Genomic DNA, 71817 nt, shown 5'->3' on the forward strand with positions numbered 1-71817 from the left:
TAAAACTAATGATCCCGATTACTGAAAATGCTCCATAATACAAAGTGTTTTCAAGATGTCCGACCTACTCCAATCTTGTACAAATAGCTTATGTTAAAGGTGTGAACTGACTACCGTGTTGTCTTTAAAGTGGGGCACAGATAACAAAGAAAGGGGCATAAAGGCATTCAAAATGGCTACAGGGATAGATGTGCAGCAGTCAGGGCTTTGGGTCACAGGGTCTGGGATCCTGGGTGTCCGAACAGATGGTCTGGTGAACACCACAGCAGTGGTGGAGCTCAAGTGTCCCTATGGTGTGTTAGGTTCTCAACAGAATAAAAACTCAAACCAAGTTTATTCACCCACTGGGTTAAACGGCTGCAAAGACATGTTTACACAGGCACATATATTTATACCCTCCTACTGGGAGGAGTCAACTCCTGGCACATCTAGACAGCCAATACATCTCTGTTGCTAAGCAGGAACTTAATTGGTTCCTCTCACTGGTGTAGTCATGGCCTGCCTCATACTAGAACCTTCGTGGGAGTGAAAATGTGTGTGGGATAGGACTGCTCCTTAATTCATCAGACCTGACCTGATCTGACCTCGGGCCGAATTCCTCACTCCTCCCTAATGCACCGCTGTCCTACCTGATCAGTGACTGAAACCAGACTGTTGCCCTTTGCCTCCCTCCATAGGATCAATGAGATTTAACAATACAATTGTTTTACAGAATGTAAACTTTCTACACTCCCCCTTCCTCAGTCCGTAACTTTCCATACACCTAGTTTTTATCCGCCCTCTATTGACACCAACATATTGATTACTGTACATGTATAAGTTCTAGTATGGTAACATGAATAAGTATATTTCAAGCTAGAATCTAACAGGTACAAGGGACCTTACCATTGAAGAGGCAGAAGTCAAAGGGGATTTCTATTTCAAGGAGGGAGGGTCTTACAGCCTCCGTGAAGACCATCCTTACTGGCACCAGGTCCAAGGTCAACTCCACATCACTGGAAGGGACACCTGCTTCTTCGTTGTGTGGAATACCAAAGCCTCCATCACCATCTCCATTCAGCGTGACGACCTCTGGCAGACTAATATTGATCCTCCTGTCAGTACCTGTTTTCAGATAAGACGATGATCCCAAAATATTCCACGTAGATCATACAGACTTGGCTCCCAGAATAGGTTATATTACATACAAGTGTTGCTCATAGCAGCCAACTAAAGTCATGTACTTAACTTTATCATGGACACATTGGGAATTTATATCTGTGATGTTCAAATGATTTCTTACCCCTGTGTCTTACTTGCTGAAGGCTCCAGTCATCCCTGCCTGTACCTGACATTGTTGAAAAACAAGTGAACGATTTAATAAAGATCATACACAAACAATAGGCTCTTAGAATAGGTTATATTGCATTCAAGTTTTGCTCAAAGCAGCCAACTAAAGTAATTTAGTTCATGTAAGTTCAATCACAAAGGCTGGTCTGAGTGCATCTCCTCAGTTTTATTCATTCGTACAACGCAATTTAAATTGCATTTTGTCATTGACACAGTGGGAATTTATATCTGTGGGGTTTAAATGATGTTTTACCCCAGAGTGAGAGCGAGTGAGGGAGTACATCATATCCAGCAGATCTCTTTGCCGCGGGTGGCATTGATCATGCAATGCTTCTTCTGGGGTGAGCCTGATGTTCCGCATGTCTAAAAGGGGAAATAAAGACAACATTTTGATGCATCTACAAATGGATGTAACTTGGGATCCTATCACTTGACATCATTTAAAAGTCCATGGGGGAAACTGCACTTGTCCTTGTGAAAATTTGTTAATTAAATATTCTACAGCTGTAATGTCATCAATAGCACATTTCTTAAAACAAATGCATTTCAAAGTGTTCAAAGACATGCATTGAAAGGCATGTGGCACTTAACATCGTTCCTCTTGGCAGGTCTCTATAGGTGACCAGGGGATTCTCTCTACCACGTGTAAATGCCCCCGTGGAGCTCATAAGTGTAGCCATGTGGCCGCATTGGCCATTTTTGCTGTTCACAATATCGGCTGTACGGATATAGAATGCGAGTGGAGGAAGCCAGCCATGCCCAACCAGGTGGAGTCAGTGGAGGACCTGTACCCGGCTGAAGACTACAAATCTCTGTCCCGATAGCCCACAGAGAAGGATCTTCAGTGTCTAAGGAACCGTCTCCGGGGCAGGTTCAGTGGAAGGTCATGGCTCCTTGAACCTGAGCCAGAACAACCACTACCCTCCCTGTCTGTACCGGACATTGTTAAAAAACAAGGGCACCTGGGGCATGCCGGCACCTTGGCTGGCATGGCGCTGTCGATGTATCAGCAGGAGGCTACACGGCAGGCAACAGTTGGACAGCGTGCTAACCCCAACTGGCACACCATAAGGAGGAGGTTGATGGCCAGCAATTTTGGAGCAACTGTTTCATTCGCAATGGATGTAAAAAAAAAAAAAACAGCCTTTGTTGACTTTCTGTGTAATAAAATTAAAATGTCTCCTTAGCTATGTAACAGACATATTTGGGAAACCGAACAAATTAAACGCAAGCATGCAGGGGAAATACAAAAAATTCTGCAGATGAGTGACCGCATCAGCAAAATCCGTTTGACTGTGGTCCTGGCTCTGTTGACATGCTGGTAAGTGAAATCGAACAGCTGATTGAGCTGTCATGTCACCAAATGCTGCAGAGAACCCATTCACAGGTCACTCTGGAGGAGTTCTGGTTCCTGACTCAAAGGGAATACTGTGCCGTCTTCCTCAGAGCATTGAAACTCATGGTACACTGATTCAGTGCTCTCGTCTGCATTATAAACAAATATTGATCTAGTTTGGATGTGACGGGAGAGATGAGGACAGCACTGTCAACCACGACCCCTGATTTTGAGAAGCTCGGACGCGACATACATCAAGCACACCCATCTCATTAGGGGTGGTGAAAATAGGAATTATATCAGACTCATTTGCAATTGACTGTCATAGCCCCACATTAAAAGTATTTTGTGGTGAGTTCAAAATACAATCAGAATGTTTTGCAATTGACTGCCATAGCCCCAATTATTTTTAGTAATTTTAAAAAAAGTTAACATTGGCTGTTAATAGCAGAATTTATTGTTGAGGTTGCAACAATTTTCAGATATAAAAATGGGGTCATGGGCCAAAAACATTTGGGATCCCCTGCCCTAAACCCTAACCATCACCACTACTTCGTCGCACATTCCCCCCTGGAGCTGAGAGAGGCGCTGCCTATTAGCATCTTTGAGCTTGGCGTTGGAGACTTTCAAGAGGGTCTGGTGCCTTTTCAACCTGGTAAGTCTCTGGCACCTTTTGGAGGGGAGGGTGGAGGAGGGCTGTATGACCATTGGTTGAGGGCTGCCGGTTGGGGACGTTCTGTTTGTTTCATTGTTGACATCATCATGAGAAGATGACACTTCCTCTTGGTCTTCCTGTTGATGCCTTGGTCGGCGCAGCGGGATCTGGTTGTCTGGGGAAGGTGGCGATGGCATCTCCACTCCCCCTCAGGGCTGCTGTCGGAAGCTGTGTCCGGCATGAAGTCTGCGTCTGACAGCATAGCAGCGGGGTGAATGAGGAGGTCCAGGTCGGAGGTCATCCATATGGCTGATTGGAGTACCTCAGTTCACTGAGGTCGTCTATGGCTGCCTCTCTCTCTGCCTCTCTCTCTCTCCTCTCTCGCTAGGAGATTGGTGACTTTAGCATCCTGTAAATGTAAGTTAAGTTAAGTTGAAAGATCTGCGAAAAGGTGTATGACTTACAACAGCAGGATGCATGGCAGCCAAATGCTTGTCCAACCGGTCTAGCTCCTTCAACCTGCAGCCAGAAACCAGACAATTGAATGTCCCCTTTTTTCTGTTGTGGATAATATCACAAAGGACATTAATACACATATAAACACATGCACACACACAAACACAGTTTAATTTTATTTACTATTATTTAGGTTTGTAAAGATGCAAATCCCAGGAGGATCTGTCTCTCGCTATTGTTTCTGATTAGGTGCTTTAGGCTCCGGTGCTGTCTGTTTGACTTAGTCTTGTTGCAGACCTGGCAATCCTGCTGCATTTTCAGGTAATGCTTCTTGTTTGCTGCTGGTGTATATCTACCTAAAGAAAATATGTTAATCACTACTGCATATGTTACAGCGAACAATGGAAATGCTCAGTAGCTAGGCACTGTCAGAGTCAGAAGCCCTAAACTCCTAAAACTGCATTTTAAAACGTTAATGAAATGCATCATGTTCTGCTGTTTGCTTCCCCGATGCTGGCTTGGTGGTACAAAGTGCTATAGCTGCTTGACCAGAATTGGTTAAGTTGTGGTCTCGACTGACAGAAACGACATAATCAGGTGTGACATTTTTTCTGTGACATTTTCAAAGCATTTAAATCATTTCTGTTTTACCACCCTGAATCCCACTTGCTTGCCTCTGAAGGTAAGCAGGGTTGGTCTTGTTCGGCCCCTGGATGAGACCAGGGTCTGTATCCACAAAGCATCTCAGAGTAGGAGTGCTGATCTAGCATCAGTCTTGAATTTTAGATCATAATATACTGAACAAAAATATAAATGCAACATGTAAAGTGTTGGTTCCATGTTTCATGAACTGAAATAAAAGATCCCAGAATTTTTCCACATGCAAAAAAAGCTTATTTTTCTCAAATTGTGTGTACAAATTTGTTTTACATACCTGTTAATGAGCATTTCTCCTTTGCCAAGATAATCCATCCACCTGATATGTGTGGTATATCAATAAGCTGATTAAACAGCATGGTCATTACACAGGTGCACCTTGTACTGAGGACAATAAAAGGCCACATTAAAATGTGCCGTTTTGTCACACAATACAATGCCACAGATGTCTCAAGTTCTGAGGGAGCGTGCAATTGGCATGCTGTTGCCAGAGACTTGAATGTTAATTTCTCTGCCAGAAGCCACCTCCAACATTGTTTAGAGATTTTGGCAGTAGGTCCAACCTGCCTCAAAACCGCAGACAACGTTTAACCACGCCAGCCCAGGACATCCACATGCGGCTTCTTCACCTGCGGGATCTTCTGAGACCAGCCACCTGGACAGCTGATGAAACGGAGGAGTATCTCTGTCTATAATAAAGCCTCCCATAATAAAACTCATTTTGATTGGCTGGGCCTGGCTCTCAATTGGGTGGGCCTATGTCCTCCCAGGCCCACCCATGGCTGTGCCCCTAGTCCCTAGTCTAAGGAGATCCCAATGCCCCAGGAAAGTGAAGGGGGTATAATTCAGATGGGACTTGAGATGGGAATCTATAAGACTATAGGAGTCATTCAGATGGGACGTTAGATGGAAATCTATAAGACAATATGTAATTAATATACAGTGATTTGCATTATGGCCAATGGAATGGGTGGAGTAAGGTCCTGGGTGGCGCAGGGGTCAAAAGCACTACACTGCAGTGCTGAGGCGCCACTACAGCCTGGGGTTGGATCCAGCCCATCTGGGGTAGGTGGGGGTTTGACTAGTGGGGCTTTCCTTGGCTTGGCGCCTGCAGGCTGACTCCGGTTGTCAGACGAACAGTGTTTCCTCCAACAGATTGGTGCTGCTGACATCCGGGTTAATAAGCAAGCAGTGTGATAAGAAGTAGGCGGCCAGGTGGGTCATGTTTCAGAGGAAGCATGACTCGACCTTCGCCTCTCCCCGAGCCCATTGAGGAGTTGCAAAGATGAGCCAAGGGAGCTAATTTGAGGAGAAAATGGGATAAAAAAATATACTTGTGGTCACACACATATACCAACTGACACCTGATTAGGCAAACAATATTTGTTATCCTCCATATTATGTCTATCTCCGATAAGGTAGCCTGGAAAGGGCTAAGAATATCCCATATTAATATACACTGTACATACTTTTGTATGTGAACACCCCTTCAAATGAGTGGACTCGGCTATTTCAGCCACATCCATTGCAGACAGGTGTACAGAGCACACAGCCATGAAATATCCATAGACAAACATTGGCAGTAGAATAGCCTTACTGAAGAGCTCAGTGACTTTCAACGTGGTACCGTCATAGGATGCCACCTTTCCAACAAGTCAGTTCGTCAAATTTCTGCTTTGCTAGAGCTGCCCTGATCAACTGTAAGTGATGTTATTGTGAAGTGGAAACATCTAGGAGCAACAACGGCTCAGCTGCAAAGTGGTAGGCCACACAAGCTCACAGTGTGTAAAAAAAAAAGACGAATAAAGAACATGTCTTTGGTTGCAACACTCACTACCGAGTTCCAAACTGCCTCTGGAAGCAACATCAGCACAATAACTGTTCATTTGGTGCCAGGAGAACACTACCTTACCCAATGCATAGTGCCAACTGTAAAGTTTGGTGGAGGAGGAATAATGGTCTGGAGCTGTTTTTCATGTTTCGGGCTAGGCCCATTAGTTCCAGTGAATGTAAATCTTAACGCTAGAGCATGTCTGAGTGCATCCAGCACCGCCTGGAGGTGCGTCAGGTGCTCTTCCCAACCTTGGCTGTGGATGATGATATCATCCGATAGGCCGGTGCGTACTGCTGGTGGGGTTGAAGCACTCTGTTCATCAGTTGCTGGAATGTGGGCGGGGCTCTGTGGAGACCGAACGGGAGCACCCGGTACTGATACAAACCGTCTGGTGTCGAGAACGCCGTCTTCTCCCAGGAGGAGGCTGCCAACGGTACCTGCCAACATCCTTTGGTCAGGTCAAGGGTGCTGGTGTACCGGGCATTTCCCAATCGGTCCATGAGCTCGTCTACCCTCGGCATAGGGTAGGCATCGAATAAACGTATGTCGTTCACACCCTGGAAATCATTACAGAAGCGGAGGCTACTGTCCGGTTTGGGCACCAACACGATGAGGCTGCACCATGCACTGTGGGACTCTTCAATGACCCCCATCTTCAGCATAGCCTCCACTTCTTGTTTCACAGCCTTCCTTCCGGCCTCCAGAATCCGATATGACCTCTTTCGTACTGTTTCCCCGGGCCGGGTACGGATGTGGTGTTCAATGAGGGTTGTGCGGCCCGGCTTCTCAGGGAACACCGCCGTGTTCCGATCGACGAGCTCCCTGAGCTCTTTCTTCTGGGCCGGGGTCGATGTCCTCATTGCTCGGGACCACCACTGGTACCGTTGGCGTCCTGGGTCCCGACCATAACACGGCCAAGGCTGTCCTCTCGTGCCACTTCTTCAACAGGTTCACGTGGTAAATCTGTTGGGGTTTCCGTCTCCCCGGTTGCCTCAATGACCTCGATGACCTTCCGCAGCATTTGTTTGAGCGTTTTATTGAAGCGCTCTATGAGCCCATCCGTCTGCGGGTGAAAGACGTAGGTCCGGATCTGCTTGATCTGCAAGAGAGCTCAGTACCTTGGTCTGTCAGGATCTTGTTCGGGATGCCCACCTGGCTAAAAAGGTGGAACAGCTCCTGGGCGATTCCCTTGGATAGCGCCACCCGTAGGGGAATGGCCTTGGGATACCGGGTGGCATAATCTACTATCACCAGGATGTACCGGTGTCCTCGTGCTGTTTTTACCAGGGGTCCCACTATGTCCATGGCGATACGTTCAAAGGGCACCCCGATGATCAGTAGGGGGACCAATGGGTTTCGGAAGTGGGCTTTCGGGGCAGTGAGTTGACACTCAGGGCAGCTGCGACAATAGTCTTCCACGGCCCTCCTCATCCCGGGCCAGTGGAACCAGGCAGTGATCCGTTGCCGGGTCTTCAACATTCCCAGGTGCGCCCCCAACAGGTGGGTGAGGGCCAGCTGATGAACGCAACCCACGTACCATGGGGGCAGCAACAACACCTCTCAAAGTTCCCCCTGTTGGCGCGACACCTGATACAAAAGGTTATTCTTGATTTGGAAATGGGGGTATCGCCAGTCACTCATCCCCGGAAGTAGCTATCCATCCACCGCTATCACTTGGGCTGCGGCAGCTTTCAAGTTTTGTGGGTCATCCCCGCTCTCTTCTTCGGGCTGGCTCGTATCTTTTCCCTCAACTCGTGGCCCCATAGGGCCGCGAACAGCGGACAATCCCATCCCACTAGGAGAGGTACCGGAAATTCTGGTACTGCACCCACCATCATCTGGCAGCTCCCTTGTGGGGTCACGAGGTTGGTCCATATGGTTGGATACCACTTTGTGTCACCGTGAACACAGGAAATGGACATCTCCCTACCCCGTTCGGTCTCCTGGTTCAGCATGCTCGTGGTTACGAGCGTACCATACTTCCGGAGTCTAATAGCGCTTCTGTGTCGTGTCTGTCAACCTTCACCGGGACCATGGGTGCAGTTGATTCGTGGTGCGTCCAATAGGAGGTGACAGTTTATGGCATGACCCACCTCGTGTCCGGGGCTAGCTGATGGCATTGACTCCTCTCGAGCTGGGCAATTCCAGGCAATGTGCCCCCGGGCGCCACACTCAAAACATCTCCTTTGGTCTCCATCTACCTGGGGTCGTCAGTGGCGGGTCGGCACTACCCCAGTCGACTCTCCACAGGTTTGCGGTCCTTTGGCCCTGCCGACTGTCAGTTCGGGGGATACAGTGGTGGGGCTGTCCTTCCGTCCACTCGAACGGGTCGCCGACTCGTCCCGGCTCCTAATCAGCAGGGCCTGAGTGTTCTGATGCGTCTCCACTGCTTCCAGGAGGCCCTCCAAGGTCTGGGGCGCACATAGACTCGCTGCCCTCTTCATGTCGTGGGGTAGCGCCCGTAAGGAGCAATCAAGGACCATTTTGTCAAGGATGGAGAGGGTGGATACATCGGTTAGGTGCCATGCCCTGGTGACGTGCAGTAGGTCACTCATCTGGGCTCGCGGGAATGCGTTGTGTACGAACCTCCAGTCGTGGAACCGTTGAGCCCGATGGGCCGCCAGGCTGTACCCGTATCGGCTGAGTATCTCCCATTTGAGTCCGTCATAGTTAGCTGCTTGTTCTTTGTTCAGGCCTCAATATGCCTTTTGGGCATTCCCAGAGAGGAATGGGGCCAACAGACTAGCTCACTTCGGTCTTGGCCATCCTTCCCATAGCGCTGTCCGTTCAAACGTACAGAGGTATGTTTCGATGTCATCGTCTTCCGTTAGCTTGATTAAAAACGGGTTGGGATGTGATTCAGGAGACGCTCCTCCTTGCAGCTTCCTGATTTCCTCAACAAGGCGGACGTTTTGTAGTCGCTGTTCCTCCAACATTCATTTCTGAACTGCCTGTTGTGCTTGTTGGGCCCGTAAACGTCAACCCTGATCTGACCACTTTAGAGTGCCCGCATTCTCCACCACTTGTGGCAGACCAGGGGGTTTGGTCAAGACGTTTACACAGATCAGACACGGACAGAGTATGATTAGCTCAGTTTCAAGGGTGTTTATGTAAATAATAAATCAAAAAGAAAAGGATAGGTCTGGCAAAGTGGGTGGGGTTATATCCTTCCTGTTTGGCCCTGTCTGGGGGTGTCCTCGGATGGGTCCACAGTGTCTCCTGACCCCTCCTGTCTCAGCCTCCAGTATTTATGCTGCAGTAGTTTATGTGTCGGGGGGCTAGGGTCAGTTTGTTATATCTGGAGTACTTCTCCTGTCCTATTCGGTGTCCTGTGTGAATCTAAGTGTGCGTTCTCTAATTCTCTCCTTCTCTCTTTCTTTCTCTCTCTCGGAGGACCTGAGCCCTAGGACCATGCCCCAGGACTACCTGACATGATGACTCCTTGCTGTCCCCAGTCCACCTGGCCGTGCTGCTGCTCCAGTTTCAACTGTTCTGCCTTCTTATTATTCTAACATGCTGATCATTTATGAACATTTGAACATCTTGGCCATGTTCTGTTATAATCTCCACCCGGCACAGCCAGAAGAGGACTGGCCACCCCACATATGCTCTCTCTAATTCTCTCTTTCTCTCTCTCGGAGGACCTGAGCCCGAGGACCATGCCTCAGGACTACCTGACATGATGACTCCTTGCTGTCCCCAGTCCATCTGACCGTGCTGCTGCTCCAGTTTCAACTGTTCTGCCTTATTATTATACGACCATGCTGGTCATTTATGAACATTTGAACATCTTGGCCATGTTGTTATAATCTCCACCCGGCACAGCCAGAAGAGGACTGGCCACCCCACATAGCCTGGTTCCTCTAGGTTTCTTCCTAGGTTTTGGCCTTTCTAGGGAGTTTTTCCTAGCCACCGTGCTTCTACACCTGCATTGCTTGCAGTTTGGGGTTTTAGGCTGGGTTTCTGTACAGCACTTTGAGATATCAGCTGATGTACGAAGGGCTATATAAATAAATTTGATTTGATTTGATTTGTCTCCCCCATGAGACCCTCTCCGGGATACTGTCTTCTGGGCTCCGGGTCTTGCTGTATCCTGTCGGGCACAAAAACTGAACTCCCTCCTCATACCTCAGCAACCATCCCCAACTATACGGGAGTCCTTTCTTCCCCTTGCTCTTTTCTGTGTGCTGCCCTTCTGGCAGCTTTATGGGCCTTGCACAGCTGGTGAGCAATCAGCCCTTGATTACTCACCAGGTCCCAATCAGCCACAATTAGTCCTGGCCGGAGAGCCTGTCGAGACCTGGCACGTCCAGCAATGGAGCCATCGCCTCGTGATGTATACTCCGTCTGTTACCAGTTCTCCATGAGTCTCCCCCTGGTGGCTGACCTGCTGTACGCCACAATATATACTGAAAGAAAATTATGCAACATGCAACAATTTCTAAGATTTGACTGAGTTACAGTTCATATATGGAAATCAGTCAATTGAATACATTCATTAGGCTCTAATCTATGGATTTCACATGACTGGGAATACAGATATGCGTCTGTTGGTCAGATACCTTTAAAAAAAAGTAGGGGCATGGATCAGAAAACCAGTCAGTATCTGGTGTGACTTCCATTTGCCTCATGCAGGGCGACATCTCCTTCGCATAGAGTGGATCACGCTGTTGACTGTGGCCTGTGGAATGTTGTCCCACTCCTCTTCAATAGTTGTGCGAAGTTGCTGGATATTGCCAGGAACTGGAACAAGCTTTCATACACATCGATCCAGAGCATCCCAAACATGCTCAATGGGTGACATGTCTGAGTAAGCAGGCTATACTCACCAGGAATTGTGTACAGATCCTTGTGACATGGGGCTGTGCATTATTATGCTGAAACATGAGGTGATGGTGGCGGATGAATGGAACGAAAATGGGCCTCAGGATCTCGTCACAGTATCTCTGTGCATTCAGATTTCCGTCGATAAAACGCAGATGTGTTCGTTGTCCATAGCTTATGCCTGCCCATACCATAGCCCCACTGTCCCCATGGGGCACTCTGTTCACAGCATTGACATCAGCAAACCGTTCACCCACACAACACCATACACGTGGTGTGCGGTTGTGAGGCCCATTGGACGTGCATTACATTTTCTGGCAACAGCTCTGGTGGACATTCCCACAGTCAGCATGCCAATTGCACACTCCCTCAACTTGAGACATCTGTGGCATTGTGTTGTGTGACAAAACTGCACATTTTAGAGTGGCCTTTTATTGTTCCCAGCACAAGGAGCACCTGTGTAATGATCATCCTGTTTAACCAGCTTCTTGATATACCACACCCATCAGGTGGGTGGATTATTTTGGCAAAGGAGCAATGCTCAGTAATAGGGATGTAATCAAATTTGTGCACACCATTTGAGAGAAATAAGCTTTTCGTGCGTATGGAAAATTTCTGGGATCTTTTATTTCAGTTCATACAACATGGGACCAACACTTTACAACACTTTACATGTTACATTTTTGTTCAGTGTGAATCAGAATTAAACAGCACTTGGACGGATCCTATAGCCTTCTTAGACTCAACACTAAAAACAGAGATCACCTAAAAATAAATATTAGATATTGTTCAATCATTCGTGCGGAGAAAATCACCAGGAATGGAAGGCTTTCCCATAGAATTCTGTTCAACATTTTGGGACAAAATAGCAACCCTATTTACACAAATAACAACACACATGTCACTCAATTCAGTACTTCCTAGTTCCATGTATCAAACTGTTATTTCAGTTATAAAACCAGGAAAATGTGGAGAGTCCCCTACTGATTATAGACCCATAAGTTTGATGAAATGTGACAATAAAATAATAACAAAGCTTATATGCAATAGAATGGCTAAAGTCTTGCCAGACTTGATACATATAAAAAAAGGGTTTAGTAAAAATAGACACTAACAAACAAATACAATAACATGTTTCATTTTAATACAATATAGATATAGATTTATCAATAATTGTCACACCCTGGCATTAGTATTCTGTGTTTTCGTTAGTATTTTGGTGAGGCCAGGGTGTGACATGGGGATTTATGTGGTTTGTTTTGTCTGGGGTTGTTTGTAGTTATGGGATTGTGGTTAGAGTAGTACTCTAGGTAAGTCTATGGTTGCCTAGAGTGGTTCTCAGAGGCAGGTGTTTATCGTTGTCTCTGATTGGGAACCATATTTAGGCAGCCATATTCTTTAGGTCTCTTGTGGGTGATTGTTCCTGTCTTTGTGTTTGTGGCACCAGATAGGACTGTTTCGTTTTTTTCACATTTCTTGTTTTGTAGATTGTTGTATTTTCATCTTTATTAAAGATGTACAAAACTAACCACGCTGCATTTTGGTCCGCCTCTCTTTCACCAGAAGAAAACCGTTACAATAATGGCTGTTGATGCCGAAAAGGCTTTCAAACATCTTGAATGGCCTTTTCTGTTCAAAACATTGGAAGATGTTAAACTTTCCAGCTGAAATAATAAATGTAATAAAACTATTATAATATAAATGTCCTAAAGCAAAAATAATACATTAACTAATGAAAATGCTTTAGAAAGGGGCACAAGACAGGGATGAACCCCCCTCCTGTTTGCACTGGCAATTGCACCACCTGCAGAAAGAATTAGAAACATAACAGGTATTGGTAAACCTAAACTAAACTTAGAAACTAAACTTATCTCCTGATACACCTGACCAATATCGGAAACTCAATGCCTCCTTTGCTAAAAACATTTTCAAAATACTTTAACATCCCAGGATATAAAATTAAAGTGGATGCTTAATAAGTGACAACAAACAACTAATTATATTGTCACGTCCTGACCTTAGTTATCTTTGTGTTCTTTATTATTTTGGTTAGGTCAGGGTGTGACTAGGGTGGGTTTGTTAGTTTTTATATTGTCTAGGGTTTTTTGTATTCTAGGTGTTTCGTAAGTCTAGGTATTTGTATGTCTATGGTGGCCTGAATTGGTCCCCAATCAGAGGCAGCTGTTTATCGTTGTCTCTGATTGGGGACCATATTTAGGTAGTCATTTTGACTAGGGTATTTGTGGGTTCTATTCTATGTTTAGTTGCCTGTCTGCACTAGCCATATTAGCGGCATGGTTCGTTTTTGTTGTTTTGATAGCTGTTCAGTGTTCTTTCTTTAATTAAAGAAGAATGTACGCTTACAACGCTGCGCCTTGGTCTCATCCATACAATGACCGTGACATACAGTGCCTTGCAAAAGTATTCGGCACCCTTGAACTTTGCGACCTTTTGCCACATTTCAGGCTTCAAACATAAAGATATAAAACTGTATTTTTTTTGTGAAGAATCAACAACAAGTGGGACACAATCATGAAGTGGAATGACATTTATTAGATATCACACTTTTTTAACAAATCAAAAACTGAAAAATTGGGCGTGCAAAATTATTCAGCCCCCTTAAGTTAATACTTTGTAGCGCCACCTTTTGCTGCGATTACAGCTGTAAGTCGCTTGGGGTATGTCTCTATCAGTTTTGCACATCGAGAGACTGAAATTTTTTCCCATTCCTCCTTGCAAAACAGCTCGAGCTCAGTGAGGTTGGATGGAGAGCATTTGTGAACAGCAGTTTTCAGTTCTTTCCACAGATTCTCGATTGGATTCAGGTCTGGACTTTGACTTGGCCATTCTAACACCTGGATATGTTTATTTTTTAACCATTCCATTGTAGATTTTGCTTTATGTTTTGGATCATTGTCTTGTTGGAAGACAAATCTCCGTCCCAGTCTCAGGTCTTTTGCAGACTCCATCAGGTTTTCTTCCAGAATGGTCCTGTATTTGGCTCCATCCATCTTCCCATCCATTTTAACCATCTTCCCTGTCCCTGCTGAAGAAAAGCAGGCCCAAACCATGATGCTGCCACCACCATGTTTGACAGTGGGGATGGTGTGTTCAGGGTGATGAGCTGTGTTGCTTTTACGCCAAACATAACGTTTTGCATTGTTGCCAAAAAGTTCAATTTTGGTTTCATCTGACCAGAGCACCTTCTTCCACATGTTTGGTGTGTCTCCCAGGTGGCTTGTGGCAAACTTTAAACAACACTTTTTATGGATATCTTTAAGAAATGGCTTTCTTCTTGCCACTCTTCCATAAAGGCCAGATTTGTGCAATATACGACTGATTGTTGTCCTATGGACAGAGTCTCCCACCTCAGCTGTAGATCTCTGCAGTTCATCCAGAGTGATCATGGGCCTCTTGGCTGCATCTCTGATCAGTCTTCTCCTTGTATGAGCTGAAAGTTTAGAGGGACGGCCAGGTCTTGGTAGATTTGCAGTGGTCTGATACTCCTTCCATTTCAATATTATCGCTTGCACAGTGCTCCTTGGGATGTTTAAAGCTTGGTAAATCTTGTTGTATCCAAATCTGGCTTTAAACTTCTTCACAACAGTATCTCGGACCTGCCTGGTGTGTTCCTTGTTCTTCATGATGCTCTCTGCGCTTTTAACGGACCTCTGAGACTATCACAGTGCAGGTGCATTTATACAGAGACTTGATTACACACAGGTGGATTGTATTTATCATCATTAGTCATTTAGGTCAACATTGGATCATTCAGAGATCCTCACTGAACTTCTGGAGAGAGTTTGCTGCACTGAAAGTAAAGGGGCTGAATAATTTTGCACGCCCAATTTTTCAGTTTTTGATTTGTTAAAAAAGTTTGAAATATCCAATAAATGTCGTTCCACTTCATGATTGTGTCCCACTTGTTGTTGATTCTTCACAAAAAAATACAGTTTTCTATCTTTATGTTTGAAGGCTGAAATATGGCAAAAGGTCGCAAAGTTCAAGGGGGCCGAATACTTTCGCAAGGCACTGTATATAGAGAGAACTTTATTCCATTACTTAACAATTTGAAAGCAGTTCTTTAAATGGAAAAATATTCCCATAGAACTTACAGGTAGAATAAACCTCTTCAGAATGGTATGGCTCCCAAAGTTTTTGTATTTATTTTTGCTAAAACCAATTACCCCACCAAAGATATTCTTTAAAAAAGTATACTTGGCTATCCAAGGCTTTTACCAAGGCTTTCAGTGACTTAATCCACTATAGAGGAACAATGGGTAAATATTGAAGATGCCCATGCTCATCCCCAGAATCTTTTTACATGTCTATTTTCAAAGGATAAAGCTAAGAACATTAACGTCTTCATAGTTCAGAACACAATAATATGGAAGAAAATGAAACATATTCTACAATAACCAATATCAATCCCTAAAAAAAGAACCCTATAGAACTATCCTTGGACAGATTTTCAGAATTCACCAATAAATTGGTCCACATGGAAAACTAAAGGCATAGAATCCGTAAATTACTTGGTAACAGGGGATACATTTATTTCCAAGAATTTAAAAAGCCATTTTAGACTGACCAATGTAGATATATTCCAAAAATTATAATAATCTTAAAATTTACAAATCATGAAATTTATATTTGAAATATTTTGGACATCAGAGTAACTTTGAGGGAATCTTATTTCAATACCTTGCAGAGAGTATATCCATCTGACAATCTATTAAACAAAATCTAAACTATTGGAACCAAGACTGAAAAATAACTGATGTTGACACAAGATGGAGGAGCAGAACTAATAAAATAAAAGTTAACGAAAATGTACGCTTTATCCAGTATAAACTAATGTATAGAATTTATTATACAAAAGACAAAATTCTGAAATTCTACAGCACAATGGCAGAGTCACGTCTTAAGTGTAAAACTAACAATGACTCAGTAATCCATGTTTCTAGGAATGCTATGAAGTACAAAAGTTATGGGCGGAGCTAGACAGTTGGCTGTCAGAAGTATTACAATTGTCATTTCTTTGGCTATGCCGGATTAATTGATAAGACATGCTTTTCTATTAAATAATTTCTCCGTAATTAATATCACCTGATTGAGCTAATCATGTAAATGTAATTAACTAGAGACTCGGGCACCACGAAAGAATATTTATAGAGCTGTTATCTTCCGAATAAACTCTTAAAGAACTAGCAATATTTTACATCCATAGCAGTCAACATTAATCTTCATCTTACTTCAGTCTCATCTGAAAGTTGTAAATTCTTGGTTATCTGCAAGAGCCCTGGCTAACAATTTGAATCAGCAATACAAAATTGGGTTTAATTATTTATTTACTAAATACCTAACTAATCACACATACACATAATTAAATCATAACTTGATTACAAATTGCTGTCATAAAGGAAAACGTCCCTAGCGGGCGGAACAGATATGACAGCTTGTTACACAAAGGAAAAGGGGCTGGGTTGAGTGAAAGAGCGGGAGACTGGAACAAAGGCGAAGCTGTGCTATCGTAAATACAGTATTTCATGCATTCTAAATTACCGCCCATTTGGAAAAGGAAAATGCAATAAATATTTACTCTGAGCTGCGCTTCGGTAGGTTGGTGGTAGTTGGAAGGCCGTGTTGCCCAACCGAGACCTTTGAAGAATGTCTCTGCTGGTAAATTGGATACGTTGTAGTAACGTCGTTGTAGTAACGTCGTTGTAGTAACGTCGTTGTAGTAACGTCGTTGGTAGACAGGTGAAGTGTAGACTTTCCACTGTAGAGTTTATGTCATCTTATCATTGATGAGAATGTCTCAGATGACAACTGAACTGACATCATATTCATTAAGTACCACCGCATATGTTCAATTGGTCGGATTACCAGAATATAGTTAATTTCCCCCCACCTTCTGATGTTCCCAGAATCTCTATGTTAACCAAGGGTTTTGCAAATGTAACATCAGTAAGGTAGAGAGAAGAAAAAGGGGGGAAGAGGTATTTATGACTGTCATAAACCTACCCCCAGGCCAACGTCATGACACCAGCCTTTCCTGGTTGAGGGTTGACGAGAGATTAACTGCTTCTTTTCAAGTTACAGTGCCTTCAGAAAGTATTAACGCCCCTTGACTTCTTCCTCATTTTGTCGTGTTACAGCCTGCATTTAAATTGGATTCAATTGAGATTTGTTGTCACTGGCCTACTGTCACGAATCCCGCCGAAGATGGTGCCTCTTCCTGTTCGGGCGGTGCTCGGTGGTCGTCATCGCCGGCCTACTAGCTGCCACCGATCCCATTTTCTGTTTCATTTAGTGTTGTCTGATTAGTTGCACCTGTTTCTTGTTTGGGTTTGGGCCATTTAAACCCGGTAGGCCCGCCGGCTTTTGTACAGGCTTGTTTTTTCTGTATTTGGTGTGTGCATATTTTGTGGATTTTATTTCCCAAACCGTTTGTCCTGTTTGTTTTGGACTGGGTCTTTTAGCGCCTGTGTGTGTGGCATTGACCGACACTCTGTTGCTTTGGGAATAAATATATATCCACTTATCAAACTACCCTGCTCTCTGCGCCTGACTCCTCCACCCACTACTTCTGACACCTACACACAATATCCCATAATGTAAAGTGGAATGATGTTTTTCGAAATTTTGTCAAGTTAATAATAATGAAAAGCTGAAATGACTTGAGTCAATAAGTATTTCAACCCCTTTGTTATTGCAGGTCTAAATATGTTCAGGAGTAAAAATGTGCTTCACAAGTCACATAATAAGTTGCATGGACTCACCCTGTGCGCAATAAGTGTTCAACATGACTTTTGAATGAGTACCTTTATATATTTCTGTATTTCATTTTAAATACATTTGCTAACATTTCTAAAAACAGGTTTTCACTTCATCATTATGGGGTATTGTGTGTTGATGGGTGAGAAGAAAAATGTATTTAATCCATTTTGAATTCAGGCTGTAACACAACAAAATGAAATACATCAAGGGGTATCAGTACTTTCTGAAGGCACTGTATTATGAGAAATATTACTGTTTGGTGGAAAAACCAATCTCAATATACAAAAGCTTTATTTGAACATGCGTGGGAAAATCTATTAAATTCGCTATTTGTTCTCACAGACAGACATCTTATACAGAGCGAGGATGGTGGGGTGTTTCACATAGCCTTCAAATGAGTCCGGTACTTCTGCTTATCACCACAGATAGTAGAGAAAGAGAAATACAAATCATATCAAGGACACGTCCACTCTCCCACACATCACGGGATAACTGTAACCATGAAACAGTTATAAAACAGACTACAAAAACTTAAAGGGCAACTTGAAACCGTGTGATTTAGCAATATTACAGAAACTAAGAGGAACAGGATGGCCTGCACCTTCTTCAGGCCATATAATATAACAAAATACATTTTCTTCCACAACTGTGATGAAAATTCCAGATTGTCTTCATAATCAAATAACATGCAGCTCAGACACCCATACGTACCCCACAAGACATGCCACCAGGGTTCTCTCCACAGTCCAAAACTAATTCACGGCAATGATGGGGATCCGAATAAACCAATAAGCACCATAAAAGGGGTCATTGATTACAATGTACACAGTTTATTAGGTACACTATCCTGTTCACGAAAATGGTTCGCTCCTACAGACAGTGAGTCAGGTGGCCGTGGCTTACTTTACAAAGCAGGCAGATGGGCATAGAGGCATTCATTCATACTGTTCAATTAAACATTATAATGGGCAAAACGAGTCACCTATTAGACTTTGAGTATGGTATGATCGTAGATATTAGGCACACTGGTTCCAGTATCTCAGAAACTGCCAGTCTCCTGAGCTTTTCACGCACAACAGTGTCTAGGGCAGCGGTCACCCACCTCACAATCAACTGGTCGATCTCCAAGGCATTCCTAGTTGATCACCAAACATTTCTGTAAAAAAAACAACGATAAAGTTTTGCTTTCCTATATTTTTTTATTCATTTTGCGCTGTTTGCAGTAGGTGCAATTCAGCAGCCCTAGCGCTGAAGGCAAAGTGTTCTCATTTTGAACCATTTCATGTATCTGAAGATAGAACTCCGCTTACCCGGCATGATCAGAGAGCAAATCAAGTGCACCTATAGGCCTACAACTGAGTATAGCAAGGTGTCCTAATAAGCTTGCGTTATTATTAGTGGCTTGTGTCCTTTATAATATCGAGGAATATTTCACTTTCTCTGGTCATAGAGCCACAACATGAATTGGTGCATATGGCAGAAATAATGCAGTGTGACTTAAGTTTCACCTTCAGCTGGAAGACTGTCTGGACATTATTGTCAGTGGAGGGAGGTAGAGAGGAGGGACAGTAAGTCGGGTGAGAGACAGCCATAGCCGCGGGAAGTAGGGGTGCTGCTATTTATATGTTTTCACAAAAGTAGTGCACTGGGCCTTTACTAGTATTAGCCGACCCATGTTTAGCGTAGGCAAAAAAATATAATTCAGCATCTCTGCTTTGACAAAAAAGATAGTTGTATAATTAAGAACAGTATCTTGCAGGATTCAATAGTTGGGATTGTAAGAGTTGTTGCCCTGTCCATTTCTCTGCAATTGTAGTTCTAATGGAATCCAGAAAAAACAAAACCCTGTCCTCAAACATGTACATCAAAAGTTATGGGCAAAGACAGAACATCCACATCAAATGTAATATTTTTCTTCATAAAATAACATGGGAAAATAACCACTTTTTGTGCAGTATTAATTTACCATACTTACAAACCACTTAATGGAAATGTACATTACTGGAAGTATTTTAAGAAATTTAAAACGTTTTTTTTTTATATTCAACTAGTATTACCAGATTAACTGTTTGTACAGATAGTTGTCATACTCAAGTTAAAACTGCTGGTAAACACTCAAATACAAATACATTTAGTTTTTTCAAAAATCACAAAAGTAGTGCACTGGGCCTTTACTAGTTCTGAATTAGCGAACCGATTTAGACCCCCAAACTACTTCCCTCTGCTATGCTAGTGGCGGTGTAATGGTATGGGGAATGTTTTCCTGGCACACGTTAGGTACCTTGATACCAATTGAGCAACGTTTGAGCCCATTCCAGGGTGCCCGGTCCTTCACAGAGAAAAGAGAATGGCTTCTGAGGGGATGGCCGCAGTTTTAAGGGCACCTGACCAATTGTGCTGTTTTGTGGGGGTTTTAAACTTTTTTTTTTACATAATGTTTCCACCATTGTTTCTTATGACCAAAAAGAGCTTCTTGACATCTAAACAGCGATTACTCACATTGAACTGGATGAGGAGTTTTTCTTTAGTGAGTCGGAGGCGAAGGATATACTGCTTCTCCCAGACCAGGCCCAAATCCCTATCATTCGTATGAAGAGGAGACGCCGTTACAGAGGTCGTAGAACCGGATGCCTGGCGAGATTGCGCTGGTAAGATCAGTGGTGGTGGTGTGTGTCTCTGTCAACAACAGCTGGTGCACGATCTCTAATATTAAAGTCTCAAGATTCTGCTCGACTGAGTTAGAGTACCTCATGATAAACTGTAGACCACACAATTTACCAAGAAAGTTTTCATCTATATTCTTCGTAACTGTCTATTTATCACCACAAAACGACGCTGGCACTAAGACTGCACTCAACGAGCTGTATGAGGCCATAAGCAAACAAGAAAATGCTCATCCAGAGGGCCGGGGATTTAATGTAGGAAAACTGGAATCCGTTTGAACAAATTTCTACCAGCATGTTACGTGCAACTTGAGGAAAAAAATAAACTCTAAATCACCTTTACTCTACAAAGCTCTCCCTCGCCCTCCATTTGGCAAATCTGACCATAACTTTGCTAACAAGCAAAAACTCAAGGAAGCAATGCGCTCAAAACGGAAGTGGTCTGATGAAGCGGATGCTAAGCTACAGGACTGTTTCACTAGCACAGACCTAATAAACTGTCCACTGAGTGTAATATCTTTTGAATGAGATATCGACATTGCAATGGTTTGAAATGTGGGCTAATATTTTGAAGGATTTAATTATTACTATACGAAAGTGATGTCATTATTTGTGCTCCTGATAGTAGGTGAGCGCGAATAATTTATGTATAATTGGTGTGCACCCAAACAAGCCAGTCGTTGTCTTCACCTTTCTGCCTTTGCCGGGGGATCCTGAGGGGGATACGAGCGATTAAAGGACCGGAATACAAACATTCTTTGGCATACAATTATGTTTTAGATCAATTCTGTAAAAAACAGGTAAATCATGTTGATGAGTAAATGAGGTTATTAACTAGCTACAACTTTAATGAAACCACAACATCTATCCACCATGGTAACGTAAGCTAATGTAGCTAACTTAGCTAGATTGCCGTGGTTAAAAATGTGTTAACGACTCCAGCCACTACTTAGCCATCCTGCAACGGGTTATCCTCAAGAATAGGCCGCATTGGTGGCTTTGTTATGGGACTCATTTGCTAAATTACAGCGATACGATAACGTTGTCCAATGGCAGCACCAGGTTAGTATCATTGACCCTAACGTTACTAGTAGCTGGCTAACCAAGCCAAGGTGACTATCACGAGCCTGTGTGTCTAACTTTAACATTAGTGCTACTTTTCCTCCAATGCACTATTTTTATGCCTAGATATTGCAGGACTATCGGCATGATGACAATAATAAATAACCATTGTCAATGTTCATTTGCTGCAGCAGTGCAGAATTTTACAGTAATTCTCAACAGTAGATGCCTCAGAGAGCTTTGGGGGTCTCTGAAAAGGCAGGGTAATAAATTGAAAATAACAGCAGGCTAAAATATTTCACATTTAATTTAGTGATGCACCGATATGACATTTTTGGCGGATATCCGATATTTTCCTTGCCAAAAGAAAACAATACTGATGACTGATAATTACAATTTTTGTGGCCTTTTAAGCATTCCAGTACAGTTAAATAGTTAACACATGGACTCAGCAGTCAGAGGCACTGCATCTCAGTGCAAGAGGCGTTACTACAGTCCCTGGTTTGAATCCAGGCTGTATCACATCCGGCCGTGATTGGGAGTCCCATAGGGATTTATTGTGGCTAGCTTCACAACACACATCCCGGTCGGGTCGAGCCTCACTAGCTAGATGAAGCTAGCTGGCAGCTTATAACGTTATCGTTGCTCAACAGGGTTAAGTATAGTAAACTCACGTAAATTCGTACATCGCCTTGGTCCGTACAATTGCCCTTATTTTAGCACCCCAAAAACGTAATACTTCCAGATCAACTGTAATGTCAATACCATTGTAAAGCACAATTTCTCCCCCTTCCAACAAAATAAATGACATGACCTAAACGCTGCCTGTTTCTGCATAATTCAAGCAGGCAATGAGCCCTGTTGGGTGTTTTTAAAAATGGCGGGTGGGGAAGCGAAACTAATGCGTGATGGTGAGAAGGAGAGATGTCGTGTGGGAAAATTGCTTTTTTTTCACTCGATCTGTCCAACATATCACCTTATTGCCTCTAAAATGTAAATAAAACACTATAAAGAGTTGATATAATGTGTCATTACATACCTATTTGAAGGTTTGTCGAATTTGAATCGGGTTTAGGGCGTTGCTAAAGTGATCTTAGAAGTAAACAGCGGCTTTGAGAATGAGGATTGCATGCAATGATGACACAAAAAATGACTCTGTATCCCCCCATACCCCTGTCACTGTCAATTTCTTGTTTCTAAAGGATGAGAGAAGTGCTACACCTGGTGGAGAGAGATTGTAAGACAGAAATGGTTGCTTTATGCGTGCTGTACGTTACGACATGACACGCCACGATGTAACGGAGGGTCCGTTCTTTTTCAACTTTTCTCCAATACTATAGAGCCATTACCATATCGATCAACGCTTGAATAGAAACCTAGTTCACACCCCCGATTTTGAAGTCAACAAAGTCGCTACAGTCCAATTAGTTTTCTTTGTAGCCTCGTTTGAATGTTGCGGTTGCGCACATTTGTACGGAATGGGGTGAGTTTAGGTTAGCTGGCTAGCTATTTATTTTCATGAACTGAAGTTCAATTTCAATAGGTGAACAACAAGTGGCAACCTAGCTAATACTTACTCACAAGGATTCCTAAATCATTGTTAAGAATAATGAAAATGACTGCAGTTTCTACTGGTCATTGTTTTCAGGCTGGTTGTATTGGTGCTAGCTAGGTACCAAGCTAAAGCTAGCATTCTTAGCTAATATCATCTGATTCCGATATGTTCACTGATATATGCATCCCTAATTGAATATCTGTTTGACAGGCATTGACATATTGTGAGTGTCAATGAATATGGTCTGATGTTGCTGGATTTTTTTTTGCAAATGTGGGCCTGGTAAAAAAAGATTGATATAGCTATATCAATCTAATCATAGCATTCCTTTCTTCTTGGCAAATGTGTTAATAATCATTCAAACTCATAAACTTAACAAATGTAGGCTTCATTCAAACATTGGCCAAGAATACTTGACTAAATTGTAGGCCATAGCCCAACAATGAGATGGGGACATGGCTATATATTCACCCTGACCCCACCGACTACATCCTCTTTAGTCAATAGATGTGATGTAGCTTTGTGAACGGGTCCTTTTCCAACAATCCTGAGAGAAAGTGAAATAGTGACAGGAGGAATAGATACACAGTGAATAACAAATAAAAAATAACATGGCTATATACAGGGAGTAGGACCAGTGTGTCGATGTGCAGGAGTAAGAGGTAATTGAGGTAGCTGTACATATAGGTAGGGGTAAAGTGACTAAGCAAAGGGGTGGGTAATAGACAGTAGCATCAGCAATGTGGTGAGTATGAAAGTCAGTGTGTGTGTTGGGATGTCAGTGTTACTGTGTTGGTAGAGTCCTGTGTGTGCATTGTCAGTGCAAGTGGGTTGGTGCAAAAAAGGGTCAATGCAGGTAGCCATTTGATTAGTTATTTAGCAGTCTCGTTTAGCAGTCTTATGGCTTGGCAGTAGAATCTGTTCAGGATCCTGTTGATTCTAGACTCTGTTATCATATAGTTGTATGTTTTGAATACTTCAAAAATATACAGTGTCCAACAACATCTGCTCCCCGGGCGCCAATGACATCGATCAAGGCAGCCTCCCGCACCCCTCTGATTCAGGGGTTGGGTTAAATGCAGGAGACACATTTTGGTTGAATGCGTTCAGTTGTGCAACTGACTAGGTATCCCCTTTCCTTTAGAAAGTCTACACCTTGAACTTTTTTCACATTTTACTACCTTAAAATTAAATCCTAAAAGATATTAAATTATTTTTTCTACTGATCTAACAACCTACTCCTCATTTTCAAAGTGAAAGAATTTAACAGTCTCTAACTGTTAGAAATATTATGAATAAACGAATAAACAATATCCTCATTTTAAATAGAACTGTAACTAAGTAAACTTATACTCTGTTTTATTATATCTGATTAACAATATGAGTTCATAAGAAGGGATTGTGTGACACAGACACAGAGTAATTAAAGTTAATGAACACCATTCCAACTAGGAAGAAAGAAATGGGTTGTGGATTAAGTAAACAGATAAGGTAGTTAACCTATGGTTGAACCGACAAAACTTAGCTCTGGGGTGTTTTAGATAAGACAGTGAGTGCATTCCTAGGTTTTCTGTTAATTAGAACTGTCAGCTAAGTGGTGATCGATAATGTTGAGGGGTCAAAAGTTAATTCAGTTACGTTGTGTGACCTGTGAGTGTGTTAGTGAGTTAGAATAAACTTTTAACCTCACTTGATTCTAGGTCGGGAGGAGGGGATTCATTCTAGAAGCAATGAAATGACATCATGTTATTGTATATAAACTGTTGCTCGTGGAAACGTGGCAGCGCACTCCGAGAATAAATTCTGTTACCTATTATTGAAAAGACTGGTCTCCGTCTATTTTATGCTAACAAGAATCTTACAAATTCTCATAAAATAGATTAAGGGAATTCAATTAATGAATACATATTGGTATAATTAAATTACAGTAACACTAACTCCCTGAGTTAATAATTGGTGGAATCATCTTGGGCAGCAGTAAATCATTTGGAATAAGATTCTACCAACTTTTCCCAACTCTTCGGGTTATATACTCAGTTGCTAGTTTTATTAGGTACACCACCCGTTCACAAAAAATGGTTAGCTCCTAGAGACGGTGAGTCACGTGGCCATGGGTTGCTATATAAAGCAGGCAGACGGGCATCAAGGCATTCAGTTTAATGTTTGCTTGAACGTTAGAATGGGCAAAACGAGTGACTTAAGCGACTTTGAGCATGGTATAATCGTCGGTGCCAGGCACACCGGTTCCAGTATCTTAGAAACGACCGGCCTCCTGGGCTTTTCACGCATGACCTGCTAGATGGCCGAATGGTAAGGAACATCAGATTTGCCACCAATGCTCCTTTTATATGACACATCACTGCACTTTATACTCCTCTGTAAACTGGTCATATCTGTATACCCGTCGCAAGACCCACTGGTTGATGCTTATTTATAAAACCCTCTTAGGCCTTACTCACCCTATCTGAGATATCTACTGCAGCCCTCATTCTCCACATACAACACCCATTCTGCCAGTCACATTCTGTTAAAGGTCCCCAAAGCATAGACATCCCTGGGTCACTCCTCTTTTCAATTCGCTGCAGCTAGCAACTGGAACGAGCTGCAACAAACACTCAAACTGGACAGTTTTATCTCAATCGCTTCATTCAAAGACCCAATCATGGACACTCTTACTGACAGTTGTGGCTGCTGTTTATGATATATTGTTGTCTCTACCATCTTGACCTTTGTGCTGTTACCCAATAATGTTTGTACCATGTTTTTGTGCTGCTACCATGTGTTGCTACCATGTTGTTTTTGTGTTGCTACCATGCTGTGTTGTCATGTTTTGCTGTTATGTTGTTGTCTTAGGTCTCTATGTAGTGTTGTCTCTCTTGTTGTGATGTGTGTTTTGTCCTATATTTATAGTATATTTATTTTTTAAATCCCAGGCCCCTGTCCCCGCAGGAGGCTTTTTGCCTTTTGGTAGGCTGTCGTTGTAAATAAAAAAATTGTTCTTAACTGACTTGTCTAGCTAAATAAAATAAATAAATTAACAGTGTCTAGGGTTTACCGAGAATGGAGCAACAAACAAAAAACATCCAGTCAGCGGCAGTCCTGTGGGCGAAAAATAGCGTGTTGAAGGAGAATGGTAAGAATTGTGCAAGCTAACATGCGGGCCACAAACAGGGAAATAACGGCGCAGTACAACAGTGGTGTGCAGAACAGCATTTAGGAACGCACAACAGATCTACACAAACTACATTTTCACAGATGGGCTATTGCAGCAGACGACCACACTGGGTTCCACTCTATCGGCTTAAAACAAGAAGAAGCGGCTCTAGTGGGCACACGATCACCAACACTGGACAATTTGAGGAGTGGTTTAAAAATTGCCTGGTCCGACTAATCCCGGCGCTGTTGCATCATGCTGATGGCAGTCAGTTTTTGGCAAAAGCATCATGAGGCCATGGGCCCCATCCTGCCTGGTGTCCATGGTACAGTCTGGTGTCGGTGGTGTAATGGTGTGGGGAATGTTTTCCTGGCACACATTAGGTCCCTTGATACCAATTGAGCAACGTTTGAATGCCATAGCATATCTGAACATTGTTGCTGACCAGGTGCATCCCTTCATGGCTACAGGGGGATCTGACCCAGTACTAGATGTACCTAATAAACTGACCACTGAGTGTATATTCATTTGTTTTGGTCAAAATGGCTCAAGCTCATTAAATCTGTTTGGGAATCATTGATGGACTGCAACATTCAAACCTTGTCTCTGTTTTGCAAGCAGTTTTAAGACCACTCAGGAACACTCCAAGTCTTGGAAAGACATTCTGGTGTGTCTTCCACATTAGAATTTGTTTAAAACTCCTATCCCAAGGTTAGGTTTTCAGAAGACAAACTTTTCCTCTAACTTTTTACCTGGGCTGTGCTCCTTCTTTAAAAATATTTATTTTGATCCTAACAAACTCCCTAGTCCCTGCCGATGACAAGCATACCCATAACATGATGCTGTCACCTCCAATACTTGAAAATAGAGAGAGTTTCACTTGTGCCATTTTTAATTTAGACCCCCAAAAATAATTTGCCATGTTGTCTTGCAGTATTACTTAACAGCCTTGTTGAAAACAGAATGGGTGATTAGGAGTTTTTTTTCCCCCACTTCTTTTCACTTTGTCATACAGGGCAGTAATATGAAGTGAAGGGACTGGGAAGTTTGTTGGGATCAAAATAAATATGAAAGGAGCACAGCCCAGGTAAAGCTACAGAAAAACCCACCTCTGTCTTCTGAAAACCTAACCCTGGGATAGGGTTTTATTTTTTTATTTTTAATGCAGAAGACACACCAGAATGGCTTTCAAAAGTTGTTGATTGTTCCTGAATGGTCCAGTCAGTATCTTTATTTTTATTTATTTTTTAAAATTTAAGCCGATATTAAATACTGCTGTCCAATGATTCACAACCAAATGTACTGAGCTTGAGAAATGTTGATTTTTAAAAACAATGGATATACAGTATTTGCCTTAACCTCAAGGATCCGCCCCTTTTTTTCTCTCCAAATTTCGCCTAAAATTACATACCCAAATCTAACTGCCTGTATCTCAGCCCCTGAAGCAAGGATATGCATATTCTTGGTACCATTTTTAAAGGAAACACTTTGATGTTTGTGGAAATGTCGGAGAATATAACACCAATAGATCTGGTAGAAGATATTACAAAGAAAAAAACAACTGTTCTTTTGTATTTTTTTTGTACCATCTTTGAAATGCAAGAGAAAGGACATAATGTACTATTCCAGCCCAGGGGCAATTTCGATTGTTGCCACTAGATGGCAGAGTATGTGCAAAGTTTAGACTGAGCCAATGAACCATTGTATTTCTGTTCAAAATTTTGTATCAAGACTGCCCAAATGTGCCTAGTTTGTTTACCTTTTTGATGTTCAAAATTGTGCTCTATCCTCAAACAATAGCATGGTATTCTTTCACTGTAATAGCTACTGTAAATTGGACAGTGCAGTTAGATTAACAAGAATTTAAGCTCTCTGCCAATATCAGATATGTCTATGTCCTGGGAAATGTTCTTGTTACTTACAACCTCATGCTAATCGCATTAGCTTACGTTAGCTCAACTGTCCCATGGAAGGGACACCGATCACAAAGAAGTTATTAAGAGCTGTGCAAAGTTGGTAGAATCATAATGAAGTTATTCACAGCTGTAATGGTTGCCAAATATGCTTCCACCAAGTATTAACTGGGGTTTGAAGACACACAATCAAGACATCTTGTATTTGTTTATTAATTTGGAAAATGTTCTATAGCTTTCTTTCACTTTGAAATTGTGCAGTACTGTAGGTTGTGCAGCTCTGCAATCCCTTTTTTTAGATTTTATTTGAAGACAGCAAAATGTGAATACAAGTGGGTGTTTACTTTCACTAGGCGCTTTATATTTCTTTAGTAAATGTATCATATCTATTTGCAAGTGTAATTGCGGCATAAATTCACCTTCAAGATGGCAATGTTAGTCCTCTATGTTAGTGTCATTGTTATGCATGCTTTATACAGGCTTTTTATCTTAATTCTGCCCACTTTTTCTTTTGATCACTGGGGAGAGATATTGTCTTGCTCAGGAGGAGGCCCTCTATGCTTCGCACAGCTACCTCTGTCTGCTCATCTCCACACGGCAACACATGGCTCTCTACGACATCTACCATGGGAAAGGACAGCATGACACAGAGGAGATGGCAGGAATTGTGGGACTCAGGCTGCCCACCCAGCCTGGGGGGAAGGGCTGGGAGAAGTGAAGGAAGGGAGAAGACTCTCATACCACACCAGAGGGTTGTAAATCATCACGCTGGACCTAATGCTATTTTGCTCTTTTATAAAACAGAGGAAGAGATGAAGGCTGCTATGAACAAGGACTGTGATTTGTTATTATACAAGGGAGGATCAAAGCTATTAGAAATATGAGATTCACAGCTCTCCCTACCACTCCTCACTTTGTGTCTGTCTTGAGACAATGGCTGTAATTAAAATATTTGTAAATAATGGGACAACTTTTGCCAATTAAAGTATGAATCACTTTTATCAGGTCACCATGATATCTCACTTTTCTTGCAATCCATATGCTGCTAGTGGCTGCTAATAATCTACTAATAAAACAACCAATTCAATCTAACATATAAATTAAGTAATATCCCTTTTGATCTCAATTCAGTAAGGTTTACTTGGAGCAATGTTTGATGTTCAGGAAAAGCATTCATACTCGGCAGATAAAACTGATGTGAAGTAATTCAGTCATATTTATATTTTAAAGGATATCAGGCAATTAAAATTCCTGGTTAATTAAAAGATAAAGCATTACAAAGAGGGTATGTTATGTCAGATGGATGTGAACTCATTGGGGGACCTTTGATCTTTTAAATGTTTTGTTCTTCACTGCCTTTTGGCCAGTGGTTTAAATAGTGTGAAGACCAGCCAACAGTGAAATAAAGGAAAGGTCTTAGATAATGCTAGGGCATGCAACATGCATAAGAGAAGTATAACAATATGTTTTATTTTGGCTCTTATGTAGGCGTTTATAAGAAGATTATTACCAGCATAATGGAAAACAGCAGGAGTTGTATTGCTTTGTACTTGCATATTGATGTGCTTCATTATTGTGTCTATGGCAACTGGCATTTCTACCAACTCCTCCACTACATTTTTCTCTGCAGTCTTTTGCCAGATTTTAAAAATATTTTTTATACGAGTAACATGTATTACCTTCTGGGAATTATTATATATTCTTTTCGTTCTTTGTCCTTATTTTCATCCTGGATTATCTTTCAAAAAGAAAGCCTCGTCATTAACTGTGCCCCTATTGGACTATTCATTCTCTTCTATTCATCCCCCTTTCTTAGTTAAAGCTGTGAAGATGTGTAACACTCCCCATTCCATTTGTTATACAGTGACTACCATTGTCTTCTGTGTGGGTTTAAATAGATTGACCCTAGAGCTACGCAGAACGCTGTGACACATAGGGACATGAAATATGCTTGCACATGCGCGGCAGCACCCACCGTCCACACGCATGCAGTGGAAATGTAATGCATAGTGGCACACCAACAGCGTCAAATTATAGTGTTATAAAGTCTCCAAATAACACGTGTCTCTACACCCCACTCGTCCATGCACCCCAAGACATTGAATTACTTTGACACACAGCTGGAGAGAGAGCAGTGACACGCTTGTGCAACATTGTGTTATGTGTATGTTTTGAAGTGGTATGTGAAAGCGAATGAAATGTTATTTCAATCAGGATTCTGTATTACTGCATATAGTAGGTTACACCGCTGCTACACCGCTGCATTAAGTATTCAGTGTATGTTTAATGCCAGTATAACCTTACGCAGTGGAGATCTAAATACAAATTAAATAAACTAGATCATGTTACCGCCTGCAATAATGTGCATGATAATCGATGGGAATAATTATTACGTCAATTAAAAGTAGGCTAGCTATTAAGTGGACATTGTGAAAAACCAAGCGTGGAGGCGGGGAAGGGAGGGCGGAGACAGTTGTTTATATTCGTGTGGCTCAGTGGCTGTAAATCGTCAACTCGTCTAGTGATCTAGGAGCAAGATTCACTATTTCAACCTAGTTGTACTACTAGGTAACAACTTCAGATAAATACGTGAATAGATATGTTCTGATTTGATTTGTCCAATAAGGTCCGAGGATCAAGGAAAGGATTGTACAGCATATTTTAAGTGAATCTCCTTATGTGATTTTAAAAGGAGGACAAAAATAAGAAGGTAGGCTAGATTATGAAATAAGAACAAGTTATTTCAAAGGAAGCAAAAGCTACAATAACACAGGCGATAACATAGCATAAAGGGACAACTCGCGCAGCAGAGTGGTGACCTGGCCAGAGCGCGATGTTTGGAATGATAAAGAATACAATTTTCGGGAACACCGAAGAAACGGACTACAAATTGCTCAGCAGCGAGACCAAGGTAGGATACACCTTGACCTGTCAGTTTCAACTTTAGTGTGTGTGTCTGTCAGTCAAGCATTGCATTGCATCACTTGATCGCGCGCGCCACTGTACACCTCCGTCTTGTTTGGTGCATAAAACAACTGGTCACTACAGACAGATCTCTTCAGTATCTCGCAAATATTGTTTTATTATAAGACATTTTTAATTTGTTACTCACTTTGGTTGTAGTGAAACTAGCCTATTGGCCCCAGTCTACCATGATGTCAAGAAAAGTACATTTTGATTATCAGTAGGCTTATGTGTTATGCATTTTTAGGATTCTGTAATGCCAATCCCTTTAAAGTGTTTGACCTTTTGAAACCAACCATTGTTAATTACACCTTACCTCCTGGCACCTGTGAGCTCGCAGTAGAAGGTGGGGGCAGATCTGTGTGTGTGTGTTCCCTATGACCTCAGTAGTGGCACCACTGTGTGCACTGCTACACTGACCATACCTCCTTAAGAGTTTGACATACTATAAGAATTTGTTCTTAACTTACTTGCCTAGTTAAATAAAGGTTAAATAAAAATAAATAATACTGAGGTCATTAAAAGCAAGGTTGTGTTCTCTGAGAGAGACTGACAGATAATTTGAGGTTGGTTGGGAAAGGGTTTGGTGAAACTAGTAATGTGTGAGCTTCCATATGATTTACTTGTGCACCCTGACAGAGTTCTTCATTAAATACTACATTTGAGACGAGACAAAGCCAGACAGATGGAGGCAAAGACGACTGATAGATCAATTGACAGAGAGCGTGGAATCAAGTGGCACTGACGAACACATCTACAGACATTGGCCTGACAAAGAGACTGATCATGAATCTGGAACTACTTCAATCTATAACATGCAACCAGACGACCAAAAAGGCTGTAAGAGGAATAGGAAAAAGAGAGTCTTTGTATCAATAGGCACGAGTGGCCATTAAATAGGCAATAGACAGGCTGTTGGCAGTTTTGAAATCAGTCAGTGCTAAATCTATGAACTTCACTAGAGCCTAAATGATCACACTGAAATCTCACACGAACACACGATCAGAGGAATTTGAGTCTGACATCATACACTCTTAATTAAAACTGACATTGAATGCAGATGAACTGTCTGCACATGCTCAGACACACACACACAGCTTGGTGGGTCCTGTCATATTTCAGGGCTTACAAATGGAAGGAGATGGCTTTAAAGTTAGAATCCTTAGTAGTTACAACCATTTTTGGACTTATCAATTCATGTAATGTACCCATTGATTCTTGAAGAATTTAACATAAATGCCTCATGAGCTTAATTCAACTGTCGTACCCCATCACCCCAATGTTTGTAAACAACATAAATGTAAACAAACACTGTATAGCCTCAAAACATGGTAAAACTATAATTGTGTCATCATGGATGGTCAGTCTTTGCGTCTTTTCTCTGTCCGTGAATTTGAGAGTGGTTACATTTCTCCCTTGGCTTTTTACTAAAAAGGTACTATTCATTTTATTTTCATATTTTTTTCTTCACGGTATTGATATTATGCCATGTTTTCATTTCTCTGAAATGATCTTACTTGGCACCATGCATTGTTTTAGTAATGACAAGATATTTGATTAGATGGACAAGTTGACAGCACAATATGCTTATTATATAATGACAGCACATTGTCTATTTCTTGATACACAAGACAGGCTCATACTCCAAGCCAACTGAATGGTTATAGAGGCCATAGTTGTCATGTAAGGCTGAAATGTCAACTTCTCTGTGTGAGAGGTTTGCAAACTTCCCATGACATTGTGTGGTGACATTCAAACCAATTAAAACCATTTGTTTAAAAGTTAGAAAAAGAAAGAGAGCGGGTTGAATATGAAATGAATTGCTAATATTAGCACATCCACAATAATTATGGCCCACGTCTACCCAGCTGAGACACAGAGTAATTATATACGAAGGTTGCAGGATTCCAGCTAAGCACACATGCTAATTGCACCTTTAGACTGAACTCAGGAACAAAGTGTTCAAATATTGCTGTTGGAACATGTCACCTACATGTATTGTTAATGTTGGTCACAATGACATATACCATGGGCTCCAAAGTATTGGGACAGTGAATTTTGTTGTTATTTTGGCTCTGTACTCCAGCACTTTTGGATACTTTTATTGTAAATAAGAATAGAATGTTTCTAAACACTTCTACATTTTCTCGCTCATTATTATTCACATTTCATTCAGGATTATCTGTAATCGTGGTAGCATCCACATAATAAAAACAAAATGTAACCTGTATTTAACCTAGGATAGTCAGTTAAGAACAAATTATTATTTACAATGACGGCCTACATCGGCCAAACCCTAACCCGAACAACACGGGGCCAATTGTGCACCGCCATATAGGGCTCCCAATCACGGCCGGTTGTGATACAGCCTGGAATCAAACCAGGGTCTGTAGTGACGCCTCTAGCACTGAGATGCAGTGCCTTAGACAGCTGCGCCACTCGGGAGCCCAAATTAATTAATGTAGAAACATATTCTATCCTTGTTTACAATAAAAGTGCCTACAAAATGACACAATACTGTACATTATTTACCATTCATTTCTATTGGGCACAAAATAATCTAAAACACAACCAAAACAAACAGCAAATGCATCCAACACATTTTTGTAGTCATTGCATGCTACGAATATGGGACCAAGTACTTCACTTTTGAATACTTTAATACACATATAAGTGAATTTGTCCCAATTATTTTGGTCCCCTAATATAGGGGGACTATGTACAAAAAGTGCTGTATCTAAATGGTTCACCCAACCTGGATGAAAATACCCTCAAATGGACAATCTGCACTTTAACCTCATAGTCAGTGTATCATTTCAAATCCAAAGTTCTGGAGTACAGAGCCAAAATAACAAAAATTGTGGAACAACACAATGGGAATGGGCCAGTTGACACCAGTGACACATCATAGCATAATTGCAGTGAAGTAAGAAAATGTGTTAAAGATATGGCATTACTGTCACCCCATCCATCTACTGTAGTTATTTCCTATGAGCTTACATTTACATTTATTCCACAGTCTCAAGGATGGGTTGCAGCCACAACACCTTCATCAATATGAACACCAAACACCAGTCAGAAGCACTATGAACGAGTTCTTGACATCCCAATTAGACCAGCTGGAGTCAATTATTAGTGTCTAGAGAATTCTGCTAAGTTAAACCTTTTAGCAATTCAGCAACACAGTTCAATCCCTGTATCAATCAATACAATGAATCCCATATCAATATGGTTGCTAGGGCCAAGACGATACCAGTATCGCGATACTCGTTAGTGTCGTGGCAAGGAAACAAAACAAGAAGCAGATTTGAACTTCTTTAGGAAAACAACCCTAATGTTGGAAACAAACGACATTATGTTGTCGTCCTACTTTTAAATAGTGTTTTCAGTGCATAATGTTGTATTTACATTGCATTATATGTCTAGTCACGTAGCAGGCATTCATATTCAGCGTGAGTGATTTAAAACAAGGGATAACTTAGTGGAATGGATCTGAATAAAACTTTTGGCGTTTCAAAAATGTGGCCTTCATTGAGGTCCCTTTCAGTGGAACAGATTTACTCAAGACTGGTTATGGAATGAGTGATTATTGTGAAACGTAACGTTCCTCTGTTATTTAATGGTTGATATTTCTCAGCATAAGCCTTCCTCTTAGGACAAGTACATCATAACATGTATAAGAACAGGCAGCAAGTCAGGGAGTGTGTGTACACATCGCATTAACCCCACTCTGCCATGTGTGTGTGTGTGTGTGTGTGTGTGGCACCTATATGGTTTGGTCTTATGTAAGAACAGGCATCTCTGTCCCATTATTCTCTTTAGGCTTCATTAAACACTGCGGGACCCTGAGAGCAGAGCAGGAAAGAACTGGAATCAAATCAACGTAATATTTTTTATTTAGATCCTTTTCTGGGGGCATTTGGCTGTCCTCTGTTCGTTTCCACTCCAAGTGTTTCACCGGCATCAGTGAGCACAGATTCTGCCCATTGCATATTGCCAATCACAGCACCCCCAGCCCCACCCCCCTCTAACCCCCAAGTAGTGTGTGGCTTCCTTCCCTCTGAACAGTTTGTCAACATGTGTGTCATTGGTGAATCACGTTTGGCCTCCCGCTCTCTTTCCCAGGAGGGGGTCAGCTATGAGGTGCGGCGGTACGATGGTGCAAAGTATGCCTCAGTGAGCTCAGAGGGGCGGACCTTTGACCAGGTGACGGGGGAGCTAGTGAGGAAGCTGCTCGTGTACATTGGGGGAAGTAACGACCAAGGTGAGCCAATCAGGGAGCAGGGCCTGTCCTGTCAGTCAGTGGACTTCATATGTGGACACATCTTTAATGAGCCCTAAGCTCCGAAAGATCTAGGGCCTCAACTCAATCCATATCGCTGAAGTTCAGCCCTATAGCGCGATTGAAATTTGAAGGGAATTTCCGATTGAGCCGACATATGCAGCGCTTACCATGAATGCGGAAACATTGCCTTTAAATTTCTAACTAAGCTCTGTAGCGCAGGTCTTAAGCGCTACGGATTGAATTGAGCCACCGATGTAATGTGCATATCTGAAAGTATTGCATTGATGTAAACAAGTAATATGGTGAAAACTCTATTCTACCAGAGGGTTCGATAGTGTTATTACCATGTTACTGGCACCTATTCAGTACTTTCAGATCTTCAAGGGTGACTGAAGAAGTGTCTACTCTGTTTGATGCTAGAGGTCAGTTTGAAACTGGGCCTAAGAGGATGCAATGAACTTGATGCACACATAAGACTGTTGCAAGTTGTCTGCTATCCCCTCTATCTGTCCTCTGTATCTTTGTTTTCCAAGGGGAGGCAATGGGGACGACAGCACCGGTTATCATCACAGTATATCCCAGGGACGACGGTGTGATGTCACGCCGTTTGGTGGTTAGCCTCAGGATTCCTACCAACTACCAAGTCAGTCCCCCTGTGCCCATCGACAGTGCCATCAGGATCGAGGATCGACCCGGCATGACTGTCTACTCACTGTGGGTGTCTCCATGCAGTCTTCACCTCACTTTGTTCTTTAATTCTTTATGACACAAAATGTATTTAATGATCATAAATTATTTGATCACATATCCTCTTTCTCTCTCCTTTCCTATCCACCTACCCTTTCTTTTCACAGGCAGTTTGGTGGCTTCGCAGGGGAGACTGAGTACCGTGCAGAGGCCTCTCGCCTAACCAAAACTCTTGGTGAGACTGCCCCATTTCAACGGAAACAGTATTTCTGCTGCACCTACGACCCGCCAATGAAACCCTACGGCCGACGCAACGAGGTGTGGTTCCTACAGGAGGAGCCATAAGGGAAGCATTAAGACCGACTCTTAATAATAAACTATAGTCACTTCCTCTCCTTCATCTTCACTGATCACTCCACATCTTGATCTTCATCTCCAAAAAATAGGATATGTGAAAATAATATGACAACAACAGGGGATTTGTTTTCAGATCAGTGCAAATTAAGGAGAGGTGATGCAAAGAAGTGTATTAGACTATTGAAAGGTCATAAAGGGGAGGGATGGGCAGCAGGCTACACAGTTACTGGTCCAAAGTAGTGCAATAGTACGGTACCATTATCAGTAACTGGATATTAAGTGGCCTGGGGTAGGAGCCACTAACCACAAAGTACCGCTGTGTGTTATAGGTGGTACATCATTAAGTTCTTATTTTGTACACCCAGGGGTTGACACTCCCCTTAAAACATGCTTCATAGTGCTTGGAAGAAAAGCACATATCACTATTCAGCAGTCTAATTAAAATTATGCTTCACTTCACACACCATAAAAACAAAATGGCAGTTAAGTATTCAATAAGTCATTAAATTAAGTTTTAAAAAGCACAATTCCTTTTCCCAAGGGAGGGAATTGGAAATAAACTAGGAATTAAGCCATAGAGTAGTGATAGTCAAATGTTTTCCTTAGTATGAATTAGTTGGTGGGGAGGGTATGAAGGAGAAATATATTAGTCATTCCTTAAGTGTTATCATTTGAGATGTCTAATCCTTCTGTGATGATGACATGAAAACCTTAAGACAGCAGTTGTGTGTAGTGAATGTTTTGGTGTGCTTGTATTTGGAGTCTTTGAATTGTAATGTTATTATGATTCTTGAAACTGTATTTTGAAATACCTCTGTATGGTGTGTGATTTTCTGTGAAAATACGGAGTGACGATATCATCAGGATTTGATAGCGTTTCATATATTTATTCAAGATATTATTAATACGATTTTTTTGTGCAAAACTGACGCTTTCTTTTTTTAGTTCTATACAAAAGAATGCTTAAAGTACTGGTACACCACTGTTTTGGATAGGTTTTACATAAACATTTATTTATTATTAGATTTTGAATCAATATGAAGAACTCAAAAGAAGGAATTAGGGTTTACAAACAAGATATTTCAGACATTTGATAAATTTAAGCAGATACTTAAAACCAACCAAACCTATAACCTAAAACTAGTACAACATGTCCTCACTATGCACTAAAATAGCAATTATATGGTCTGTTAGTCACTACAACCCAGTTTAAACAGGAATAAATTAGTGGTTTTCACAGGTTAATTCGTCACAACTGCAAGAAAGCACTGTGTAGCGGGCTAGCGGCTAAATAAATACATGGCCTAGTAACCCCACACTTGTGTAATTGCACAGAGAGTAGGGTTTTGGTTTCAGCCGGGCTTTGCATTCATCGATACAATATACAGGGTTCGACTAGGGCATGGGTTATTCATGTGACCAGTTATCATCTCTAGGCTCAACAAGTTATTTGTGAGATCTAGGAACATTGCACATTACCAATAATCTCACATACGTAGCGGTACATGTCAGTACTCCATCCAATTAGCATACTCAAACAACATGCACTTCCTTCAATAAAAAGCCAGAAATAATCTAGAAAGGTATGGTGTACATTGAGAGCACTGGGAACTTCAGCTTTCATTCAAGGCTCTCTGGAACAAACTTAAACCACGCACCAACACAATGGAAACACTTACTGTGAACGTGAATGTAAAAATACTTTACAATACTAGTAGGAATAGAAATTGTTGTTTTGTTAATAAGCATCATCATTTTAATCGAAAATTGTTATAAAATGTATTTTGGTAATAAACCTCTGGATTTAAAAAATGCTGTAAATATTTAATGCCTATACATTCCCCATACTGCCCATCACATGTTCCTCAACAGGGCAGTTAGAAACCCTTTCCTAAGTACAGGACAGTTCCACATTCTAACAGACTGAGGGAGAGAGAGCCGACCATGATAACTGAAAAGATTGAATACTTATCCGTTACGTGAATAACCATTTACTTGGCAATTGACAAAATAAACTGAGTGGGAGGGGGTGAAATGAAGCTTTACTCATGATTAAAAGGAAACATTCATCATTTGAAAATGTCCCAACATTGTTGTGCCTCAAAATTACTTGTGTGAATTGCCAGAAAATAATCTTGCCTTTTTGTCAATGTTGTACTTTATATTTTCCTTTCCAGTCTAATAATTATCATCCGATTAATAATTTTCCGTTGCATTTATTAGGGGATGATGGTTATTGAGCTTTAGTTGTTCTTCTTCTCTGGATAGCCTGGGTAAGGTGCAGGAGGGGCAGAAGGTGCATAGGGAGGAGGCTGTTCCTATGTGGGAATAAACAGTGATAGAATATCTTAAAAACGCTGAACTAAAAATATAAAACACAGCATAAAGTGCATGCACTGAATGTACATGGAGAGAATAACAGGTCCCTTACCATGGGCATGTAGACATTGTGGGGTTGTTAGGGTTGAAATAGGCGCTGCCGGCTGCCTCTGCTGCCTTGGCATTACCTGAGGATCAGGGAGAGACAGAGAAATGAGGGGAGAATAATGCACATGTATAGTAACTGATACAGAAGCACATGCTACTACAACTGTAGAGTAGGAGAGACAATGGAGCACACTTAGCACAGTATATTGCAGCAGGATACTCGTGACAAGACATCTTCCGGACTGAATGATGCACACTTCCAACACTTTCAATTCTCCAAAACCCACAAATAAACACACAACTGATATGTAAATGAGGCGTACTGAGTTCAGGCCAACTGGGTTGTTTCATGGGGTAAGGGAGACTAGGGGTGAGAGGTATTTTGTTTGTTTCTCCTATTTAATATGATGTGTACCGGTTACGACATCAGCACTCCTTTCTTAGTGCCATGCGTCATGTGCTTCATATTGAGGCAGACTGATGGCAACAGACAGATGCAGCGATGCAGACATACAGAGAGAGACAGGGAGACAAACCTGCAGGGAGAGCAGCCCAGTTTTGAGGGGGCCCAGGATAGGGGGGAGGTGGGGCCATGTAGGCAGGGGCAGATGGGTACATTCCTGCAACACAAGTGAGAATACCCAAAACAGCCTTGGGGACACATCTTTACTTGAAGTAGTTATAAATATTGATACCAATCAATAAAATTCATACACTCATAACAATGGAGGCATTATCCAAAATATTTCTGTATTTAAGTGCTAGGCAATCTCTAATGTAAACTTCAATCTGCTAGCATCACAGCATTTGATTCTCAATTATTATGAACCAAACCTGCATAACATACAAACAGTTTTATAGCGATGATAAAGTTCTTTAAACCTGCGGCTGCCATAGGGTAGGGATAGCCCATGTTGCCTGGGGGAGGCTGGTAGAAACCATTCTGCTGGGGTGGGGATTCATACGGGTAGTTCTGAGGAACAGGTGGTGGGCCATAGCCATTCATCACTCCAGGAGAGGGATAGCCAAAGGAGGCACCTCCGTTTTGAGCAGGAGGGGCACGAGATGCTAAAACAAAGTTGAGGGTTAATCTTAAAATACAGACTGGACTAAAAGAGTAACATGTATAACAAATATGTAGCCTAACAAATATAACAAACTTTGACTGCATTACCAGGAAATTCTTTAGTGATGTACATGTTAAATTAATTAGTTAAATTATACAATATAAACTGAGTAAAGCAGATACTGTATGTTGAATGACAAATAGGCTCTGTACTGACAAACATGGCAGTCATGAAATGACTTACCATTTGTTGCCAGTTTGAAGAGGTGCTGACCTAACTCGATGGCTCCCCCACTGGAAAAAGACATCTTGAAGCTAGCCTGGCCTTCCCAGCCTCCTGAAACCAAAGAAAGTAGAGTCAAAACATTGATGAGCACTGTGTACTTGTCTTTGCATTAAATTACACGTCTGATATTGAATTATAATCAGTGCTTTGGAGGAGATGTCACACTTCAATTTCTACTGCTGCTGCTAAAAACTACTACTGCTGCTGCTAAAAACTACTACTGCTGCTGCTAAAAACTACTACTGCTGCTGCTAAAAACTACTACTGCTGCTGCTAAAAACTACTACTGCTGCTGCTAAAAACTACTACTGCTGCTGCTAAAAACTACTACTACTAAAAACTTTGACACATAAACATTGTAAGTAAAACGAGATTGTGGTTTACAGACTGATGTCAGCCTCGGAAAATATCTGGCCTTGGCAAATCACACTTGCGTCATTGATTCCCTTCTACATGTATTCCTAGGACACATCAGGCCATACCTGGGACTGGAGGCCATAAACACTTTGCATGCTCTACAGTTATTTCCTCATGATGGTGTTGAATGCTACAGGAGGACAACAAACTGCTGCCTACCCCCAGCTTCAGCAGACACTGTGCCCCTGATGTAATTGGCGGCGAAGACTGGCTGCTCAATGCTACAGCCCTTCATCAGGTAGTACGGGAACATCACAGACCCCAGGCAGTCCTTGGCATTACTGGACACAAACACCAACTGAAACGAGGACAAACAGAGCAATGGTAGTCTTCCAGTTTGTGATACTGCAGACAGGATGGCGTGAGTGGTGAAACAGAAGAGTCGTATGTCTTTGTGAGTTTTTATTTGTAGTTAATTTTTACCCCCTTTTCTCGATATCAATTGGTAGTCAAAGTCTTGTCCCATCGCTGCAACTACCCTACGGACTCAGGAGAGGTGAAGGTCGAGAGCCATGCGTCCTCTGAAACACAACGCTGCCAAGCCACTGCTTCTTGACACACTGCTCACTTAACCCGGAAGCCAGCCCGAACCAATGTGTCGGAGGAAACACCATCCAGCTGGCGCCCGGAGTCAGCTTGCAGGCGCCCGGAGTCAGCTTGCAGGCTCCCAGCCCTCCACAAGGAGTCACTAGAGCGCAATGGGACAAGGACATTCCGGCCGGCCAAACCCTCCCCTAACCCGGATGACGCTAGGCCAATTGTGCGCCGCATCATGGGTCTCCGGGTCGTAGCCGGCTGCGACACAGCCTGGGATTGAACCCGGGTCTGTAGAGATGCCTCTAGCACTGCGATGCAGTGCCGTGAGACCGCACCACTCGGGAAGCCCCCTTTTTGAGTTTTGATGTTGAGTCTTTTCCCAACAAAGTGATGTTAGGATATATAAGTTAGCCCGTAAAAACTTTTGTGCCAAATACATTACATTGTTACAGGTGTCAAGCTTATGGGCAGCAGTGTATAGGAGGGAGGTTTCTAGGTGTGAGAAGTGTGCAGAAGGGCATGAGACAAAGGAATGTGTAGCATTGGTGAACGTAGTGGTATGTGTTAATTGTAGGGGTGCCCATGAGGCTGGAGATCAGAAATGTCCCGTAGAGGCAGGTTGAGGTTTCCAGGGTTAGAGTAGTGCAGAAGTTGTCATGTGCTGAGGCACTGAAGAAAGTAGAGGAAGATGGATCAAGGGGGAGGGATCCTGAGAAGAGTGGCTTGAGTAGTAGAACTGTACCAGTACAGAGGGATATGTTTCAGTAAGATTGGATTTTTAGCATTTATAGCAATGGTTATCAACTGTACTGCAGGGATGGAACGTAAGTCATAGAAAATTGAGGTTGTGGTGGCAGCTGCAGAGATGTATTTGTTTTTAGTGAGTGCAGGGTTAGATGGTAGGGTATTTGTAGATGTTTTTGTATTGATTTTTAAAGCTAAGTATAAGGGAGTTATACTCCAGTCTAGTAGGCAATGCAACATTTATTGGATGCCAAACGCTATTAAACCTCATAGAAGAAAAAGGATTGTCTTCCAACAGGCACACAGGACCAGCATGGTCAGATAATAAACATACCCTGTATGGAGTGAGGTAAACAGTCCCTTTCTTGGTCCCCCTCAGCAGGTCTGTCTTGCTGGTGACATCACTGAAGGACAGCTCCACATTCTTGCATTCCCTCAACACACTAGTGGAGGATACATGTTCAGTTTAGGCATGTGTAGTGAATTTACTGACCAGTATGGTATGTATGACAGGTCCTCCATAGGACAAATACTGTCGTAGAATCCTAGCAGAACCGAGTGTCAAGGGACATAGTGGGATTCTGTATGGTCTACATAGGCCTACTATTGGCATTTCACATACTGGTTGGTTGGTTGGTTAAATCTGACACTTCCAGAATGTGCCAAATGTAACTATTATGAAAAGTTCTTTATTCGTATATTTCCTAAGTTCCTGTTACTTTATCAACTTCCTAAAACTCTGTCACAACGTTTACTTTAGACTCAGGTTGTAGTTGGGGCGGGCTCACTCTCTGTTGACTTTGCTGTGTCTACCTCCCTGGAAAACAAACTTATTTAGCTAGCTTACTCTTACACCTAGTTTGACTAAAGTAAGAAAATGTATCTAGCTAACGTTAGCTTTAATACGTTTCAAATGCGCAATGATGACTGACTGACTGACTGACTTAGTACTTAGGTAGCTTTTCCTGCCATCAAGGCCAACAACAACGACGTTGCTGACTGGTAGCTAGCTAAAATTATTAAACTAGCTAACGACGTTATCACTACAAAATAGCGCTTGCTGAATACATTTAAAAAAGCAACCCAAGTAGCTAACTGACATTGGCTAGAGTTAATTAACACTAGGTACGGAAGCTATCTTGCTAGATAGCTAACATTACCATAACAGCTAACGTTAACTTGCGAGTTAGCTAACTAAGCTACCTTTAGAAAGTGAGCTTCGTGGCGATTAATGATTCACTAACCTCTCGCCGTTGTTTATCAAAACCCCTCCGTTTTGAGAATGATTTCGATTTAAAGCCATGTTCAGATAGTCTAATGTACTCTTCGTCGGGTACAGCTACACACTGGAAATGAGAGGAATGCCCCAAAAACCTCAAAGTGTTACGTCACAGGGTCAGCTGTTTCATGTGCTGTGACTGCAATGTTCTGTTTGCCAACATTGTTTCCCATATTGTCAACAAGCCTTTGAATTGAGATTGTCATATAATTCTAGTGTGTTGAGGTTAGGTGGGATATTTGAGATTGGTTTGGATGAAATAATACAGCACTGTGGTTGTGAAGAGAGCTGAGTAGGCCTAAGGAGAGTGAATGCTTTTCATATATGATTGATTATTGTTTAAACATCATCCATTATGTCATGTTTTTATAGAATGTGCTTCGAATTTGCCTCAGTTGTAGTCCAATACTAGAACATCTAAAGGGTGGCTATATATTCCAAATTGGATTATATAATTCTGCTTGTACAACCAACACATGTAATGGAAAAGTTAGTAGGCCAATTGTGTAATCAGTTTATGACTCATGAGTCATGACTTATGTATGGTCCAAAAAAGGATGGAATACAGAAAAAAAAAACTAAATGTGAATATATTTTTCTCATCACTTAGTTTAACTATGTGTATATCATGTCCATTCCACTTTTAACTGACATGAGGCCTGTCTTGTCTCAGTGGGACAACTTTTAATTTAGCTGCAATTATGTAGATCACATGAATTTACAAGTAATCTTGCTCTATGATCTTCCTCAAATTGCTACATGCAAAAAGTAGACTTCCAAATGTTGTCCTATATAGCTATTTTTATCCTGTTCTGTGTCTGCATTACATGGGGACAATACCATGCGTGGCCACAGTGACAGTAGGTCTACTGAACACAGTGTTTACAGCATAAAGATACAACATTCTATTTCATTTTGTGGCTTCAATATGTAGCAAAAAGATGGGCCTGGCTATGTAATACGATAAGATAGTTCTTTATTAATCCCCAAAAGGGCACATTTGATTGAACCAGCCAATACATAACACCACCAATAAATACACAATAAAACACAACAAAGGACACACTGACATTAAAAGCAGCACATCATCAATGAATATAAGTGCTCATGTTAAAAAGCCTCATAACATAGAATGGGTGGGTACAAGCAATCGGTACAAGCATTGCCATGGGGACTGAGAAATGAACATGGTGACTGTGAGAGAAAAGAAGGGGATTGAGGTTGTTATGTAATAATTGCATTTACTGACCCTGAGGTGAAAATGAATTGCAGTATTGCATGCACAGTGCAAATGTGCCATACACTACCTTCACTTTACTTTGATCTTTTAATCAAGGGTGATATGTCCTCATTTTCCTTTGGACTCAACATAGAATTATAATGAAAGTCCACAATATAGCCAAACTTTTCCCCACAGTAGGCTATTAAAGAAAACAATTGGGTAAAAGTTGGAAGGATCCCTTAATAATACATCAAATGTATTCATAAAATAAAATGTTATCATTCATTCAGTCACGGATGTATCACATACAGCAGGCCAACGTAGTCAGACTGTGATAATTGACTTAATCACCGGTAGGCTAACAAAGCCTGACGCAATGTCCTGCCTCATCACTCTAATTACTGGTCTTACAAGACACGTTTCTTCACTACACAAATACCACGCAAAATATTACATTTGTCACAATTATGTTGATAAATTGTGAATCATTCAACTAATTTAAACACAGCATAACCTGTAGCCTAACGATGCTACTTATGATTTGTGTAATATTTGCATTCTTTGCGCCATATTACCGATGCCTTTCACCTCTCGTGCAGCAGAAAACCGCTCAAACTAGAGCACAAGATGCCCTGCCTCGAGTTACCTGCACCGTCCGACGAATACGCGCAGTTTTCGGTCAAGCGGTTCTTCACAACTTGCGTGTAAAAGGTAAATAGCCATTATATTTTAGCCCTCTGTATCTGCAGATTTGTTTGTTTAATTAGAATGTATGGTATGCTAGTTGATCTAATTTTCCCCAGACAGGTCTGGAATCAGTGTGCCTGTGCCAAAAGCCAAAGAACATTGTGGAGTGAGAAGGGGAGAGAAGAATGGTACTCTTTCTTTCCAGAGTCGATATGACAGTTGCTATACACAGGTTGAGGTATGGTCATGTATTTTTGATGTTCATTGCATTGAGAGGTCTTGGTCTGTGTGTAAACCTACTGATTGCCATATCAAACCACTTTGTTTTATCTTTAGGGTGACACAGTGGTTGTATCTTTGAGAGTCCAGCTGGATGCAGGGGATCAATGGTACAGGGTCAATATTAGTTGCCCCCTACTCAAGAAGATGGCCCAGAAACCCATCATCGGTCGCACCTGTGAGTTTATATAATTTCATAGGGAGTGAATTTTAGATGTTTTATCCCACATAGTGATTACAGTACCATTTAGTACCACCTCTGTGAAAGTCATTCTTCCAATTTACTTTCCTTCAGCACGATCAGGAAAATGCAGCATCCATAGAGCATTGCGTGTGGACTGTGGGCCCCAGGATGTCTCCAATGATGGCTGTCTCAAACTGGGATGCTGCTATGATGATCATGACTCAACTTGCTATTATAGAATGAACAGTAATGGAATTCGCTTTGTGTGTATTTTGTACAATGGAGAACATGCTTCTGAAAGAAAGTATCAGCAGAGGGATAGTGACTGTCTTGGTGAGATTGGCGCATAGTGATTTCAGAGATTAAATGTCAAGAATAACTCATTGTTTCTGTCTCCTCCTCTTGCTCCTCAGCCTGTTCTCTGGATGGCCATTTTGTGTTCTCTGTGAAGGCGACAGACACTGACCCCCCACTCAACCCCAACAACCTTGCCATCAAAGGTCAGCCACAGTGCTCTCCTGTAGCTACCTCTGCAGATACAGCTGTCTTTAAAATCGGGGTGAGGGAGTGTGGCACAAAGATGATGGTGAGTCAGTAGGTCTAGTTTGTCTTCTGCCCTATTCTACAGTAGTATATTTCTGTCCTGAATACCTCTGGTAGTAGTATAATGCAGATTTTTCTTGTAATGTTGAATACTCTTAGGTATGCAAAAATACCTCGTTCCCCTCTTATATTTACAGGTGAATGGGGATGTTGTAAGCTATGAGGTAGAGGTTGAGGAACTGCATCCAAAGATTACAGGCAAACATTCTCCCTTCAGGTAGCTGCTTATTTCTCTTCCTGCCTGTGGACAGTGCACTACAATTTGGACTACTTTACCATATAATGGCTTCAGCCAGAACCTAATTGCTTGAAACTGGAGTAAATGTTTTGAATGAGACTTGGTTTGTAGTCTGCAGGTCCAGTGTCAATATGAGGGGTCAGCTCTCCTCCACACTGATCTGTGGTCCTTAAACCCAACTAACCCTCCACCTGTGACTGCACTGGGGACTGTCCGAGTGCAGATGAGAATAGCCACAGGTACTGTAGTAAAACAATATGGTTTCCACAGACCAAGCAAAGGATGCCATATCCAATCACTGCAAGTATATGGCATCGAGTTGTCACTTCACACACTGTTATACTGGTAGACCTCCATCATCCTGGCCCTTTTTCTTTTTTCCAGATGAGTCCTTTACCTCTTTCCTCCCTGAGGACCAGCTGCCCCTGAACCTCTATCTGCGTAAGCCTGTGTATGTGGAGGTGTCAATCACTCCACCCTCCCCTGACCCCAGTCTCTCCCTGCGTGTGCGTGACTGCTTTGCCTACCCTGCCTCTAGACACTCCGTATGGACACTACTCTATGATGGGTGAGAGGGAGGGAGACAAAAGTTTTCCTATACTGACTCAAGATTAATCACAGTGAATATGAAGACTGTCAATATTTGTTTAGTAGTCTCACCCCCTTCCTTCTCCCTGACAGCTGTCCTAACCCTCTGGACAGCATGAGGAGTTCCGTCCCAGTGGACAGTCGGGGGAAGACAACTTCTCACTCCCAGGTCAGGAGGTTTGATGTCAAGACATTTTCCTTCTTGGACCCTGAGACGGGCAATCCCAGTGTGGAGGAGGTAAGGTCTATCCTAGTTATCTGAACATTTTGCTAATATATACTGAACAAAAATATAAACACAACATGTAAAGTGTTGGTCCCATGTTTCATGAGCTGAAATAAAAGATCCCAGAACTCTTCCATATACACAAAAAGCATATTTCTCAATGTTGTGCATAAATTTGTTTACATCCCTGTTAGTGAGCATTTCTCCTTTGCCAAGATAATCCAAAGGTGTGGCATATCAAGAAACTGATCAAACAGCATGATCATTACACAGGTCCACCTTGTTCTGGGGACAACAAAAGGCCACTTTAAAATGTGCAGTTTTGTGTCACAACACAATGTCACAGATGTCTCCGGTTTTGAGAGGCGTGCAATTGACATTCTGGCTGCAGGAAGGTCCACCACAGTTGTTGCCAGAGAATTTAATTTTTAATTTCTCCACCATAAGCCACCGCCTCCGTTGTTTTAGAGAATTTGGCAGTATGTCCAACCACTCACACAACCACAGACCATGTGTAACTACGCCAGCCCAGGACCTCCACATCCGGCTTCTTCACCTGTGGGATTGTCTGAGACCAGCCACCCGGACAGCTGATGAAATTGAGTATTTCTGTCTGTAATAAAGCTCTTCTGCGGGGAAAAACTATTTCTGAATGGCTGGGACTGGCTCCCAAGTGGTTGGGCCTATGTCCTCCCAGGCCCACCCATGGCTGCGCCCCTGCCCAATCATATGAAATCCATAGATTAGGGCCTAATTTATTTATTTCAATTGACTGATTTCCTTATGAACTGTAATTCAGTAAAATTGTTGAAATTGTTGCATGTTATGTTTACATTTTTGTTCAGTATAAATTGTCAAAGATCTCTTGGTCCTCCATCTGCTGCAGTGTTTCCCAACCCTGGTCCTCCAGTACCCCAACAGAACACATTTTCATTGTAGCCCTGACAAGCACACCTGATTTAACTAATCATCAAGCCCTCAATGAGTTGAATGAGGTGTGTGTGTCCAGGACTACAACGGAAATGTGTTCTGTTGGGGTACTGGAGGACCAGGGTTGGGGAAAAACACTGATTACTGAATCTTGTCTTTCAGGTGTACTTTTACTGCTGGGTGGAGATCTGCACAGAGGAGGAAGAGTGTAAACAACACTGCTCCATCACCTGTGAGTTTCAGGTCCCTATGTTTTACATGAACCCCAACACTGAATTGGGTTATTTCATCCAATAGTCATGCTGTCTTATCCTCCTCCATCCAGCACCTGATGGTGAGAGGGAGAGGAGGGAGTCTGGGTCAGATCGAGTCTCCCAGTTAGTCTCATTTGGTCCTGTGCTGTTGGGTCAGAACGGTTCTGGACAGGAACAGAATCATAGTGATCATCTGAATATAGGTAAGCACATTCCAAATAGGGGAGAGTGGGGTAAGTTTAGCCTTTTTTAATTTTTTTTATCGTCAACATCACTCTGTCAAGGGAAATGTATTCTTTCTAACATATCTACTTATTTCAGGATGTGTATCCCAGGAAATAATCAAATTAATTTAAGCGTTTTAAAACATGACTCAACTACTCAGGGTCAAGCTACCTACACATTTTTGTACTGAATTAAATATTACCACCATCTTCTTAAAATCATGTCTATTTTTTCCCCCAAACACAATCACAATTGATTTAGTCTTAATCAATTCAAGCATATTTAAACACAGGCTTAACACCTAACAAACATTGCACTTTAAAAAAAAATTTTTTTTTTTACACTTAACATATACCAGCAATAATGCCTTGCATTATGCCTGGGAAGAACTCTTAAATTTGCTCACTTGCCGTTGGCTCAACTTACTCCAAGGCAAACATTTTTACTATATTAACCCAACCCACACAGCTACAAGGATGCACTTTCATTCTAGGTTTAGGACCACATGGAAGCTTATAGACTCCAACTGATGTATAGAACAAGCTTTAAAATGATCCACTTTGGTTTAGATTGAAACATCCAACTCAAATTAATTTGACTTTTTTGGACCTAACTTGATTACCTCTTTCCATGTGGTTTCTTCAGACTCCATGAAATGACATCTTCCTAAATATTTGGTCATGTTTTTTTTAGAAACAAGGGTGTCTCAACTTACCCCACAGCTACTGTATGAATGAAACTGACACTAACATTTTCTCTTGTTGGCCCTCAGCTTTTCAGGTGTCAATGTACTCTGTCATTGTCATCTGTACCTCCATCCTGTTCTTCCTCCTGTTCTCTTCATGGTCGATGAGTTGTCAAGTGGCAGAAGTGAAAGAAAATGATGTGGAAATGGAAACCAGAAACAATGAGACTGGCCTACAGGTTGAACAAGCCCAATAAAGCACCTATATGAATGCTTAATTACAATTGGTATTTATTTCAACTACCTTTTAAATACCTTCACTGGCCATGTGCATTCCAATGCATCCAGTTTGCATTTGACACTTTGGAAAAGGTCACGTAAACTGAGTGCATAGCGCTGCACCTGAAAAGTAAATATCAGATATTAAAGCCTCTATCCTACAGCCCCAGAAAGAGCAGAATATAAGGGTGTTGGAAAACCTGAAGTGATCCTAAGGTATTGATTCACAACTTTTCAATCAAACTTGTAGACTCCATAAATTACTGTATCAGTGACAAACTATAAAAATGGATTTATTGACAATGGTGGGGAGAATCTCAGAAGAAACTGTTGATTCAGTAAGGTCGGAACTTCCTCTGTGCTCTTAGCAAAGCAATTCGCTGTTTGTCTTCCTCAAACTTTTTCCTCAGTTCAGCGATGTCTGAAAGAGAGTATAACCCTTTTCAAAATGCAGAGTGACTGAGTAATATGGACAAAGTTAGCAGTGAAGCCAGAATTACTGAACAAAAATGAAAGAATACTGATTTCACCACACATTGTGCTTCTGTTGTGATCAAATGACTGGAACCATGACTTACGTTCTTTCTGTGTGTTTCTGTGCTGCCAGGTGTAGAAGTTCATGAGCTCCTTCCGCTTCCTTTTTCTGCTCTCCTTCTGCAGAGCTTTCTGATTGGATACCTCACTGTGGGGGCGGGTCTTGGTCCCGCTTTTACCCCTGGTAACTTTTACCCATCCCTCCTCATCCTCCAGCTGCTCCTCAGCCTCCTCCTTTTGTCGCTCTGCCTCCTGGGTAAGAAACAAAAGTACGTTAACAAATACCAAAATGAAGAGTTGAGAGGGAGAATCTGACCTGTTCTTTTCTCGTATCATAATCCTGCATGAAGGTGTCAACTGCCTCCTGTAGTTTGTCTGGCTGAGCAAATGACTGCTTGTACTGATGAATCCATTCTAAAGACAAAGAAACAAAGCGAGACAGAAGTGGAAGGCATGTTAAATATGGTATTAAATCTGGGTGAAATGTCTTTCCAATTTAATACATTCTGCCAACATTTAGAAAAGAAAGACCAAGCATCTAGAAGAGGACTTTAAAGCTCACTCACTCTGTAGACCTGTCCACACAGGTTGCTGCTCTGTGGAAACAACCAATGGGACATCATGGGGATGGGACTTCACTGCTGTAATAATGATGGCCTTCTGAAACACGATGTAACCCACTCTGAACCTCTGTGGGGAATGGAAACAGAAAAGGCTCAATACTGAAAGGGTGTCCATAAGCACTTCAATAATCAATCTGATCTAAACACAGAGCTTCGTTGTCTGGATTCAGGGCATACCTGTTTTTGTGCTGGTGTGAAATACTTGGCCAGCTTGGGTCCTGAGTGCTCAAAGGACCCTGGCTTCTCCCTCAGCTCCACAGACTGAACAGGACCAAACTGAGAGAAGAGCTCCTTTATGACACCCTGAAAGACAGCAGAAAGAGATTAGTACTTTTATACCTTATTTGGCCACAGACAGCTGTAGCACAAACATTTCATTTTTCTGTAGACTTGCTAATAGTACAACAATCAAATGCACACTGATTGTTGTAAAGACTGTCAATTACCAAACGTACCTCAGAGCAATATGGAGGAATGTTAAGGACAAACAGTGTTCTGTCGAGGGTCTTTGTGTGGTTTTCTCTGCTCGCACTCGGTGCTCTTTTACACATATTTTGTGCTGGGCAACAATGTCAGTACTGAACTGTAGAGAAAGCACTGAGAAGAGTGGTTAAGTCAAAAGACAGTCAAAACAGACATCTGTCTAGGCAGGTCCTAACACATTGTCTACAACTCCAGGGAGACGCAGAGGTTACTAATGGCTTTAGACTGAGAGTAAAACATAGTAGACAATCTTTGCTTAAGCTACATGATGTAGTCTTCGGGAATGCAGTCCAAATAATATCGACATCAAGTTGACCGATTTTAATCTTTAAACACCATAAGGCGTCAATAACCTCAAGACTCATGTGTTTACAAAGTTTGGTCTTGAAGCAAGCTTAAGTTCAGTGTTCGACATACGTTGTGGAGTTAGTTAGCGTGGTTGAAACAATGAGATCATGAGCGAACTAACTAACCTCAAATTATATTTTTTAACACATTTTCCGTTTACGTGTGTTATCTTAGCAATGGTTACCCGTAAAACCTCCTGGAATAACACAAGTCTGGTTGGCATGTTTCGACCTGGACGGCGCCATCTTCTTTACGACCTTTCACACAGGAAGTGGAAATGGATTGGTTGTAGTCTAAATATTCTTCATACAAATCCCCCACCAAAAATGTTAATACTACTTTTTAGAGGCTCTAGCTGTCTATCACAGGGGTTCTCAAAGTGGGGCCAAGGTGTACTGCAGGGGTCCGCGAAATACATTTAACGTATGTACTAGAATTTATCTACAATTTATGTCCTTAACCCTGGGCAATATGGGCCTAGGGAGGCTCAGGGATATTGGTATTCACAGTACGCCACCATTTATAAATGTTTAAACAATTATATTCCCAAATTAAAGCTTTAAAACAGAAGTTTGTTCTCTGCCTCATGGCAAAATGTGTAGAATTAAAGCTGCAACAACAAAATTAAAACGGCTACATTTTCTCTGATGTCAAGAGCAGGGTCTTTTAAATGCTTCTTCCCAGGGCCTGGGTTCACCCAGCAATGCACACACCTTGTAGGCCATTTAAAAAAAATTGCACTCGTGTTGTAATCTGTTTATAAGGGGGTCCCTGCTGAATTTGCTATCACAAAAGGGATCTCCAGCCCCAAAAGGTTGTGTGAACCCCAGTCTAGCAGACAGACCTAAAGACACAAATGCAAAATTATCAAAATTCTATTGCGAAATAAGGATACGAACCAATGATTTATATATACACACACAAATCAATATGAACACATCTTTATAAAGCAACATATTTATTGGCAGTAATTAACTTGTACATAGATCTGACCTCACTACCATATCTTCATGACTGACATAAAAGGCAGCTGTAAAAAGCAATTGTTGAACATAAGTTGAGCAAATTAGCATGACTTCTCTAAGCTGCACAAAAAGCAATAAAAAGTAAAATAACAGCCACAAATAAGCATAGAACCTGAAAGCCACAAAAAGAACGGCAAACCAAATACCACAATGAAATACAAGCATGTGTACAAGTCATTCTGAAATCAAAATGTATATTATGTCCAGTACAAGAACCACTGCTGCCTGTAGTTCATAGTACAAGTATCTTCATGAGTTCGTGCATCAGGTCATAGTGAGACCATTGGTTGGGGGGGCGACGACGACTCCAACCAGCACAAAACATCTCATGATTCCAAGAGGGGTGTTCAATGTGAACTATTTGAACAGTTGTAAAAGTGAACCATGTGATACAAAAATACCCACAACTGTCCAGTTTATCCCCCACCAAATTTGATTAAAATAATAAATGAACAAATCAGACTGCCTCACATTGGTCCGTTATGAGACATGCATCTATGTAATATGCCACGGCTACAAATGTTTTTCTTTCCTAAAAATCTGGACGACGGCATCAGTGTGTTAATTTTAGATGTTACAACCTGCCAATGATCTGTCAAAGTTATACAAATACAGTATCATGCTATTTGATCATGTCAGTAGATGTCTCTGTCAAACAGGAGGGTGGATGTATTATTTGTTGTGTGGATGTACTAGAAAGTTATATCTTAATGCGGAAGGCTGTGCACTGTGAACCAGGAGACTCTGTGGTAGAGGGGGTCTGGACAGTAGATTTGAACAGGGCCTTGAGGATGGTCTGGGGATCCACCTCAGGTGTGGGCTGAGAGGAGGCTGGACGACCCCCTGGGCGAGACAAAGAGAGGGGCAGGCCTTCTTTCCTTCCACTGCCTGGAGTGTCACTGAGCCTCCTGTGAGAGAAAATGAGGTCCATGTAAGATTTTATGTGATGCTGAAAGACAACGTGCATTGCAATTGGAAAGGAAGAAATCATGCACATTGTGGACTACAATATAATACTGGAAAGTTTGATTTGCATGTAATGCAACCAAGGGGGCAGTGAGAAATATGAATATAACGGAGACTTACAAAAGAATGGGCTGGTCTGAAGTGATGACATTCCCTGTATGTGAAGATTGCACTTCATGGGCTGGCCTTGGGAAGAGAATGAATAAAGATTTAAGAAAGTAAAACCAATGCCTTTTAAGATAACTATTCATCATCACCTGCCTCATTACCAGAGGCTGGTGCCCAAAAAAATCAATCAATCAATCAAATAAATGTTGCCCTTGCTGAAGGCCCTTACCATCCAGACAGCGGTTGTTGTATTTCCTGTAGGCACTCACAGCATCCTCCTTCCTCACAAACACCACTTCAGCAATCCCCACCTTCACCAGCCTCGCTCGCTTCAAGGCACCGCACACACAGAACAGCTCCTGTGGACCGTCACAAGAACACAGGAAAAAGGTCAGTTGAATGTGATAAATGAGTCATGGCTGCATCGTAAGCAGGTCTGCAATTTACACACACAGCTAGAGAATCTAAAACAGCAGAGAACTGAACAGCATGAGGCACTTACCACTATGTCCTCTTCAGTGACACGGGGGTGCAGATTATTCACTGTTATCTTAGTCCCCTCCAGAGGACTGAATGTAGGCTGAAGGGGTGTACCAAAACACTTTACAATCAAATACATATACAGCTCACAACAAGCCAATGGTAGGCGTTACGTTCATCTATCGTCAACGAGAAAGAAGTAGGTTGAATACTGATCCAGAGGATTGCTATGCTGCCAACTAGTGATGATAAAGGCCCAGTGCAATCCAAAATGTGACTTTTCTGTGGTTTGAACTTACCGCTTGTTAAGAGCAGGGGTGGGCAAATCCAGTCCTCGGTGTCACACCTTTTCTCCATCCGTAACAAACAACTGATTAATCAAACTGCATTCTAAACTGAAGATCATGATTAGGTGATTATTGGAGTCAGGTGTGTTAGCTGGGGCAAAACTGTGACACCAATCAGGACCCGAGGAATGGAATTGCCCACCACTGGGTTAGAGAGATACTTCTGACAAGGAGGCCATTTATCTACTTCCCCAGAGTCAGATGAACTTGTGGATACCATTTGGATGTCTCTGTCCAGTATGAAGTTAGAGGTAGTTTTGCGAGCCAATGATAACTAGCATTAGCACAATAACTGGAAGTCTATTGGTATCTGCTAGCATCCCTACCAACACATTCCTATAGAGATGACCTTATGTAATCCAGTGCTCAAGTAGCTGGGTGAATGGACATGTGGATACTGACCTGTGGGGGTGGAGGAGGCTGGGAGCTGGTCTCCGCTGTGGGCCCTGCCTGCCTGAGGGTCCTGGAGATGGGCTGTAAGGCGAGAGTAGAGGAGCGGGAGGCCCCTACACTAGGGTTGGGCCTTGTGGGTGCCACAGGCACTGGGGGACGAGGAGCGGTGTACGCATCGTTTTTGACTACTTTAGTGATGGGGGCTGACATAGTGAAAGGGCAGCCCAGGGTGCCAGGCTGTTGGAGAAAGAGAGGAAGCATTGAAACTTTTCAATTAATGAATGGAAAGTTTTGAGAGTGAGACACCAATACAGCCAGTGTGGCAGTATTAAAGGGATATTCGAGTTACATTGAATAATAAAGAATTATAGATAATTTAGGGAAAAGCGACAGAAAGAGAAAAGTTAGAAAATCTAACATAGTCTTCACACCCGTGACTGTAGCATATGGTTGCCAGTAGTGGTCTTCATCTGTTTGCTAGGGATATCATCATCACCTGAGAAAGACTGAGCAAGAGATGGTAAGTTACTCACTCACATATGCATTGCAGTGGCGCATGACCAGGAGAAATCAACCAAATTCAGTTGATATACTCTAAAGCAAATTTGAATCAATTCTGCCATCTAACCTTCTGATTTTTATCTTTTCAAAAATTCCCTCACCTGGGAACCCCTGCTTGGCATGTTCATATGGATCCCACTTGACATCCCTACCGGCCTTTGCTGCTAAAAAAAAGTTTAATACAATCATTATTCATAAGGTAAATTAATATATTTGACTCTAAAAGCATGCTACCAATAACCAAATAGAAAATAAGCCTAGTTGAATTTTAAACTAATTTCCAATTAACTTTAGCTATCAACTATGTTTGGAGTGAGGCTATGCTTTACCACTATAAACTATGCAAGAATTTGCATTTTCTCTTATCCGTGAACATCTTGAGTGACAAGTGGGCCAATTCTGTCTAGTAGCTAAGCCTGGATAATATTAGAGAAGATCCTGGACCTGTGGTTACAGTCACTTTGGAGCAAACTGTCAGCCTGATCACTTACCTGGATGGTTTTGGTGATCTTCATGGGTGCCGCCATTCCTTGGCTTGGTGGAGCTCCAATGCTCCTCTTGAGGCTCAGTCTATCACGAGCATCCATCATCCTCTTAGGTGCACCCCCCAGCTGTGGCGTAACCCCAGCTCTAATGTTCATTCCTTGTAGGTTGGGGGTAAACTGCCTGGCATTTGCACTGGCAATGTCATTGGTAGTGTGTATCTGTATCTGCTGCACATGTGTCTGTAGCTGTGCTGCTGGTATCTGCTGTAAACTCTGTGGGGTAACATTAAATGTATTCTGTCCTCCTTTCCGTGAGTTGATCATCTGTCGGGCATCCTGGACCCCACTTGCTCCTCCTCCGCCACGGATTCGAAAGCGGGCATCTTTCTGGCAAGTTTCTCTCTGGCATCCTTCACTTGAAAAGCTGGAGGAAGCGAGAGCAGAACAAGAGTGAGCAGAAGGCAAGAACCAATTCTAATGTCTGATCTGATTTGCCCCAGCTAACACACCGTAAGAATGCTTAACAGAACGTAATGTAGTCCAACAGCAAAATGTGTAGTTTGAAACAGATTATTTTGTAATGGGGCTTAGGTAAGAGACATCCAGATCAGGCATATACATAGATGTCTTGAGTCTCAATAAGCATTTTTCAACAGGGCAACAGGCAGGTCCTCAAAAAATACCTGCTTCAACTCTGGCAAAATGTATTATTTCACCCATTACCTTGAGCATTGCTCCAAAAGAAGTTCAGAATTAAATAATTGTTTGAGTTCCAACAAAGTAATTCCATTGAATATTTGATACTACTGAAAATGTATCCAGGTCTGTTTTTTGTTTACCAGTTCCCCCTCCTCCACCAAGTCTCTGTCTGACATCCGTCATCCCAATTTTCTGTCGAGCATCAAAGGTCCTCCCGAACCCTCCTGCACCCCTGCCGAACATAGGCCTGAAAGACAAGAGGTCGACATTGGTAGTCAACTAGTTGTAGCCTAATCCTACATGATCTAATATCCACATTTAGCACGTATAAGACCAGCTATATTATTTGATTTTGCCCTACATTCAGTATGGCTCGCTAGGTATACTCAAATCGAAATAAAAAATCAAATAGTATAACGTTAGCTGTTCTGATATGCGCTCCTTGTGTTTTCCAAAATGTGAATATTAGATCATGGAGGACTAGGCTACAACTAGTTGACTACATATGGCTCTAGATAAAGGTTCTACAAGACTGCCTCGCGCTCTGTACCATATCTATAGGTATACTAACTAGCTAGCTATACGTTTTCGCGTGTGTAACCATTGTTAGTTTATAGCTAACTACCTAACGTACAATCCAGCGACCTGTTAACCTTGTTCGGTTCTTTTTTGGTCGACTTACCGTCATCAAATGCTGATAAAACATTATTTTTTACCTTGTTAGCTAACTAGTTAAACGGAGCCCTGATAAATACCTAGCTGTGCGTATTTGGCTCGTTGATATTAGGGAAATCAGTGTCTGCAGTGAAACGATATAGTAGCTACATAATTGTAGCTAATCCAACGGCGAGTACAGGCCTTGAACAGGACCGCTGAGGAATTGAAATAGCCTAGGCTTTCTGGAAATGTTTTTTTTCATTACGTTGAATGATACAACTCAAGGCATACCGTTCATAAATTGCATTCAAACTCATAAATTGATAAATTAATACATTTTAACTGTTTCTTTGTTGTTGAAACCGCGTCGACGTATCACTTCGTCCAAAGAAATATCTTCCATCTTCTTTAACTCAAGCGCGTGAATGATCGTAACTGGACGGAGAAAAACGAGAAGAGACTATGGAAGGCAAGTTGGATCAAAATTGGCGAACTCAATAAAATATTTATTCGAGAGCTCCTTGAAAAACTACATTGTTGATATATTTCAATTGTATACACATATATATGTGTGTGTGTATATATAATATAATATATAATATATATATATATATATTGTTTGAAATACCAATACAGATCTGTTTAACTCTTACATTTGTTTAGCAAGATCTAAAAACCAGAGTTTATTATTTTAAGAGAAATGCATATTTTTTTTGTTGTTTTAAAGGCCTATTAGGTTATGTGAAGTGTCAATGATCACATCAATGCCATTGGTCATCAATTAACAAAAGATTATACTTGTAACATAAAACAAACAAATATAAATCAATTACACAGCCTTAGAGACCTCTGGTATCGATTACTCTTCACGAAGTAAAAAAAAAAATGCGGGGGTAAATGAAACGTTTTATCTTTCCCATCAACCTTTGCGCTCAAAATCACTTGAAACCAGTGTAAATAAGTAAAATCTCGAAGAAAAGCTATATTTTACCTGATTAAATGGAGGAATGAAAATGTACAATTATGTATCACATAATGCGCTCAGAAAATAAAATGCAGCTGTAGGTTTATACTTTTGAAGTGAACGTCAATGGTAAACACCATGAGTGTAATAGTCTGCATATAGAGGTAAGTAATGCCCTCGACCATCGATTAGTTATGCCTTAAACTGATGAGTAAGGAAAATAACGACGCGGGGTGACGCCCGTGTCCTCGCCTAGATTTGCGAGATCAATTTTTGAACGGGTACAGGTCCGCCTGTTTAGGTGACTCGCCTACTTTGTGAGATGCCTTGCGGGACATGGATCTGCCCCGACCTCTCATGTAAAATATAAACCCCTTTCGGTATACTACTGATACAAGGTTACACAGAACCAGAATGGAATTATATTTTCCATGATTGTAACGTACTAAAAATAGAACGTCTATAATAGTACTTACTGCACCTTCTACAAAACCTTTTTCAACATAAAGAACATCTCTGCCTTCTATTTCTCTAACCACGTTCCATCAGCAGATTTATGCGGATAATGTCATACTGTATTAAAAACATTTTTAGACCGAGTAGGCACATTTGCTATTGAACAAAATAGTTTTTGTGACAATTATCGGTAGTTGAAAATGCGACGAAAACACATTGAACTTGAACTTTTAAAATCGAATGTTGTGTGCAGCACGTCATCACGCAGTGATTTTGATGTTCAACAAGTCAGTTTAGTGGAAACATACCGCTGGTGAGAAAATGATCATATTTTTTGGGGCTGATTTGGGAATATATGCATCTGTTGCCACTTGGTTGGAAACTAGCTAATAACCACGTAAGGTAATCCACGGTTTTTAGACGAGGATAGTCATATCCTATGAAAAAAATCCGAAAGCTGTAATGGAAACAGGACGTTTCGGTACAATTATATAAATGCAGACAGGTAATGTGTTCCTCTCTACATGGTAGGATCCTTTTTTGTTGGTAAAATGAATGATGGGTAACATGGTTGTGGAAATATTCGCAAATATTGATCTAGTAACCATCATATCAAACTAAACTTGGGAGTCACACGAAGATGACGTGATGGGTGCCCCTCCCACTACGATTTGAGAAACCATGCAGTTTATTAGGCTACAGATGAAATAATTTATGATGAATTTCACAGGGTGGTGAAAGTGCGCGGTGATTATTGATGCTCCTTTCCAATAAATATTAAAATACGTCATCACGCCCAGATTTGTATCAGCAACAAGTCCGTTTCTTGGAAACACCACTGGTGGGAAAATGCGCATATTTTCTTTATACGGATACTTAAATATTCACTTTAAAATCTGTTGTCGATGGAAACCTACTAGTTATTGACCATAAATTGTTTCCGGAATTTCCACCAAAACCCGAGTGCATTTCACTTTGTGCCACGAGGTGGCAGTATTGTATATATATTTACAAAAAAAAAAAAAAAAATGGTAGGCCACACAAAAAGGTAAAAACACTGTAAAACCAAAATGTCTCTATACAGTTATAGAAGCATACAGAGCTGTGCGTGTGCGTGTGCGTGTGTGTGTGTGTGTGTGTGTGTGTGTGTGTGTCAAGGACATGATATAGTAGATGAGTTTTAACTGATCATTATTTGTCATATAATTTCCTTCCTGACCATGTGTGAGCATGACTAAGTATGATGCCTTGTATTTGTGTCCCATATCTGTATTTTCTCAATCCATCCTACTGTCACTACCAGACCTACCACAGCCAAGTGGTAAAACACCTTCCCATGCAGAGCTGGACACAGGCAAAATCAGATGAATCAATGTGAAAGGTCTCTCATGTGGTGAAATATAATTTCAACCACAAAATTGTATTTTGTAGCCTCCTTTCCAGTCCGTAATGAAACAAGGTTCCATTAATTAATGCACCATGAAAGTCAGTAAAACTGTTAATTATGTTTGTTTGTCAGTCATTTCATGGAGGGGTAATAACCAGAGGTGGTATAGATTCTAACCATCTCTGGTACTAATAACCACTAAAGTGCAGTAGAGATGCGTGAGTAAAATCACTGGGAAAGCCAAGCCAGAAAAAACGACAACATACACCAGTTGAAAAAAGTATGTGGACACCTGCTTGTCAAACATATCATTCTAAAATCATGGGCATTAATGTGGAGTTGGTCCCCTTTGGCACAGCGGTCTAAGGCACTGCATCTCGGTATTTAAGGAGTCACTATAGACACCCTGGTTTGATTCCAGGCTGTATCACAACCGGCCGTGATTGGGAGTCCCATAGGGCGGGGCACAATTGGCCCAGCGTTGTCCCGGTTTTGGCCAGTGTAGGCGGTCATTGTAAATAAGAATTTGTTCTTAACTGACTTGCCTAATTAAATAAAGGTTAAATAAAAAAATAACAGCCCACTGTTCAGAGAAGGCTTTCCACTAGATAGTGGAACATTGATGTGGGGACTTGCTTCCTTTCAGCCACTAGAGCATTAGGCCTGGCTCTCAGTCAACATTACAATTCATCCCAAAGGTGTTCGATGGTATTCAGGTCAGGGCTCTGTGCAGGCAAGTCAAGTTCTTCCACACCAATCTCAACAAACCATCTGTATGGACCTCACTTTGTGCAAAGGGGCATAGTCATGCTGAAACAGGAAAAGACCATCACAAAACTGTTACCACAAAGTTGGAAGCACAGAATCGTCTAGAATGTCATTGTATGCTGTAGTGTTAAGATTTCCCTCCACTGGAACTAAGGGACTAGCCCGAACCATGAAAACAGCCCCAGACCATTATTCCTCCTCCTCCAAACTTTACAGTTGGCACTATGCTTTGAGGCAGGTAGCGTTCTCCTGGCATCCGCCAAATCCAGATTTGTCCATCAGACTGCCAGATGGTGAAGTGTGATTCATCACTCCAGAGAATGCTTTTCCACTGCTCCAGAGTCCAATGGCGGCGAGCTTTACACCACTCCAGTTGCTCGGCCACGGAAAACCCATTTAATGAAACTCCTGGATTACAGTTCTTGTGCTGATGTTGCTTCCAGTGGCAGTTTGGAACTTGGTAGTGAGTGTTGCAACCGAGGACAGACCATTTTACACGCTACACACTTCAGCACTAAGCAGTTTTATGAGCTTGTGTTGCCTACCACTTTGCGGCTGAGCCGCTGTTGCTCCTAGACGTTTCCACTTCAAAATAACAGCACTTACAGTTGACCGGGGCAGCTCTAGCAGGGCAGAAATTTCACAAACCGACTTGTTGGAAACAGGCATCCTATGACGGTGCCACGTTGAAAGTCACTGAGCTCTTCAGTAAGGCCACCACTGCCAATGTTTGTCTATGGAGATTGCATGGCGGTGTGCTTGATTTTATACACCTGTCAGCAATGGGTGTGGCTGAATTAGTAAATCCCAATCAATTGAACGGGGGTGTCCACATACTTTTGTATATATAGTGTATTTGTTGTGATAATTGCGTTGTTTGTTCTTTAACTTGTAAGTTCATATGCATTGTGCTGGGATGTATGCCTAAGGCAGAGACAATAAGAAGACACAGTGGCAGAATAAATTCAAACACTCCTTTGTTTCATCACAAAACCGGAGAGTAATCTCTGTCCTGTAAAGTCCACAAAGCATACTGCATGTAGCAATCAGTTTCATGACCTACAGCATGGTGAAGAAAGTAATGTTTCCGACATTTTCGGACTACTAAACAACTATTGATTTAGTAACACAGAGTTACTGCAAGTCGCAATGAAAACAGGAGCTGCCTCCACTATTTCAGCACCATTTCAACTTCGACATTTCAACACCATCAAATCACCTCTGCTTAGTCTAATACAGGGGCAACTAAAATATAGCAAAAACAATTTAGTCCAATCAATGTAAATTAAATATGATGTGGCTGTCCATGGTTCTGATTTGTATGTGTGTTTGTGCGTTCATGCAAGAAGAAAAAAACATGTTGACTCACCTAAACTGGCTTCACTTGACACCTTTTTTGGAGTTTATCTCAGCGCTGATTGGCTATTATTTTATTAGATTTTTTTAAATCAAGGGGGACAAAATGCTCGCTCGCTGGCTTCCCTTGCATTCAATACTACCGGCGGTAGAAATGTCATACCCTTTATGACCAGACCGCATGAGATAGGTGGCCTACACATACAGATAAAGAGGGGCGCTGTTTTGCTCTCTCGGATACTTTCTCCGGTGAGATACGGTTCAGCCTCTTGCGCATTGAAAGAAAATTATGAAAACACAGAGAGACGGAAAATACATACATTTCTTTATTGGTACATTTTTATGGGGGAAGCCTGGCTTCCCTTGGCATCCATGAACACACCCAACTGCTAAATAGCATCTACTGACTTAGCCTCTTCCTCTCTGCGACTATGTTTGGTAAGAAAAAACGTTGTATCCCAGAATGCACTCGCTACAGTCCGGAAACGTCCACACAAGTGTGGCACACACACGCACACACACAACAGTTCTTTGGCGCCTCCGTCGGATGAGAGGATAAATTCTGTAGCACAGCGCCGTTACAATTTGCAATGGCTGCAGCTTTGTCCCGTGCTCTCAAATTGCCTGGTAAGAGACGCGTTGCAATTATTTGTGAAATAGATATGATTGATTAGGTGAAAAGGATGTTGTGTAGTCTTTGTACCAGTCGTGTCTCATTGTTGTTTTGGTGTCATTCTGTTAGCTCATGTGAGCTAGCTAGAACAGCCAGCCAGCTGTGGCTAACGTTACAGTAATGTTGATTGCAATAACACAAAATCAGGTTTTTATTTGTTTAATGACAGTCCAGAATTGAGAGGTGAAAATCGACACTTATTTTCAATGTTTGATATTTCGTTTCTTTTCAAGCTTGAATAGAAAAACATTGCATCATTCACAATCCTATGTGCCGCACTAGCTACTGTACAGTACAGTAAGGTGCCACATCGAAGTCGCTTGATTGCTCAGTGCTCACTGTCATAATACTATTATAACATATTTAGCTACTTGCTTAAATCTCGTGTTCAACAAATAACTACATATAAGGCCATGTAATGGGGGTCCTTCATTTAACTTGGCAATTATTGTCATGCCAAACAATGAGCAATAGAGTCGGCAAGGGTACAACAGGTCTGGGACCAGGGTAGGACATAATTCATTTGTGGTTAAAATAAACTATATTTGAGTAACTTCCCGGGCCTTTTGGGATGCCTATCGTTCTATCAGGCACCACCATGCTCTATCAGATCATTCTAGTTTCACCTGGGCTTTGTTTCCCGAACAGATCTGTAGACCCCTGTCCTGCAGTCAAATGACCAAATCGAGCTCTAGTGGCCTCAAGGGTAGAATGTTATTAATATTTGTCAGCATATCATAATTAATAAACATTATCCAGTGTTTCTATGTCATATGGTTTTGTTATATTTCAGTCTTCTGTGATCTATATTAAGTGTAATATTGGGATGCAAACTCAAAATGTAATACATTTCAACTCTATATCTGACATGTACAGGTGTCTTCATTTTTTAAAGCCCATAACCATGTGTGTGAAGTGTCTACTTTTGTTTCAACGTAGATTTGTTTAAGACTACCAAGAAACAACTCTGTAACCCTGATTTAGCCCACTGCAGTAAAAGGTTAACCGTGTGTGTCTTTGTGTGTATGTCCCTCACAGGGAAGAAGGGCTCGGAGCTTGGAGAGTATGACCCCCTCACTCAGGCCGACAGTGAGGACGAGAGCGAGGAGGACGACCTGGTCCTCAACTATCCCCGCAATGGCCTGGGGAGGGGCAACTGCATGGGTACAGGTACCTTAGAGCTGAGAGGGAGCAGAACAGGGAGGCTCGTAGGGGATGAAGATGAGGCAGAGGAGGACGATGATGAGTGGAGAGAACGGCTCCCTGGAAAAAAGAGGCAGGAGAGAGAGGAGAAGGGCATGCAGTACTGGAGCCAGAGGGAGACAAACAGGGATGAGGGAGTAGAGGATGGAGGGGTGCTTGGGGCCTCTGGTGGCCCTGGATTGAGTGTCAGTGCCAGTGCTGACCCGGACGGGAAGAAGGCTAAGGTGAGGGGAGCCATCCGGGCAGCATTTTTCCTGGTGCCTCTGGTCTGTGCCATGCTGGTGGTGCTGCTGTGTGCCTTTCTGGTGCCTTGTCAGCATGGGGAACTGGACAAACGGCCACAGTGGGAGAAAGAGCTGGGTGATCATGTGGGAGGTGAGTGAGGAGTCTAATGTATAAACAATACACATGAAACAGACTACAGTTTACCCGTATGTTGCTGGTTGCTGATACCAATACACCTCTCCCTCACAGCAGAGAAAGAGAAAACTACAGGTCAGGTCCAACTGGTCAGACTGAGTACACTAGTGCTTTAGTTTAAGATAAGCACACGGTCAACATTACAATAAAGTCAACTGTATGAGAAAGCAGTTGAGAACACAAAACTCAGATTTAGCTGACTGTCTTTGTCAGGGGGTGGATATTACACAGTCTGGATTACTATGATTACACATTACCGTGATTATTATAATAGCATGTTAGCAAAGCATCCGCAGGTCTAGTTGAGTAAATAGTAGTTACAAACCGTCCCTGTCTGTAACAGTGGTTTTCTTCTTCTTCAGGTGTTACCCCACCTCCTCTTGCACTGTGGGATGTTGACAATGACTCAGTTGAGGATGTGCTAATAGGAGTCACTCAAAAGAGCAACAATACCCATCTCTCCAGTTCTGCGGGGAACAACAAAGGTATCTATGGAAACAGCAAGGGACATTGTCATTTTCAACCCTCATTTTTAGGCGTTATTCTCTCTCAAGCTTACCTCCTCACTGTACACCATAAAAATCTACCAGTGATTGTGTAATATTAATCTCCATATCTAATCCTGCTAGCCCCAGTAAACTGCTGAGAACACACAATTTGCCACACGTAATAAACCCCACCCACCTTTACCCCCTTCTCTTTCTCCCTCTCTGTCTCTCCCAGAGTACAGTGTGGTGGCCCTATCTGCATTCAGTGGTGAGGTGCTTTGGAGGAGGGCCCTCAGGGAACCTGTGGAGTCCATCCAGTGTGGGCTGCAGTACGAAGCCCAACCATCACCACTGCCAGCAGGGGGCGCTGCCCTCAGAGCCCTCCCCAACAGCGCCATTCCCCTATCTGCCCTGAGAGACAGAGCTAGCGGCCCCGTGTGTCTGCTCATCGAGTCTGCACACCTCACTGCTGTCAACGGCACCACAGGTCAGATAACAACCACAGAAATGCATGGCTTTTAATGGTTCAGTTTCACAGCTACAAGCATGAACATTTTAGCAGTTGTGTAGATGTATTAATAATGTGTTGTAGTTAATAGTTTTATGTTCATTAAGGAGTAACCTATCGTATTTTCCTCCTCAGGGAAGAAGCTGTGGTCGGTAGCACCAGGGGAGATCCAGTCCCAGGCAGTTTCCCTGCCAGATCTCCAAGGTGACTCTGTTCCTGACTTGCTGATTGCCACTTTACCTGCTGACCAGGTATGACAATCTCTGGCTTGGCACCTATACATATTTATTGCTGTAATAAGATAATTGTTATTATATAAATCATATTATTATTACAATATAGACCATACTCCCAAATCATCAGAGTCACTGTGTTAACAACACTAATTTTCCAGTCAGTCTAAATGCTCCCATCAAACCTTCTCAAACTTATTTTCAGGTGTCTGACCTCTCACTGCTCCTGCTGTCTGGGCTGACTGGAGCTATGCTTGGACATCCTGTGACCTTTAACCTCACAACCTTTAATGTCTCTGGAAAGCTGATCGGTCCCCTGTTTCATGAGACACAGCTCGGGGCATATTACATTCTATTTGGACTAGGTAAGGGATTCATTTTATATCAAGCACAGTGACTTTGAAAAAAATATGTTTCTTATTTGAAATGACTAAATGTCTGATAATGTATCTGCTATACTAACTCAGGCACTGTAGAGGCTGTATCCCTGGGAGATATTTACACTCGGGCTACTGGAAAAACACCAATATCCCCTGGTCTAAGACTGAAGGAACCTGGCTGGGAGAAGCTTAGGAAAACCAACTCCTCCCTCATACACATCTCCAGGTAAGGCTAAGAAAGTGCTCGGTTACACAATTACAATAGAGTGCCTGTTTGAACGACTGTTTGACTTTCTCTGTCCAGTGGAACTGAGCAAGTGGAGTTCTTGGTCCCCCTAGTGGCTGGCTTGTGTAACAACCACAACAGCCTGGACTCCATCTCCAACCTCAACTCCAGCCGCAGTGACTGGGTGCTGGTGTGTGGCAAGCTCTCCAGCAAGCTCTCTGTGCTGAGAGAGAAGGACGCACACACCGAGTGGACTCTTACCTCCTCAGCCATACACAGGTAGGAAATATAGTCACCATGATATATGGAGAAGTTTATCATTAGGGTGTATATGACTAAGCATAAAAGGGATAGCTTCAAGTTTTGTCACGTGCACAAGTGCAGTGAAGTGCATTTCTTGCAAGCTCTTTTCCCAACAATACAGATATCAATATCTCAAACTATAAAGTAATACCCTATAACAGTAGTTTTCAAACCTCTCCTCGGGGACCCCCAGAAGTTTCACAATTTAGTTGTAGGCCTGAACTAGCTCAAGTACTTGACCTAATCAAGGGCTTGGTAATTAGCTGACAAGTTGAATCGGGTGTGCTAGCTCTAGAATAGTTCAAATATACATAACAATGGGATCCCCGAAGGAGAGGTTTGAAAACCCCTGCCCTATAAAGTTATAGAGCTAAAATAACCTGAATCATTTATTATTGTCTCAGTCGTCCAGCACCAGGCCAATTCAACGATGATGGAATCCCAGATCTCCTCATACAGAAGTCTGGGGCCCCTAGAATGAGAAAAGTATAATCTCTTCTACAAACACTTACACCTATAGCTTTTATACTTCTCAGACAGTTGTACATATTTACAAAGATGACCATCCATCTCTCTGTGATCTCAGGTTCAGGTGGTTGATGGAGCCAGTGGGCGTAGTCTGTGGGAGACAGAGTTTATTTGTCCACGCCTTGACCTGGAAGGTACCTCAATCATGACATCTGGTCAATCAGCTTTCCTTTTCTGGGCCGGTGACCCTGTCAGTCCACCAAAGAACCTCACCAAGACAACTGTGAGTCCCTTGTTGAATCCTGACGAGGAGCAGGAATACATTTTCTACGAGAGAACGTGTTATGTTTGTTCATCCTTCAGTAGTATAGGCACAAGGGTTGGGGTCAATTCCAATTTAATTTGAAATTGCAATTAAATATTTGAATTCACTCATGAAGTGGAGAATTTATGTTGAATTCAATTCTAATTTCAACAATCATCAAGTTATGGAATTAGACTGTTTGAACTATTTGAATTGGAATTAGACTGTTTGAACTATTTGAATTGGAATTAGACTGTTTGAACTATTTGAATTGGAATTAGACTGTTTGAACTATTTGAATTGGAATTAGACTGTTTGAACTATTTGAATTGGAATTAGACTGTTTGAACTATTTGAATTGGAATTAGACTGTTTGAACTATTTGAATTGGAATTAGACTGTTTGAACTATTTGAATTGGAATTAGACTGTTTGAACTATTTGAATTGGAATTAGACTGTTTGAACTATTTGAATTGGAATTAGACTGTTTGAACTATTTGAATTGGAATTAGACTGTTTGAACTATTTGAATTGGAATTAGACTGTTTGAACTATTTGAATTGGAATTAGACTGTTTGAACTATTTGAATTGGAATTAGACTGTTTGAACTATTTGAATTGGAATTAGACTGTTTGAACTATTTGAATTGGAATTAGACTGTTTGAACTATTTGAATTGGAATTAGACTGTTTGAACTATTTGAATTGGAATTAGACTGTTTGAACTATTTGAATTGGAATTAGACTGTTTGAACTATTTGAATTGGAATTAGACTGTTTGAACTATTTGAATTGGAATTAGACTGTTTGAACTATTTGAATTGGAATTAGACTGTTTGAACTATTTGAATTGGAATTTAATATTTGTACATTTTCCAGTTAATGGAATTAATGCAGTTAGTATTGAAAAATGTACTGCAGGATTTGTTTAAAATCATTTAACGTTGTATTTCAATATTTCCAGTATAGCTAAGCTGTATGGATATTGATATGATCAGCCTGTAAGCCTGAGGGAATTTAATTTCAGAATGTAATTTGTGGAATTGTTAGGGATAATATTCAATTGGGAATTAAATTCTTGGAATTTACCTAGCATTGGAATTGAGGGGAATTGAATTATCTCTGAATTCTAAGACTGACTGTAGTCATTTAGCAGACACTTTGGATAATTGACAAAAATGTAATTTTAATTGAATTAATTTGAATTTACAGGAAGAGATAATTGAATTAGTGGAATTAAACAGAACCCTGCTGCCAGGATGTTAACAATAGTCAATGTTCAGGTTGGCAGTCAGAAGATAGAAAGTCCCTTTTGGTGTCTCCCGTAATTTGTGGAATTAACCCCAACCCGATAGGTAAAGGATTACATATTTGTGCCTATCGTACTATGAGGTTCAGTAGTTGAAATCTATTTTAAGTCTTGCTCTGTTAACAGGTGGCACCAGGGGCGGTTCAAGCCATGCCAGTCATCCGAAAGCTCTTCATGTTACATCCTGCATATCCCACAATCCTCCTGGAGCTCGCCAGCACCACAGACACCATTCTTACTGCTGCAGGTGATGCATGATGTGCTGTATTTATTATTTTTATAATTGTGCATATGATTATGGCTGTTGTTAGTAGCACTGCTGATCAACTGTTTCTCCCCTTTTCTCTGTCTTAGTGAGTTACCAGGAGCCGCAGAAGGATGCCTCCTACATTACCGTGTCCTCCCGGCCTACCTCTGGCCTGGGGCCTGGGTCTCGGGTGGTGAAGAGCATGAGCCTCAGGGCAGCAATCACTGCTGGACAGATTGTGAGGCTGGGAGAGAGCAGCACCGCAGGGGTACCAGTCAGACCTGGAGTATTTGAGATAAACAAGTTCTTCAGGCGTCTCACCTTCAAAAACAATTAGGTAAAAAAGGAGGGAACATAGCTAAGTATGTCCAGAATATGCTTTATATGACATGATGTTTGTGGTGTCTGTATAGTTTCGGATGACGAAACACATCGTTTTGTTTTCCTGTGTAGAGAGGAGTTATCATTTGCTGGTTCTACATGATCCGAGGGAAACCACTGGCGGGACCAAACCTGTGGAAACACCAAGTGAAGGAGATTTATCTCAAGCTGTTTACATTTCCACTTTTGTCCAAAGTACGATTTTAATTACTATTATTACTCATCACACTTGCTGAAAAATATTTATTTTGCTGTATTTGTATTATATGTGTATATATTATGTGTTGACTTATTTATTGATTACTAGTCCTTTTTATTGAATATTGAATTTAATATATCAATGACTATTTACCTTGTTTGGGGTGAATGGAAATCAAAATATGTGAGTAAGTACATAGAAGAAACTTCTGGAGATCAAGCACAATGATTTGAATGGTAGGTGTAAGTTGTCCATTGCACAATTGGCACCTCACTCATTTAGTATATTTTTAATCTACAGAATGAGAGGCAATTACCCAGTTAATTCCTCCAAATACATTCATTCCCCTCTCATATCCACTTTTTCAATTAGGCAATTGAGGTCTGTGTTCAAGCAGAATTACCCAGTTATGTAAAGGGGGTCTGTACATATTCTGGCTGTAGGGTAGATTGGGGTATGTTGAGCCATTTTTTACATTCAGCATCACTACATCAAGGAAAATACAGTATTCGTTCCAACATTGATATCTACATATATTTCAGGATGTTGTTATCCCTGAAAATAAATCCGAATTCATGTAAACATTTAAGTTTTGAAAACAGCTCATTCAAAAAAAAGTGGTTTCTTGGCACAACTTATGGGGACAGGGTAGGTTGAGCTACCTTGGGTTAAGTGGGTGCTGGTAGGTCAAAGTTTAATTCATGGAATGGGGGTGTGGTATATTGTATATCTGAAATGTATGTCTACATTCAGATATAGATCACTATATTCAATATTATTAACCCTTCCATTTCTTGACCAGTTGTCAGGGACAGGGATGTTGTTTCAATGTGCCAATTCAAAGGCATGTTCTCTGCATGAGGCTACAAAGCCCATGAATGCAAAAAATACTAATACTAATGGTGTACTAAGCTCATGAAACTGGTCTGCAAGATTCTTGATAGGTTTAGCATGCTCAGACTGTCATTGGTTAAGACCTTGTGTGCCTCTGCTACTTGGTCACATGATTAATGTTGTATGGTTTCTTAGAAACAAGCGGTGGCTAAACTAACCTTAAGGCTCAACTTACCCCACTCTCCACAACAGTATTTACTGATATGCTACTTACTGAAAGGTTTACATTTCTTTAATCAATAACTATTGTAGTGATGATACATTATTGCTGAGTGCCATGTATGGTAACTGCATTTTATTGCTATTGGTACTTGTAAATATTGCTGACATACTGGAAAACATTTACCGATTACATGAAGAAATAAATGTACTGCTGCAATTCTTAGTGTTTTGGACTATAGCTGTACCTACGGATTCAGCTCCGTTTGCAATAAATTATCATAAAAACACTTAATTAATCATGAGAAATATTAGAGTAAAAGGAGGGCGCAGGCTCAGGGGCGGTGCTTGGGTGCATCCAAAATAATCTCTTTCTGCATTGCTGAGAGTGTCAAAGGCTTGGAAGATGGCCTCGGGCTTGGTTCGTCAGGCCAGACTGTTGGTGTTGAAAAACAGTCATGGACCAACATTTTCTGGGTTTTATGCTAAAGCATTCGGAAAGGCACTCATTACCGAACAGTTGTACTCAGCACCAGGTGGTATTTTGCCAGAACCCAAGAAGGTGAGTGATGTCTGTTGAAAATATGAGCAGGTCATTTATGAAATGAAAGAGGTGGAGGGAGGAATTTAGTAAAGGTGCCTGAAAGGTTTGTAATTAACGTTATATCTTGTAACTTAATAGGAATGTTTAATCGCAGGTAAGATCTCGGTGAGCCTATACCTCTCCATTTCACTGGAAGTGTTATAATTACTTGCCTGTTTAAATGTGTAAAGCATGCATCATGTATATTATTTATGACATTCATTTTTTATTTTATCCTGGTTGTCATTGTCTATAAAATCACACAGCATTGCAGGCTAATATAGATATGTTTTTGTGATGGAATTGTTGACAATTGATCAGACCTCATTTGGCCTTTTCCGGATTGCTGTGGTTGTGATCCCCTTCCTGTATGTCGGAACTCTGATCAGCAATAACTTTGCTGTGCTGCTGGAAGAGCATGACATCTTCATCCCTGAGGATGATGACGATGATGACTGAAGGGTCTGTATGCTCCAACATATGACCTGGGTATGTTGTATGCATAATGATCAATAAAATCAACTTCAGACG

The 71817-nt window shown here is 41.7% G+C and overlaps 5 protein-coding genes, 1 non-coding gene and 1 pseudogene across 8 annotated transcripts in view; 4 read left to right on the forward strand and 3 right to left on the reverse strand.

The window, feature by feature from the left end:
• Nucleotides 1–30687: 30687 nt before the first annotated feature.
• On the forward strand, nt 30688–38807 carry LOC112258760 (heme-binding protein 1-like). The gene is made up of 4 exons (XM_024433317.2): nt 30688–31129; nt 35308–35446; nt 36001–36181; nt 36322–38807. The coding sequence occupies exons 1-4, from the start codon at nt 31052–31054 to the stop codon at nt 36497–36499; spliced, it is 576 nt and encodes a 191-aa protein (XP_024289085.1). The 5' UTR covers nt 30688–31051; the 3' UTR covers nt 36500–38807.
• LOC112258756 (WW domain-binding protein 2) lies at nt 37504–43404 on the reverse strand. The gene is given in 9 exon segments (XM_024433310.2): nt 37504–38829; nt 38943–38968; nt 38971–39018; nt 39475–39558; nt 39821–40006; nt 40249–40341; nt 40867–41005; nt 42323–42431; nt 43233–43404. Coding segments are annotated over 9 exon segments (819 nt in total). The 5' UTR covers nt 43292–43404; the 3' UTR covers nt 37504–38754.
• A 1283-nt stretch (nt 43405–44687) lies between these two features.
• Nucleotides 44688–49666, forward strand: LOC112258750 (zona pellucida sperm-binding protein 4). Of its 2 annotated transcripts, XM_024433300.2 has the most exons (12): nt 44692–45200; nt 45293–45414; nt 45513–45633; nt 45751–45885; nt 46053–46225; nt 46380–46459; nt 46592–46719; nt 46865–47048; nt 47162–47306; nt 48387–48456; nt 48550–48681; nt 49476–49666. In XM_024433300.2, exons 1-12 carry the CDS (start codon nt 45017–45019, stop codon nt 49643–49645), a joined length of 1644 nt encoding a protein of 547 aa, XP_024289068.1. In that variant the 5' UTR covers nt 44692–45016; the 3' UTR covers nt 49646–49666. The 2 variants fall into 2 exon arrangements, with proteins under 2 accessions (XP_024289069.1, XP_024289068.1); XM_024433301.2 differs by lacking the exon at nt 45751–45885 and having other exon boundaries at nt 44688–45200.
• Nucleotides 49667–49939: 273 nt separating this feature from the next.
• On the reverse strand, nt 49940–51915 carry LOC121838623 (annotated as a pseudogene).
• A 1175-nt stretch (nt 51916–53090) lies between these two features.
• LOC121844982 (polymerase delta-interacting protein 3-like) lies at nt 53091–57839 on the reverse strand. Its single transcript, XM_042315586.1, is given in 12 exon segments — nt 53091–53588; nt 53767–53803; nt 53806–53832; nt 53984–54113; nt 54257–54334; nt 54984–55211; nt 55406–55480; nt 55637–55699; nt 56027–56412; nt 56415–56444; nt 56860–56966; nt 57712–57839. Coding segments are annotated over 12 exon segments (1437 nt in total). The 5' UTR covers nt 57780–57839; the 3' UTR covers nt 53091–53380.
• Nucleotides 57840–58534: 695 nt separating this feature from the next.
• LOC112259516 lies at nt 58535–58689 on the forward strand. Its single transcript, XR_002954865.1, has one exon. It is a non-coding gene; the product is annotated as a U12 minor spliceosomal RNA (small nuclear RNA).
• Nucleotides 58690–62713: 4024 nt separating this feature from the next.
• The window catches only part of LOC112258748 (protein FAM234B), a 9667-nt gene continuing 563 nt past the window's right edge, over nt 62714–71817 (forward strand). The window contains exons 1-14 of one of the 2 annotated variants that reach the window (XR_006082256.1): nt 62714–62934; nt 64019–64558; nt 64966–65088; nt 65327–65578; nt 65735–65850; nt 66038–66197; nt 66300–66438; nt 66517–66717; nt 67146–67227; nt 67328–67492; nt 68950–69070; nt 69178–69407; nt 69524–69646; nt 71608–71817. The exon at nt 71608–71817 is cut by the window's right edge and continues 563 nt beyond it. Coding sequence is in view for 1 of the 2 variants with exons in the window: in XM_024433297.2 (XP_024289065.2) it covers nt 62898–62934; nt 64019–64558; nt 64966–65088; nt 65327–65578; nt 65735–65850; nt 66038–66197; nt 66300–66438; nt 66517–66717; nt 67146–67227; nt 67328–67492; nt 68950–69070; nt 69178–69407 (2166 nt within the window). In the remaining variant the exon portion in view is untranslated. Of the gene's footprint in view, nt 62935–64018; nt 64559–64965; nt 65089–65326; nt 65579–65734; nt 65851–66037; nt 66198–66299; nt 66439–66516; nt 66718–67145; nt 67228–67327; nt 67493–68949; nt 69071–69177; nt 69408–69523 lie in introns of both variants that reach the window. The other variant, XM_024433297.2, reaches the window with a different exon arrangement.

Source organism: Oncorhynchus tshawytscha, unplaced genomic scaffold (genome assembly GCF_018296145.1).
Source record: "Oncorhynchus tshawytscha isolate Ot180627B unplaced genomic scaffold, Otsh_v2.0 Un_contig_7158_pilon_pilon, whole genome shotgun sequence".
Taxonomy (NCBI): domain Eukaryota; kingdom Metazoa; phylum Chordata; class Actinopteri; order Salmoniformes; family Salmonidae; genus Oncorhynchus; species Oncorhynchus tshawytscha.

Bases quoted from the DNA above. Each gene is read 5' to 3' on its own strand.
- LOC112258760 (XM_024433317.2), top strand. From the start codon at position 31,052: ATGTTTGGAATGATAAAGAATACAATTTTCGGGAACACCGAAGAAACG. The intron at 31,130-35,307 runs GTAGGATACACC...TCTCTTTCCCAG, and splicing joins TGCTCAGCAGCGAGACCAAG to GAGGGGGTCAGCTATGAGGT. The intron at 36,182-36,321 runs GTGGGTGTCTCC...TTCTTTTCACAG, and splicing joins GGCATGACTGTCTACTCACT to GCAGTTTGGTGGCTTCGCAG.
- LOC112258750 (XM_024433300.2), top strand. From the start codon at position 45,017: ATGCTACTTATGATTTGTGTAATATTTGCATTCTTTGCGCCATATTAC. The intron at 46,460-46,591 runs GTAGCTGCTTAT...CTTGGTTTGTAG, and splicing joins GGCAAACATTCTCCCTTCAG to TCTGCAGGTCCAGTGTCAAT. The intron at 47,307-48,386 runs GTAAGGTCTATC...CTTGTCTTTCAG, and splicing joins GCAATCCCAGTGTGGAGGAG to GTGTACTTTTACTGCTGGGT.